The sequence below is a fragment of the Phyllobates terribilis genome, unplaced genomic scaffold (assembly GCF_046119375.1).
Source record: "Phyllobates terribilis strain yellow unplaced genomic scaffold, ASM4611937v1 Scaffold_12__6_contigs__length_324123572, whole genome shotgun sequence".
In the NCBI taxonomy this organism is placed as follows: domain Eukaryota; kingdom Metazoa; phylum Chordata; class Amphibia; order Anura; family Dendrobatidae; genus Phyllobates; species Phyllobates terribilis.
In genome coordinates, this window is record NW_027362772.1 from 125,905,628 (window position 1) to 125,977,716 (window position 72,089).

Here is a 72,089-nt window from a genome sequence, read left to right on the forward strand (position 1 = left end):
TCTGCATCTAGCTCTGAAAAAATATTTGGCCTTCTAGCAGTGTGTGGGACTTGTTCTATTAGTCCATCTATACTGACCTCCATCAGGTTGCAAATTGAATATAATTTTTTTCTGCATCTACCTCTGAAAAAATATTTGGGCTTCGAGCTGTGTGTTTGACTTATTCTATTAGTCCATCTATACTGACCTCCATCAGGTTGCAAATTGAATATAATTTTTTTCTGCATCTAGCTCTGAAAAAAATATTTGGCCTTCTGGCAGTGTGTGGGACTTGTTCTATTAGTCCATCTATACTGACCTCCATCAGGTTGCAAATTGAATATAATATTTTTCTGCATCTAGCTCTTAAAAAATATTTGGGCTTCTAGCAGTGTGTGGGACTTGTTCTATTAGTCCATCTATACTGACCTGCATCAGGATGCAAATTGAATATAATTTTTTTCTGCATCTAGCTCTGAAAAAATATTTGGCCTTCTAGCTGTGTGTGGGACTTGTACTATTAGTCCATCTATACTGACCTCCATCACGTTGCAAATTGAATATAATTTTTTTCTGCATCTAGCTCTGAAAAAATATTTGGCCTTCTAGCAGTGTGTGGGACTTGTTCTATTAGACTATCTACACTGACCTCCATCAGGTTGCAAATTGAATATAATTTTTTTCTGCATCTATCTGTGAAAAAATATGTGGCCTTCTAGCAGTGTGTGGGACTTGTTCTATTAGTCCATCTATACTGACCTCCATCACGTTGCAAATTGAATATAATATTTTTCTGCATCTAGCTCTGAAAAAATATTTGGCCTTCTAGCAGTGTGTGGGACTTGTTCTATTAGTCCATCTATACTGACCTCCATCATGTTGCAAATTGAATATAATTTTTTTCTGCATCTAGCTCTGAAAAAATATTTGGGCTTCTAGCTGTGTGTGGGACTTGTTCTAATAGTCCATCTATACTGACCTCCATCAGGTTGCAAATTGAATATAATATTTTTCTGCATCTGGCTCTGAAAAAATATTTGGCCTTCTAGCAGTGTGTGGGACTTGTTCTATTAGTCCATCTATACTGACCTCCATCAGGTTGCAAACTGAATATAATATTTTTCTGCATCTAGCTCTGAAAAAATATTTGTCCTTCTAGCTGTGTGTGGGACTTGTTCTATTAGTCAATCTATACTGACCTCCATCAGGTTGCAAATTGAATATAATTTTTTTCTGCATCTAGCTCTGAAAAATTATTTGGCCTACTAGCAGTGTGTGGCACTTGTTCTATTAGTCCATCTATACTGACCTCCATCAGGTTGCAAATTGAATATAATATTTTTCTGCATCTAGCTCTGAAAAAATATTTGGGCTACTAGCTGTGTGTGGGACTTGTTCTATTAGTCCATCTATACTGACCTCCATCAGGTTGCAAATTGAATATAATTTTTTTCTGCATCTACCTCTGAAAAAATATTTGGGCTACTAGCTGTGTGTGGGACTTGTTCTATTAGTCCATCTATACTGACCTCCATCAGGTTGCAAATTGAATATAATATTTTTCTGCATCTAGCTCTGAAGAAATATTTGGCCTTCTAGCAGTGTGTGGGACTTGTTCTATTAGTCCATCTATACTGACCTCCATCAGGTTGCAAATTGAATATAATATTTTTCTACATCTAGCTCTGAAAAAATATTTGGGCTTCTAGCAGTGTGTGGGACTTGTTCTATTAGTCCATCTATACTGACCTCCATCAGGTTGCAAATTGAATATAATTTTTTTCTGCATCTAGCTCTGAAAAAATATTTGGCCTGCTAGCAGTGTGTGGGACTTGCTCTATTAGTCCATCTATACTGATCTCCATCACGTTGCAAATTGAATATAATATTTTTCTGCATCTAGCTCTGAAAAAATATTTGGCCTTCTAGCAGTGTTTGGGACTTGTTCTATTAGTCCATCGATACTGAAGTCCATCACTTTGCAAATTGAATATAATTTTTTTCTGCCTCTAGCTCTGAAAAAATATTTGGGCTTCTAGCTGTGTGTGGGACTTGTTCTATTAGTCCATCTATACTGACCTCCATCAGGTTGCAAACTGAATATAATTTTTTTCTGCATCTACCTCTAAAAAAATATTTGGGCTTCAAGCTGTGTGTGGGACTTGTTCTATTAGTCCATCTATACTGACCTCCATCAGGTTGCAAATTGAATAAAATATTTTTCTGCATCTAGCTCTGAAAAAATATTTGGCCTTCTAGCAGTGTGTGGGACTTGTTCTATTAGTCCATCTATACTGACCTCCATCAGGTTGCAAATTGAATATAATATTTTTCTGCATCTAGCTCTGAAAAAATATTTGGCCTTCTAGCAGTGTGTGGGACTTGTTCTATTAGTCCATCTATACTGACCTCCATCAGGTTGCAAATTGAATATAATTTTTTTCTGCATCTACCTCTGAAAAAATATTTGGGCTTCGAGCTGTGTGTCTGACTTATTTTATTAGTCCATCTATACTGACCTCCATCAGGTTACAAATTGAATATAATATTTTTCTGCATCTAGCTCTGAAAAAAATATTTGGCCTTCTGGTAGTGTTTGGGACTTGTTCTATTAGTCCATCGATACTGACCTCCATCACTTTGCAAATTGAATATAATTTTTTTCTGCCTCTAGCTCTGAAAAAATATTTGGGCTTCTAGCTGTGTGTGGGACTTGTTCTATTAGTCCATCTATACTGACCTCCATCAGGTTGCAAACTGAATATAATTTTTTTCTGCATCTACCTCTGAAAAAATATTTGGGCTTCTAGCTGTGTGTGGGACTTGTTCTATTATTTCATCTATACTGACCTCCATCAGGTTGCAAATTGAATATAATATTTTTCTGCATCTAGCTCTGAAAAAATATTTGGCCTTCTAGCAGTGTGTGGGACTTGTTCTATTAGTCCATCTATACTGACCTCCATCATGTTGCAAATTGAATATAATTTTTTTCTGCATCTAGCTCTGAAAAAATATTTGGGCTTCTAGCTGTGTGGGACTTGTTCTATTAGTCCATCTATACTGACCTCCATTAGGTTGCAAACAGAATATAATTTTTTTCTGCATCTACCTCTGAAAAAATATTTGGGCTTCTAGCTGTGTGTGGGACTTGTTCTATTAGTCCATCTATTCTGAACTCCATCAGGTTGCAAATTGAATATAATATTTTTCTGCATCTAGCTCTGAAAAAATATTTGGCCTTCTAGCAGTGTGTGGGACTTGTTCTATTAGTCCATCTATACTGACCTCCATCACGTTGCAAATTGAATATAATTTTTTTCTGCATCTAGCTCTGCAAAAATATTTGGGCTTCTAGCTGTGTGTGGGACTTGTTCTATTAGTCCATCTATTCTGACCTCCATCAGGTTGCAAATTGAATATAATTTTTTTCTGCATCTAGCTCTGAAAAAATATTTGGCCTTCTAGCAGTGTGTGGGACTTGTTCTATTAGTCCATCTATACTGACCTCCATCAGGTTGCAAATTGAATATAATATTTTTCTGCATCTAGCTCTGAAAAAATATTTGGGCTTCTAGCAGTGTGTGAGACTTGTTCTATTAGTCCATCTATACTGACCTGCATCAGGATGCAAATTGAATATAATTTTTTTCTGCATCTAGCTCTGAAAAAATATTTGGCCTTCTAGCTGTGTGTGGGACTTGTACTATTAGTCCATCTATACTGACCTCCATCACGTTGCAAATTGAATATAATTTTTTTCTGCATCTAGCTCTGAAAAAATATTTGGCCTTCTAGCAGTGTGTGGGACTTGTTCTATTAGTCCATCTATACTGACCTCCATCAGGTTGCAAATTGAATATAATTTTTTTCTGCATCTAGCTCTGAAAAAATATTTGGCCTTCTAGCAGTGTGTGGGACTTGTTCTATTAGTCCATCTATACTGACCTCCATCATGTCGCAAATTGAATATAATATTTTTTTGCATCTAGCTCTGAAAAAATATTTGGCCTTCTAGCAGTGTGTGGGACTTGTTCTATTAGTCCATCTATACTGACCTCCATCAGGTTGCAAATTGAATATAATTTTTTTCTGCATCTAGCTCTGAAAAAATATTTGGGCTTCTAGCTCTATGGGACTTGTTCTATTAATACATCTATACTGACCTCCATCAGGTTGCAAACTGAATATAATTTTTTTCTGCATCTACCTCTGAAAAAATATTTGGGCTTCTAGCTGTGTGTGGGACTTGTTCTATTAGTCCATCTATACTGACCTCCATCATGTTGCAAATTGAATATAATATTTTTCTGCATCTAGGTCTGCAAAAATATTTGGGCTTCTAGCTGTGTGTGGGACTTGTTCTATTAGTCCATCTATACTGACCTCCATCAGGTTGCAAATTGAATATAATATTTTTCTGCATCTAGCTCTGAAAAAATATTTGGCCTTCTAGCAGTGTGTGGGACTTGTTCTATTATTCCATCTATACTGACCTCCATCAGGTTGCAAATTGAATATAATTTTTTTCTGCATCTACCTCTGAAACAATATTTGGGCTTCGAGCTGTGTGTGGGACTTGCTCTATTAGTCCATCTATACTGACTTCCATCAGGTTGCAAATTGAATATAATATTTTTCTGCATCTAGCTCTGAAAAAATATTTGGGCTTCTAGCAGTGTGTGGGACTTGTTCTATTAGTCCATCTATACTGACCTGCATCAGGATGCAAATTGAATATAATATTTTTCTGCATCTAGCTCTGAAAAAATATTTGGCCTTCTAGCTGTGTGTGGGACTTGTACTATTATTCCATCTATACTGACCTCCATCACGTTGCAAATTGAATATAATTTTTTTCTGCATCTAGCTGTGAAAAAATATTTGGGCTTCTAGCAGTGTGTGGGACTTGTTCTATTAGTCCATCTATACTGACCTCCATCAGGTTGCAAATTGAATATAATATTTTTCTGCATCTAGCTCTGAAAAAATATTTGGGCTTCTAGCAGTTTGTGGGACTTGTTCTGTTAGTCCATCTATACTGACCTCCATCAGGTTGCAAATTGAATATAATTTTTTTCTGCATCTAGCTCTGAAAAAATATTTGGCCTTCTAGCAGTGTGTGGGACTTGTACTATTAGTCAATCTATACTGACCTCCATCACGTTGCAAACTGAATATAATTTTTTTCTGCATCTAGCTCTGAAAAAATATTTGGCCTTCTAGCAGTGTGTGAGACTTGTTCTATTAGTCCATCTACACTGACCTCCATCAGGTTGCAAATTGAATATAATTTTTTTCTGCATCTATCTGTGAAAAATATTTGGCCTTCTAGCAGTGTGTGGGACTTGTTCTATTAGTCCATCTATACTGACCTCCATCACGTTGCAAATTGAATATAATATTTTTCTGCATCTAGCTCTGAAAAAATATTTGGCCTTCTATCAGTGTGTGGGACTTGTTCTATTAGTCCATCTATACTGAGCTCCATCATGTTGCAAATTGAATATAATTTTTTTCTGCATCTGGCTCTGAAAAAATATTTGGCCTTCTAGCAGTGTGTGGGACTTGTTCTATTAGTCCATCTATACTGACCTCCATCACGTTGCAAATTGAATATAATATTTTTCTGCATCTAGCTCTGAAAAAATATTTGGCCTTCTATCAGTGTGTGGGACTTGTTCTATTAGTCCATCTATACTGACCTCCATCAGACTGCAAATTGAATATAATTTTTTTCTGCATCTAGCTGTGAAAAAATATTTGGGCCTCTAGCAGTGTGTGGGACTTGTTCTATTAGTCCATCTGTACTGACCTCCATCAGGTTGCAAATTGAATATAATATTTTTCTGCATCTAGCTCTGAAAAAATATTTGGGCTTCTAGCAGTGTGTGGGACTTGTTCTATTAGTCCATCTATACTGACCTCCATCAGTTGCAAATTGAATATAATTTTTTTCTGCATCTAGCTCTGAAAAAATATTTGGCCTTCTAGCAGTGTGTGGGACTTGTACTATTAGTCAATCTATACTGACCTCCATCAGGATGCAAATTGAATATAATATTTTTCTGCATCTAGCTCTGAAAAAAATATTTGGCCTTCTAGCAGTGTGTGGTACTTGTTCTATTAGTCCATCTATACTGACCTCCATCAGGGGGCAAATTGAATGTAATATTTTTCTGCATCTAGCTCCTAAAAAATATTTGGGCTTCTAGCAGTGTGTGTGACTTGTACTATTAGTCAATCTATACTGACCTCCATCAGGTTGCAAATTGAATATCATTTTTTTCTGCATCTAGCTCTGAAAAAATATTTGGCCTTCTAGCAGTGTGTGGGACTTGTTCTATTAGTCCATCTACACTGACCTCCATCAGGTTGCAAATTGAATATAATTTTTTTCTGCATCTATCTGTGAAAAAATATGTGGCCTTCTAGCAGTGTGTGGGACTTGTTCTTTTAGTCCATCTATACTGACCTCCATCACGTTGCAAATTGAATATAATATTTTTCTGCATCTAGCTCTGAAAAAATATTTGGCCTTCTAGCTGTGTGTGGGACTTGTTCTATTAGTCCATCTATACTGACCTCCATCAGCTTGCAAATTGAATATAATTTTTTTCTGCATCTAGCTCTGAAAAAATATTTGGCCTACTAGCAGTGTGTGGGACTTGTTCTATTAGTCCATCTATACTGACCTCCATCAGGTTGCAAATTGAATATAATATTTTTCTGCATCTAGCTCTGAAAAAATATTTGGCCTTCTAGCAGTGTGTGGGACTTGTTCTATTAATACATCTATACTGACCTCCATCAGGTTGAAAATTGAATATAATATTTTTCTGAATCTAGCTCTGAAAAAATATTTGGCCTTCTAGCAGTGTGTGGGACTTGTTCTATTAGTCCATCTATACTGACCTCCATCAGGTTGCAAATTGAATATAATTTTTTTCTGCATCTACCTCTGAAAAAATATTTGGGCTACTAGCTGTGTGTGGGACTTGTTCTTTTAGTCCATCTATACTGACCTCCATCAGGTTGCAAATTGAATATAATATTTTTCTGCCTCTAGCTCTGAAGAAATATTTGGCCTTCTAGCAGTGTGTGGGACTTGTTCTATTAGTCCATCTATACTGACCTCCATCAGGTTGCAAATTGAATATAATATTTTTCTGCATCTAGCTCTTAAAAAATATTTGGGCTTCTAGCAGTGTGTGGGACTTGTACTATTAGTCAATCTATACTGACCTCCATCCGGTTGCAAATTGAATATAATTTTTTTCTGCCTCTAGCTCTGAAAAAATATTTGGCCTTCTAGCAGTGTGTGGGACTTGTTCTATTAGTCCATCTACACTGACCTCCATCAGGTTGCAAATTGAATATAATTTTTTTCTGCATCAATCTGTGAAAAAATATGTGGCCTTCTAGCAGTGTGTGGGACTTGTTCTATTAGTCCATCTATACTAAACTCCATCACGTTGCAAATTGAGTATAATATTTTTCTGCATCTAGCTCTGAAAAAATATTTGGCCTTCTATCAGTGTGTGGGACTTGTTCTATTAGTCCATCTATACTGACCTCCATCATGTTGCAAATTGAATATAATTTTTTTCTGCATCTAGCTCTGAAAAAATATTTGGGCTTCTAGCTGTGTGTGGGACTTGTTCTATTAGTCCATCTATACTGACCTCCATCAGGTTTCAAATTGAATATAATATTTTTCTGCATCTGGTTCCGAAAAAATATTTGGCCTTCTAGCAGTGTGTGGGACTTGTTCTATTAGTCCATCTATACTGACCTCCATCAGGTTGCAAACTGAATATAATATTTTTCTGCATCTAGCTCTGAAAAAATCTTTGGCCTTCTAGCTGTGTGTGGGACTTGTTCTATTAGTCCATCTATACTGAACTCCATCAGCTTGCAAATTGAATATAATTTTTTTCTGCATCTAGCTCTGAAAAAATATTTGGCCTACTAGCAGTGTGTGGGACTTGTTCTATTAGTCCATCTATACTGTCCTCCATCAGGTTGCAAATTGAATATAATATTTTTCTGCATCTAGCTCTGAAAAAATATTTGGCCTTCTAGCAGTGTGTGGGACTTGTTCTATTAATCCATCTATACTGACCTCCATCAGGTTGCAAATTGAATATAATATTTTTCTGCATCTAGCTCTGAAAAAATATTTGGCCTTCTAGCAGTGTGTGGGACTTGTTCTATTAGTCCATCTATACTGACCTCCATCAGGTTGCAAATTGAATATAATTTTTTTCTGCATCTACCTCTGAAAAAATATTTGGGCTACTAGCTGTGTGTGGGACTTGTTCTTTTAGTCCATCTATACTGACCTCCATCAGGTTGCAAATTGAATATAATATTTTTCTGCATCTAGCTCTGAAGAAATATTTGGCCTTCTACCAGTGTGTGGGACTTGTTCTATTAGTCCATCTATACTGACCTCCATCAGGTTGCAAATTGAATATAATATTTTTCTGCATCTAGCTATGAAAAAATATTTGGGCTTCTAGCAGTGTGTGGGACTTGTTCTATTAGTCCATCTATACTGACCTCCATCAGGTTGCAAATTGAATATAATTTTTTTCTGCATCTAGCTCTGAAAAAATATTTGGGCTTCTAGCTCTGTGGGACTTGTTCTATTAGTCCATCTATACTGACCTCCATCAGGTTGCAAACTGAATATAATTTTTTTCTGCATCTACCTCTGAAAAAATATTTGGGCTTCTAGCAGTGTGTGGGACTTGTTCTATTAGTCCATCTATACAGACCTCCATCAGGTTGCAAATTGAATATAATTTTTTTCTGCATCTACCTCTGAAACAATATTTGGGCTTCGAGCTGTGTGTGGGACTTGCTCTATTAGTCCATCTATACTGAATTCCATCAGGTTGCAAATTGAATATAATATTTTTCTGCATCTAGCTCTGAAAAAATATTTGGGCTTCTAGCAGTGTGTGGGACTTGTTCTATTAGTCCATCTATACTGACCTGCATCATGATGCAAATTGAATATAATATTTTTCTGCATCTAGCTCTGAAAAAATATTTGGCCTTCTAGCTGTGTGTGGGACTTGTACTATTATTCCATCTATACTGACCTCCATCACGTTGCAAATTGAATATAATTTTTTTCTGCATCTAGCTCTGAAAAAATATTTGGCCTTCTAGCAGTGTGTGGGACTTGTTCTATTAGTCCATCTATACTGACCTCCATCAGATTGCAAATTGAATATAATTTTTTTCTGCATCTAGCTGTGAAAAAATATTTGGGCTTCTAGCAGTGTGTGGGACTTGTTCTATTAGTCCATCTATACTGACCTCCATCAGGTTGCAAATTGAATATAATATTTTTCTGCATCTAGCTCTGAAAAAATATTTGGGCTTCTAGCAGTGTGTGGGACTTGTTCTATTAGTCCATCTATACTGACCTCCATCAGGTTGCAAATTGAATATAATTTTTTTCTACATCTAGCTCTGAAAAAATATTTGGCCTTCTAGCAGTGTGTGGGACTTGTACTATTAGTCAATCTATACTGACCTCCATCACGTTGCAAACTGAATATAATTTTTTTCTGCATCTAGCTCTGAAAAAATATTTGGCCTTCCAGCAGTGTGTGAGACTTGTTCTATTAGTCCATCTACACTGACCTCCATCAGGTTGCAAATTGAATATAATTTTTTTCTGCATCTATCTGTGAAAAAATATTTGGCCTTCTAGCAGTGTGTGGGACTTGTTCTATTAGTCCATCTATACTGACCTCCATCACATTGCAAATTGAATATAATATTTTTCTGCATCTAGCTCTGAAAAAATATTTGGCCTTCTAGCAGTGTGTGGGACTTGTTCTATTAGTCCATCTACACTGACCTCCATCAGGTTGCAAATTGAATATAATTTTTTTCTGCATCTATCTGTGAAAAAATATGTGGCCTTCTAGCAGTGTGTGGGACTTGTTCTATTAGTCCATCTATACTGACCTCCATCAGGTTGCAAATTGAATATAATTTTTTTCTGCATCTACCTCTGAAAAAATATTTGGGCTACTAGCTGTGTGTGGGACTGGTTCTTTTAGTCCATCTATACTGACCTCCATCAGGTTGCAAATTGAATATAATATTTTTCTGCATCTAGCTCTAAAAAAATATTTGGCCTTCTAGCTGTGTGTGGGACTTGTTCTATTAGTCCATCTATACTGACCTCCATCAGCTTGCAAATTGAATATAATTTTTTTCTGCATCTAGCTCTGAAAAAATATTTGGCCTACTAGCAGTGTGTGGGACTTGTTCTATTAGTCCATCTATACTGACCTCCATCAGGTTGCAAATTGAATATAATATTTTTCTGCATCTAGCTCTGAAAAAATATTTGGCCTTCTAGCAGTGTGTGGGACTTGTTCTATTAATCCATCTATACTGACCTCCATCAGGTTGCAAATTGAATATAATATTTTTCTGAATCTAGCTCTGAAAAAATATTTGGCCTTCTAGCAGTGTGTGGGACTTGTTCTATTAGTCCATCTATACTGACCTCCATCAGGTTGCAAATTGAATATAATTTTTTTCTGCATCTACCTCTGAAAAAATATTTGGGCTACTAGCTGTGTGTGGGACTTGTTCTTTTAGTCCATCTATACTGACCTCCATCAGGTTGCAAATTGAATATAATATTTTTCTGCCTCTAGCTCTGAAGAAATATTTGGCCTTCTAGCAGTGTGTGGGACTTGTTCTATTAGTCCATCTATACTGACCTCCATCAGGTTGCAAATTGAATATAATATTTTTCTGCATCTAGCTCTTAAAAAATATTTGGGCTTCTAGCAGTGTGTGGGACTTGAACTATTAGTCAATCTATACTGACCTCCATCCGGTTGCAAATTGAATATAATTTTTTTCTGCATCTAGCTCTGAAAAAATATTTGGCCTTCTAGCAGTGTGTGGGACTTGTTCTATTAGTCCATCTACACTGACCTCCATCAGGTTGCAAATTGAATATAATTTTTTTCTGCATCTATCTGTGAAAAAATATGTGGCCTTCTAGCAGTGTGTGGGACTTGTTCTATTAGTCCATCTATACTAACCTCCATCACGTTGCAAATTGAGTATAATATTTTTCTGCATCTAGCTCTGAAAAAATATTTGGCCTTCTATCAGTGTGTGGGACTTGTTCTATTAGTCCATCTATACTGACCTCCATCATGTTGCAAATTGAATATAATTTTTTTCTGCATCTAGCTCTGAAAAAATATTTGGGCTTCTAGCTGTGTGTGGGACTTGTTCTATTAGTCCATCTATACTGACCTCCATCAGGTTTCAAATTGAATATAATATTTTTCTGCATCTGGTTCCGAAAAAATATTTGGCCTTCTAGCAGTGTGTGGGACTTGTTCTATTAGTCCATCTATACTGAGCTCCATCAGGTTGCAAACTGAATATAATATTTTTCTGCATCTAGCTCTGAAAAAATCTTTGGCCTTCTAGCTGTGTGTGGGACTTGTTCTATTAGTCCATCTATACTGAACTCCATCAGCTTGCAAATTGAATATAATTTTTTTCTGCATCTAGCTCTGAAAAAATATTTGGCCTACTAGCAGTGTGTGGGACTTGTTCTATTAGTCCATCTATACTGTCCTCCATCAGGTTGCAAATTGAATATAATATTTTTCTGCATCTAGCTCTGAAAAAATATTTGGCCTTCTAGCAGTGTGTGGGACTTGTTCTATTAATCCATCTATACTGACCTCCATCAGGTTGCAAATTGAATATAATATTTTTCTGCATCTAGCTCTGAAAAAATATTTGGCCTTCTAGCAGTGTGTGGGACTTGTTCTATTAGTCCATCTATACTGACCTCCATCAGGTTGCAAATTGAATATAATTTTTTTCTGCATCTACCTCTGAAAAAATATTTGGGCTACTAGCTGTGTGTGGGACTTGTTCTTTTAGTCCATCTATACTGACCTCCATCAGGTTGCAAATTGAATATAATATTTTTCTGCATCTAGCTCTGAAGAAATATTTGGCCTTCTACCAGTGTGTGGGACTTGTTCTATTAGTCCATCTATACTGACCTCCATCAGGTTGCAAATTGAATATAATATTTTTCTGCATCTAGCTATGAAAAAATATTTGGGCTTCTAGCAGTGTGTGGGACTTGTTCTATTAGTCCATCTATACTGACCTCCATCAGGTTGCAAATTGAATATAATTTTTTTCTGCATCTAGCTCTGAAAAAATATTTGGGCTTCTAGCTCTGTGGGACTTGTTCTATTAGTCCATCTATACTGACCTCCATCAGGTTGCAAACTGAATATAATTTTTTTCTGCATCTACCTCTGAAAAAATATTTGGGCTTCTAGCAGTGTGTGGGACTTGTTCTATTAGTCCATCTATACAGACCTCCATCAGGTTGCAAATTGAATATAATTTTTTTCTGCATCTACCTCTGAAACAATATTTGGGCTTCGAGCTGTGTGTGGGACTTGCTCTATTAGTCCATCTATACTGAATTCCATCAGGTTGCAAATTGAATATAATATTTTTCTGCATCTAGCTCTGAAAAAATATTTGGGCTTCTAGCAGTGTGTGGGACTTGTTCTATTAGTCCATCTATACTGACCTGCATCATGATGCAAATTGAATATAATATTTTTCTGCATCTAGCTCTGAAAAAATATTTGGCCTTCTAGCTGTGTGTGGGACTTGTACTATTATTCCATCTATACTGACCTCCATCACGTTGCAAATTGAATATAATTTTTTTCTGCATCTAGCTCTGAAAAAATATTTGGCCTTCTAGCAGTGTGTGGGACTTGTTCTATTAGTCCATCTATACTGACCTCCATCAGATTGCAAATTGAATATAATTTTTTTCTGCATCTAGCTGTGAAAAAATATTTGGGCTTCTAGCAGTGTGTGGGACTTGTTCTATTAGTCCATCTATACTGACCTCCATCAGGTTGCAAATTGAATATAATATTTTTCTGCATCTAGCTCTGAAAAAATATTTGGGCTTCTAGCAGTGTGTGGGACTTGTTCTATTAGTCCATCTATACTGACCTCCATCAGGTTGCAAATTGAATATAATTTTTTTCTACATCTAGCTCTGAAAAAATATTTGGCCTTCTAGCAGTGTGTGGGACTTGTACTATTAGTCAATCTATACTGACCTCCATCACGTTGCAAACTGAATATAATTTTTTTCTGCATCTAGCTCTGAAAAAATATTTGGCCTTCTAGCAGTGTGTGAGACTTGTTCTATTAGTCCATCTACACTGACCTCCATCAGGTTGCAAATTGAATATAATTTTTTTCTGCATCTATCTGTGAAAAAATATTTGGCCTTCTAGCAGTGTGTGGGACTTGTTCTATTAGTCCATCTATACTGACCTCCATCACATTGCAAATTGAATATAATATTTTTCTGCATCTAGCTCTGAAAAAATATTTGGCCTTCTAGCAGTGTGTGGGACTTGTTCTATTAGTCCATCTACACTGACCTCCATCAGGTTGCAAATTGAATATAATTTTTTTCTGCATCTATCTGTGAAAAAATATGTGGCCTTCTAGCAGTGTGTGGGACTTGTTCTATTAGTCCATCTATACTGACCTCCATCAGGTTGCAAATTGAATATAATTTTTTTCTGCATCTACCTCTGAAAAAATATTTGGGCTACTAGCTGTGTGTGGGACTTGTTCTTTTAGTCCATCTATACTGACCTCCATCAGGTTGCAAATTGAATATAATATTTTTCTACATCTAGCTCTAAAAAAATATTTGGCCTTCTAGCTGTGTGTGGGACTTGTTCTATTAGTCCATCTATACTGACCTCCATCAGCTTGCAAATTGAATATAATTTTTTTCTGCATCTAGCTCTGAAAAAATATTTGGCCTACTAGCAGTGTGTGGGACTTGTTCTATTAGTCCATCTATACTGACCTCCATCAGGTTGCAAATTGAATATAATATTTTTCTGCATCTAGCTCTGAAAAAATATTTGGCCTTCTAGCAGTGTGTGGGACTTGTTCTATTAATCCATCTATACTGACCTCCATCAGGTTGCAAATTGAATATAATATTTTTCTGAATCTAGCTCTGAAAAAATATTTGGCCTTCTAGCAGTGTGTGGGACTTGTTCTATTAGTCCATCTATACTGACCTCCATCAGGTTGCAAATTGAATATAATTTTTTTCTGCATCTACCTCTGAAAAAATATTTGGGCTACTAGCTGTGTGTGGGACTTGTTCTTTTAGTCCATCTATACTGACCTCCATCAGGTTGCAAATTGAATATAATATTTTTCTGCCTCTAGCTCTGAAGAAATATTTGGCCTTCTAGCAGTGTGTGGGACTTGTTCTATTAGTCCATCTATACTGACCTCCATCAGGTTGCAAATTGAATATAATATTTTTCTGCATCTAGCTCTTAAAAAATATTTGGGCTTCTAGCAGTGTGTGGGACTTGTACTATTAGTCAATCTATACTGACCTCCATCCGGTTGCAAATTGAATATAATTTTTTTCTGCATCTAGCTCTGAAAAAATATTTGGCCTTCTAGCAGTGTGTGGGACTTGTTCTATTAGTCCATCTACACTGACCTCCATCAGGTTGCAAATTGAATATAATTTTTTTCTGCATCTATCTGTGAAAAAATATGTGGCCTTCTAGCAGTGTGTGGGACTTGTTCTATTAGTCCATCTATACTAACCTCCATCACGTTGCAAATTGAGTATAATATTTTTCTGCATCTAGCTCTGAAAAAATATTTGGCCTTCTATCAGTGTGTGGGACTTGTTCTATTAGTCCATCTATACTGACCTCCATCATGTTGCAAATTGAATATAATTTTTTTCTGCATCTAGCTCTGAAAAAATATTTGGGCTTCTAGCTGTGTGTGGGACTTGTTCTATTAGTCCATCTATACTGACCTCCATCAGGTTTCAAATTGAATATAATATTTTTCTGCATCTGGTTCCGAAAAAATATTTGGCCTTCTAGCAGTGTGTGGGACTTGTTCTATTAGTCCATCTATACTGAGCTCCATCAGGTTGCAAACTGAATATAATATTTTTCTGCATCTAGCTCTGAAAAAATCTTTGGCCTTCTAGCTGTGTGTGGGACTTGTTCTATTAGTCCATCTATACTGAACTCCATCAGCTTGCAAATTGAATATAATTTTTTTCTGCATCTAGCTCTGAAAAAATATTTGGCCTACTAGCAGTGTGTGGGACTTGTTCTATTAGTCCATCTATACTGTCCTCCATCAGGTTGCAAATTGAATATAATATTTTTCTGCATCTAGCTCTGAAAAAATATTTGGCCTTCTAGCAGTGTGTGGGACTTGTTCTATTAATCCATCTATACTGACCTCCATCAGGTTGCAAATTGAATATAATATTTTTCTGCATCTAGCTCTGAAAAAATATTTGGCCTTCTAGCAGTGTGTGGGACTTGTTCTATTAGTCCATCTATACTGACCTCCATCAGGTTGCAAATTGAATATAATTTTTTTCTGCATCTACCTCTGAAAAAATATTTGGGCTACTAGCTGTGTGTGGGACTTGTTCTTTTAGTCCATCTATACTGACCTCCATCAGGTTGCAAATTGAATATAATATTTTTCTGCATCTAGCTCTGAAGAAATATTTGGCCTTCTACCAGTGTGTGGGACTTGTTCTATTAGTCCATCTATACTGACCTCCATCAGGTTGCAAATTGAATATAATATTTTTCTGCATCTAGCTATGAAAAAATATTTGGGCTTCTAGCAGTGTGTGGGACTTGTTCTATTAGTCCATCTATACTGACCTCCATCAGGTTGCAAATTGAATATAATTTTTTTCTGCATCTAGCTCTGAAAAAATATTTGGGCTTCTAGCTCTGTGGGACTTGTTCTATTAGTCCATCTATACTGACCTCCATCAGGTTGCAAACTGAATATAATTTTTTTCTGCATCTACCTCTGAAAAAATATTTGGGCTTCTAGCAGTGTGTGGGACTTGTTCTATTAGTCCATCTATACAGACCTCCATCAGGTTGCAAATTGAATATAATTTTTTTCTGCATCTACCTCTGAAACAATATTTGGGCTTCGAGCTGTGTGTGGGACTTGCTCTATTAGTCCATCTATACTGACTTCCATCAGGTTGCAAATTGAATATAATATTTTTCTGCATCTAGCTCTGAAAAAATATTTGGGCTTCTAGCAGTGTGTGGGACTTGTTCTATTAGTCCATCTATACTGACCTGCATCATGATGCAAATTGAATATAATATTTTTCTGCATCTAGCTCTGAAAAAATATTTGGCCTTCTAGCTGTGTGTGGGACTTGTACTATTATTCCATCTATACTGACCTCCATCACGTTGCAAATTGAATATAATTTTTTTCTGCATCTAGCTCTGAAAAAATATTTGGCCTTCTAGCAGTGTGTGGGACTTGTTCTATTAGTCCATCTATACTGACCTCCATCAGATTGCAAATTGAATATAATTTTTTTCTGCATCTAGCTGTGAAAAAATATTTGGGCTTCTAGCAGTGTGTGGGACTTGTTCTATTAGTCCATCTATACTGACCTCCATCAGGTTGCAAATTGAATATAATATTTTTCTGCATCTAGCTCTGAAAAAATATTTGGGCTTCTAGCAGTGTGTGGGACTTGTTCTATTAGTCCATCTATACTGACCTCCATCAGGTTGCAAATTGAATATAATTTTTTTCTACATCTAGCTCTGAAAAAATATTTGGCCTTCTAGCAGTGTGTGGGACTTGTACTATTAGTCATTCTATACTGACCTCCATCACGTTGCAAACTGAATATAATTTTTTTCTGCATCTAGCTCTGAAAAAATATTTGGCCTTCTAGCAGTGTGTGAGACTTGTTCTATTAGTCCATCTACACTGACCTCCATCAGGTTGCAAATTGAATATAATTTTTTTCTGCATCTATCTGTGAAAAAATATTTGGCCTTCTAGCAGTGTGTGGGACTTGTTCTATTAGTCCATCTATACTGACCTCCATCACATTGCAAATTGAATATAATATTTTTCTGCATCTAGCTCTGAAAAAATATTTGGCCTTCTAGCAGTGTGTGGGACTTGTTCTATTAGTCCATCTACACTGACCTCCATCAGGTTGCAAATTGAATATAATTTTTTTCTGCATCTATCTGTGAAAAAATATGTGGCCTTCTAGCAGTGTGTGGGACTTGTTCTATTAGTCCATCTATACTGACCTCCATCAGGTTGCAAATTGAATATAATTTTTTTCTGCATCTACCTCTGAAAAAATATTTGGGCTACTAGCTGTGTGTGGGACTTGTTCTTTTAGTCCATCTATACTGACCTCCATCAGGTTGCAAATTGAATATAATATTTTTCTGCATCTAGCTCTGAAGAAATATTTGGCCTTCTACCAGTGTGTGGGACTTGTTCTATTAGTCCATCTATACTGACCTCCATCAGGTTGCAAATTGAATATAATATTTTTCTGCATCTAGCTATGAAAAAATATTTGGGCTTCTAGCAGTGTGTGGGACTTGTTCTATTAGTCCATCTATACTGACCTCCATCAGGTTGCAAATTGAATATAATTTTTTTCTGCATCTAGCTCTGAAAAAATATTTGGGCTTCTAGCTCTGTGGGACTGGTTCTATTAGTCCATCTATACTGACCTCCATCAGGTTGCAAACTGAATATAATTTTTTTCTGCATCTACCTCTGAAAAAATATTTGGGCTTCTAGCAGTGTGTGGGACTTGTTCTATTAGTCCATCTATACAGACCTCCATCAGGTTGCAAATTGAATATAATTTTTTTCTGCATCTACCTCTGAAACAATATTTGGGCTTCGAGCTGTGTGTGGGACTTGCTCTATTAGTCCATCTATACTGACTTCCATCAGGTTGCAAATTGAATATAATATTTTTCTGCATCTAGCTCTGAAAAAATATTTGGGCTTCTAGCAGTGTGTGGGACTTGTTCTATTAGTCCATCTATACTGACCTGCATCATGATGCAAATTGAATATAATATTTTTCTGCATCTAGCTCTGAAAAAATATTTGGCCTTCTAGCTGTGTGTGGGACTTGTACTATTATTCCATCTATACTGACCTCCATCACGTTGCAAATTGAATATAATTTTTTTCTGCATCTAGCTCTGAAAAAATATTTGGCCTTCTAGCAGTGTGTGGGACTTGTTCTATTAGTCCATCTATACTGACCTCCATCAGATTGCAAATTGAATATAATTTTTTTCTGCATCTAGCTGTGAAAAAATATTTGGGCTTCTAGCAGTGTGTGGGACTTGTTCTATTAGTCCATCTATACTGACCTCCATCAGGTTGCAAATTGAATATAATATTTTTCTGCATCTAGCTCTGAAAAAATATTTGGGCTTCTAGCAGTGTGTGGGACTTGTTCTATTAGTCCATCTATACTGACCTCCATCAGGTTGCAAATTGAATATAATTTTTTTCTACATCTAGCTCTGAAAAAATATTTGGCCTTCTAGCAGTGTGTGGGACTTGTACTATTAATCAATCTATACTGACCTCCATCACGTTGCAAACTGAATATAATTTTTTTCTGCATCTAGCTCTGAAAAAATATTTGGCCTTCTAGCAGTGTGTGAGACTTGTTCTATTAGTCCATCTACACTGACCTCCATCAGGTTGCAAATTGAATATAATTTTTTTCTGCATCTATCTGTGAAAAAATATTTGGCCTTCTAGCAGTGTGTGGGACTTGTTCTATTAGTCCATCTATACTGACCTCCATCACATTGCAAATTGAATATAATATTTTTCTGCATCTAGCTCTGAAAAAATATTTGGCCTTCTAGCAGTGTGTGGGACTTGTTCTATTAGTCCATCTACACTGACCTCCATCAGGTTGCAAATTGAATATAATTTTTTTCTGCATCTATCTGTGAAAAAATATGTGGCCTTCTAGCAGTGTGTGGGACTTGTTCTATTAGTCCATCTATACTGACCTCCATCACGTTGCAAATTGAATATAATATTTTTCTGCATCTAGCTCTGAAAAAATATTTGGCCTTCTATCAGTGTGTGGGACTTGTTCTATTAGTCCATCTATACTGACCTCCATCATGTTGCAAATTGAATATAATTTTTTTCTGCATCTAGCTGTGAAAAAATATTTGGGCTTCTAGCTGTGTGTGAAACTTGTTCTATTAGTCCATCTATACTGACCTCCATCAGGTTGCAAATTGAATATAATATTTTTCTGCATCTGGCTCCGAAAAAATATTTGGCCTTCTAGCAGTGTGTGGGACTTGTTCTATTAGTCCATCTATACTGACCCCAATCAGGTTGCAAACTGAATATAATATTTTTCTGCATCTAGCTCTGAAAAAATATTTGGCCTTCTAGCTGTGTGTGGGACTTGTTCTATTAGTCCATCTATACTGACCTCCATCAGCTTGCAAATTGAATATAATTTTTTTCTGCATCTAGCTCTGAAAAAATATTTGGCCTACTAGCAGTGTGTGGGACTTGTTCTATTAGTCCATCTACACTGACCTCCATCAGGTTGAAAATTGAATATAATATTTTTCTGCATCTAGCTCTGAAAAAATATTTGGCCTTCTAGCAGTGTGTGGGACTTGTTCTATTAATCCATCTATACTGACCTCCATCAGGTTCCAAATTGAATATAATATTTTTCTGCATCTAGCTCTGAAAAAATATTTGGCCTTCTAGCAGTGTGTGGGACTTGTTCTATTAGTCCATCTATACTGACCTCCATCAGGTTGCAAATTGAATATAATTTTTTTCTGCATCTACCTCTGAAAAAATATTTGGGCTACTAGCTGTGTGTGGGACTTGTTCTTTTAGTCCATCTATACTGACCTCCATCAGGTTGCAAATTGAATATAATATTTTTCTGCCTCTAGCTCTGAAGAAATATTTGGCCTTCTAGCAGTGTGTGGGACTTGTTCTATTAGTCCATCTATACTGACCTCCATCAGGTTGCAAATTGAATATAATATTTTTCTGCATCTAGCTCTTATAAAATATTTGGGCTTCTAGCAGTGTGTGGGACTTGTACTATTAGTCAATCTATACTGACCTCCATCCGGTTGCAAATTGAATATAATTTTTTTCTGCATCTAGCTCTGAAAAAATATTTGGCCTTCTAGCAGTGTGTGGGACTTGTTCTATTAGTCCATCTACACTGACCTCCATCAGGTTGCAAATTGAATATAATTTTTTTCTGCATCTATCTGTGAAAAAATATGTGGCCTTCTAGCAGTGTGTGGGACTTGTTCTATTAGTCCATCTATACTAACCTCCATCACGTTGCAAATTGAGTATAATATTTTTCTGCATCTAGCTCTGAAAAAATATTTGGCCTTCTATCAGTGTGTGGGACTTGTTCTATTAGTCCATCTATACTGACCTCCATCATGTTGCAAATTGAATATAATTTTTTTCTGCATCTAGCTCTGAAAAAATATTTGGGCTTCTAGCTGTGTGTGGGACTTGTTCTATTAGTCCATCTATACTGACCTCCATCAGGTTGCAAATTGAATATAATATTTTTCTGCATCTGGTTCCGAAAAAATATTTGGCCTTCTAGCAGTGTGTGGGACTTGTTCTATTAGTCCATCTATACTGACCTCCATCAGGTTGCAAACTGAATATAATATTTTTCTGCATCTAGCTCTGAAAAAATCTTTGGCCTTCTAGCTGTGTGTGGGACTTGTTCTATTAGTCCATCTATACTGAACTCCATCAGCTTGCAAATTGAATATAATTTTTTTCTGCATCTAGCTCTGAAAAAATATTTGGCCTACTAGCAGTGTGTGGGACTTGTTCTATTAGTCCATCTATACTGTCCTCCATCAGGTTGCAAATTGAATATAATATTTTTCTGCATCTGGTTCCGAAAAAATATTTGGCCTTCTAGCAGTGTGTGGGACTTGTTCTATTAATCCATCTATACTGACCTCCATCAGTTGCTAATTGAATATAATATTTTTCTGCATCTAGCTCTGAAAAAATATTTGGCCTTCTAGCAGTGTGTGGGACTTGTTCTATTAGTCCATCTATACTGACCTCCATCAGTTTGCAAATTGAATATAATTTTTTTCTGCATCTAGCTATGAAAAAATATTTGGGCTTCTAGCAGTGTGTGGGACTTGTTCTATTAGTCCATCTATACTGACCTCCATCAGGTTGCAAATTGAATATAATTTTTTTCTGCATCTAGCTCTGAAAAAATATTTGGGCTTCTAGCTCTGTGGGACTTGTTCTATTAGTCCATCTATGCTGACCTCCATCAGGTTGCAAACTGAATATAATTTTTTTCTGCATCTACCTCTGAAAAAATATTTGGGCTTCTAGCAGTGTGTGGGACTTGTTCTATTAGTCCATCTATACAGACCTCCATCAGGTTGCAAATTGAATATAATTTTTTTCTGCATCTACCTCTGAAACAATATTTGGGCTTCGAGCTGTGTGTGGGACTTGCTCTATTAGTCCATCTATACTGACTTCCATCAGGTTGCAAATTGAATATAATATTTTTCTGCATGTAGCTCTGAAAAAATATTTGGGCTTCTAGCAGTGTGTGGGACTTGTTCTATTAGTCCATCTATACTGACCTGCATCATGATGCAAATTGAATATAATATTTTTCTGCATCTAGCTCTGAAAAAATATTTGGCCTTCTAGCTGTGTGTGGGACTTGTACTATTATTCCATCTATACTGACCTCCATCACGTTGCAAATTGAATATAATTTTTTTTGCATCTAGCTCTGAAAAAATATTTGGCCTTCTAGCAGTGTGTGGGACTTGTTCTATTAGTCCATCTATACTGACCTCCATCAGATTGCAAATTGAATATAATTTTTTTCTGCATCTATCTGTGAAAAAATATTTGGCCTTCTAGCAGTGTGTGGGACTTGTTCTATTAGTCCATCTATACTGACCTCCATCACGTTGCAAATTGAATATAATATTTTTCTGCATCTAGCTCTGAAAAAATATTTGGCCTTCTATCAGTGTGTGGGACTTGTTCTATTAGTCCATCTATACTGAGCTCCATCATGTTGCAAATTGAATATAATTTTTTTCTGCATCTGGCTCTGAAAAAATATTTGGCCTTCTAGCAGTTTGTGGGACTTGTTCTATTAGTCCATCTATACTGACCTCCATCACGTTGCAAATTGAATATAATATTTTTCTGCATCTAGCTCTGAAAAAATATTTGGCCTTCTATCAGTGTGTGGGACTTGTTCTATTAGTCCATCTATACTGACCTCCATCAGATTGCAAATTGAATATAATTTTTTTCTGCATCTAGCTGTGAAAAAATATTTGGGCCTCTAGCAGTGTGTGGGACTTGTTCTATTAGTCCATCTATACTGACCTCCATCAGGTTGCAAATTGAATATAATACTTTTCTGTATCTAGCTCTGAAAAAATATTTGGGCTTCTAGCAGTGTGTGGGACTTGTTCTATTAGTCCATCTATACTGACCTCCATCAGGTTGCAAATTGAATATAATTTTTTTCTGCATCTAGCTCTGAAAAAATATTTGGCCTTCTAGCAGTGTGTGGGACTTGTACTATTAGTCAATCTATACTGACCTCCATCAGGTTGCAAATTGAATATAATATTTTTCTGCATCTAGCTCTGAAAAAAATATTTGGCCTTCTAGCAGTGTGTGGTACTTGTTCTATTAGTCCATCTATACTGACCTCCATCAGGTTGCAAATTGAATATAATTTTTTTCTGCATCTAGCTCTGAAAAAATATTTGGCCTACTAGCAGTGTGTGGGACTTGTTCTATTAGTCCATCTATACTGACCTCCATCAGGTTGCAAATTGAATATAATTTTTTTCTGCATCTAGCTCTGAAAAAATATTTGGCCTACTAGCAGTGTGTGGGACTTGTTCTATTAGTCCATCTATACTGACCTCCATCAGGTTGCAAATTGAATATAATATTTTTCTGCATCTAGCTCTGAAAAAATATTTGGCCTTCTAGCAGTGTGTGGGACTTGTTCTATTAATCCATCTATACTGACCTCCATCAGGTTGCAAATTGAATATAATATTTTTCTGCATCTAGCTCTGAAAAAATATTTGGCCTTCTAGCAGTGTGTGGGACTTGTTCTATTAGTCCATCTATACTGACCTCCATCAGGTTGCAAATTGAATATAATTTTTTTCTGCATCTACCTCTGAAAAAATATTTGGGCTACTAGCTGAGTGTGGGACTTGTTCTTTTAGTCCATCTATACTGACCTCCATCAGGTTGCAAATTGAATTTAATATTTTTCTGCCTCTAGCTCTGAAGAAATATTTGGCCTTCTAGCAGTGTGTGGGACTTGTTCTATTAGTCCATCTATACTGACCTCCATCAGGTTGCAAATTGAATATAATATTTTTCTGCATCTAGCTCTTAAAAAATATTTGGGCTTCTAGCAGTGTGTGGGACTTGTACTATTAGTCAATCTATACTGACCTCCATCCGGTTGCAAATTGAATATAATTTTTTTCTGCATCTAGCTCTGAAAAAATATTTGGCCTTCTAGCAGTGTGTGGGACTTGTTCTATTAGTCCATCTACACTGACCTCCATCAGGTTGCAAATTGAATATAATTTTTTTCTGCATCTATCTGTGAAAAAATATGTGGCCTTCTAGCAGTGTGTGGGACTTGTTCTATTAGTCCATCTATACTAACCTCCATCACGTTGCAAATTGAGTATAATATTTTTCTGCATCTAGCTCTGAAAAAATATTTGGCCTTCTATCAGTGTGTGGGACTTGTTCTATTAGTCCATCTATACTGACCTCCATCATGTTGCAAATTGAATATAATTTTTTTCTGCATCTAGCTCTGAAAAAATATTTGGGCTTCTAGCTGTGTGTGGGACTTGTTCTATTAGTCCATCTATACTGACCTCCATCAGGTTGCAAATTGAATATAATATTTTTCTGCATCTGGTTCCGAAAAAATATTTGGCCTTCTAGCAGTGTGTGGGACTTGTTCTATTAGTCCATCTATACTGACCTCCATCAGGTTGCAAACTGAATATAATATTTTTCTGCATCTAGCTCTGAAAAAATCTTTGGCCTTCTAGCTGTGTGTGGGACTTGTTCTATTAGTCCATCTATACTGAACTCCATCAGCTTGCAAATTGAATATAATTTTTTTCTGCATCTAGCTCTGAAAAAATATTTGGCCTACTAGCAGTGTGTGGGACTTGTTCTATTAGTCCATCTATACTGTCCTCCATCAGGTTGCAAATTGAATATAATATTTTTCTGCATCTAGCTCTGAAAAAATATTTGGCCTTCTAGCAGTGTGTGGGACTTGTTCTATTAATCCATCTATACTGACCTCCATCAGGTTGCAAATTGAATATAATATTTTTCTGCATCTAGCTCTGAAAAAATATTTGGCCTTCTAGCAGTGTGTGGGACTTGTTCTATTAGTCCATCTATACTGACCTCCATCAGGTTGCAAATTGAATATAATTTTTTTCTGCATCTAGCTCTGAAAAAATATTTGGGCTTCTAGCTCTGTGGGACTTGTTCTATTAGTCCATCTATACTGACCTCCATCAGGTTGCAAACTGAATATAATTTTTTTCTGCATCTACCTCTGAAAAAATATTTGGGCTTCTAGCAGTGTGTGGGACTTGTTCTATTAGTCCATCTATACAGACCTCCATCAGGTTGCAAATTGAATATAATTTTTTTCTGCATCTACCTCTGAAACAATATTTGGGCTTCGAGCTGTGTGTGGGACTTGCTCTATTAGTCCATCTATACTGACTTCCATCAGGTTGCAAATTGAATATAATATTTTTCTGCATCTAGCTCTGAAAAAATATTTGGGCTTCTAGCAGTGTGTGGGACTTGTTCTATTAGTCCATCTATACTGACCTGCATCATGATGCAAATTGAATATAATATCTTTCTGCATCTAGCTCTGAAAAAATATTTGGCCTTCTAGCTGTGTGTGGGACTTGTACTATTATTCCATCTATACTGACCTCCATCACGTTGCAAATTGAATATAATTTTTTTCTGCATCTAGCTCTGAAAAAATATTTGGCCTTCTAGCAGTGTGTGGGACTTGTTCTATTAGTCCATCTATACTGACCTCCATCAGATTGCAAATTGAATATAATTTTTTTCTGCATCTAGCTGTGAAAAAATATTTGGGCTTCTAGCAGTGTGTGGGACTTGTTCTATTAGTCCATCTATACTGACCTCCATCAGGTTGCAAATTGATTATAATATTTTTCTGCATCTAGCTCTGAAAAAATATTTGGGCTTCTAGCAGTGTGTGGGACTTGTTCTATTAGTCCATCTATACTGACCTCCATCAGGTTGCAAATTGAATATAATTTTTTTCTACATCTAGCTCTGAAAAAATATTTGGCCTTCTAGCAGTGTGTGGGACTTGTTCTATTAGTCCATCTATACTGACCTCCATCAGGTTGCAAATTGAATATAATTTTTTTCTGCATCTATCTGTGAAAAAATATTTGGCCTTCTAGCAGTGTGTGGGACTTGTTCTATTAGTCCATCTATACTGACCTCCATCACGTTGCAAATTGAATATAATATTTTTCTGCATCTAGCTCTGAAAAAATATTTGGCCTTCTAGCAGTGTGTGGGACTTGTTCTATTAGTCCATCTATACTGACCTCCATCAGGTTGCAAATTGAATATAATTTTTTTCTGCATCTAGCTCTGAAAAAATATTTGGGCTTCTAGCTCTGTGGGACTTGTTCTATTAGTCCATCTATACTGACCTCCATCAGGTTGCAAACTGAATATAATTTTTTTCTGCATCTACCTCTGAAAAAATATTTGGGCTTCTAGCAGTGTGTGGGACTTGTTCTATTAGTCCATCTATACAGACCTCCATCAGGTTGCAAATTGAATATAATTTTTTTTCTGCATCTACCTCTGAAACAATATTTGGGCTTCGAGCTGTGTGTGGGACTTGCTCTATTAGTCCATCTATACTGACCTCCATCAGGTTGCAAACTGAATATAATTTTTTTCTGCATCTAGCTCTGAAAAAATATTTGGCCTTCTAGCAGTGTGTGGGACTTGTTCTATTAGTCCATCTATACTGACCTCCATCAGATTGCAAATTGAATATAATTTTTTTCTGCATCTAGCTGTGAAAAAATATTTGGGCTTCTAGCAGTGTGTGGGACTTGTTCTATTAGTCCATCTATACTGACCTCCATCAGGTTGCAAATTGAATATAATATTTTTCTGCATCTAGCTCTGAAAAAATATTTGGGCTTCTAGCAGTGTGTGGGACTTGTTCTATTAGTCCATCTATACTGACCTCCATCAGGTTGCAAATTGAATATAATTTTTTTCTGCATCTAGCTCTGAAAAAATATTTGGCCTTCTAGCAGTGTGTGGGACTTGTTCTATTAGTCCATCTATACTGACCTCCATCAGATTGCAAATTGAATATAATTTTTTTCTGCATCTAGCTGTGAAAAAATATTTGGGCTTCTAGCAATGTGTGGGACTTGTTCTATTAGTCCATCTATACTGACCTCCATCAGGTTGCAAATTGAATATAATTTTTTTCTACATCTAGCTCTGAAAAAATATTTGGCCTTCTAGCAGTGTGTGGGACTTCTACTATTAGTCAATCTATACTGACCTCCATCACGTTGCAAACTGAATATAATTTTTTTCTGCATCTAGCTCTGAAAAAATATTTGGCCTTCTAGCAGTGTGTGAGACTTGTTCTATTAGTCCATCTACACTGACCTCCATCAGGTTGCAAATTGAATATAATTTTTTTCTGCATCTATCTGTGAAAAAATATTTGGCCTTCTAGCAGTGTGTGGGACTTGTTCTATTAGTCCATCTATACTGACCTCCATCACGTTGCAAATTGAATATAATATTTTTCTGCATCTAGCTCTGAAAAAATATTTGGCCTTCTATCAGTGTGTGGGACTTGTTCTATTAGTCCATCTATACTGAGCTCCATCATGTTGCAAATTGAATATAATTTTTTTCTGCATCTGGCTCTGAAAAAATATTTGGCCTTCTAGCAGTTTGTGGGACTTGTTCTATTAGTCCATCTATACTGACCTCCATCACGTTGCAAATTGAATATAATATTTTTCTGCATCTAGCTCTGAAAAAATATTTGGCCTTCTATCAGTGTGTGGGACTTGTTCTATTAGTCCATCTATACTGACCTCCATCAGATTGCAAATTGAATATAATTTTTTTCTGCATCTAGCTGTGAAAAAATATTTGGGCCTCTAGCAGTGTGTGGGACTTGTTCTATTAGTCCATCTATACTGACCTCCATCAGGTTGCAAATTGAATATAATACTTTTCTGCATCTAGCTCTGAAAAAATATTTGGGCTTCTAGCAGTGTGTGGGACTTGTTCTATTAGTCCATCTATACTGACCTCCATCAGGTTGCAAATTGAATATAATTTTTTTCTGCATCTAGCTCTGAAAAAATATTTGGCCTTCTAGCAGTGTGTGGGACTTGTACTATTCGTCAATCTATACTGACCTCCATCAGGTTGCAAATTGAATATAATATTTTTCTGCATCTAGCTCTGAAAAAAATATTTGGCCTTCTAGCAGTGTGTGGTACTTGTTCTATTAGTCCATCTATACTGACCTCCATCAGGTTGCAAATTGAATATAATATTTTTCTGCATCTAGCTCTTAAAAAATATTTGGGCTTCTAGCAATGTGTGGGACTTGTACTATTAGTCAATCTATACTGACCTCCATCAGGTTGCAAATTGAATATAATTTTTTTCTGCATCTAGCTCTGAAAAAATATTTGGCCTTCTAGCAGTGTGTGGGACTTGTTCTATTAGTCCATCTATACTGACCTCCATCATGTTGCAAATTGAATATAATTTTTTTCTGCATCTAGCTCTGAAAAAATATTTGGCCTTTTAGCTGTGTGTGGGACTTGTTCTATTAGTCCATCTATACTGACCTCCATCAGGTTGCAAATTGAATATAATATTTTTATGAATCTGGCTCCGAAAAAATATTTGGCCTTCTAGCAGTGTGTGGGACTTGTTCTATTAGTCCATCTATACTGACCTCCATCAGGTTGCAAACTGAATATAATATTTTTCTGCATCTAGCTCTGAAAAAATATTTGGCGTTCTAGCTGTGTGTGGGACTTGTTCTATTAGTCCATCTATACTGACCTCCATCAGCTTGCAAATTGAATATAATTTTTTTCTGCATCTAGCTCTGAAAAAATATTTGGCCTACTAGCAGTGTGTGGGACTTGTTCTATTAGTCCATCTATACTGACATCCATCAGGTTGCAAATTGAATATAATATTTTTCTGCATCTAGCTCTGAAAAAATATTTGGCCTTCTAGCAGTGTGTGGGACTTGTTCTATTAATCCATCTATACTGACCTCCATCAGGTTGCAAATTGAATATAATATTTTTCTGCATCTAGCTCTGAAAAAATATTTGGCCTTCTAGCAGTGTATGGGACTTGTTCTATTAGTCCATCTATACTGACCTCCATCAGGTTGCAAATTGAATATAATTTTTTTCTGCATCTAGCTCTGAAAAAATATTTGGGCTTCTAGCTCTGTGGGACTTGTTCTATGAGTCCATCTATACTGACCTCCATCAGGTTGCAAACTGAATATAATTTTTTTCTGCATCTACCTCTGAAAAAATATTTGGGCTTCTAGCAGTGTGTGGGACTTGTTCTATTAGTCCATCTATACAGACCTCCATCAGGTTGCAAATTGAATATAATTTTTTTCTGCATCTACCTCTGAAACAATATTTGGGCTTCGAGCTGTGTGTGGGACTTGCTCTATTAGTCCATCTATACTGACTTCCATCAGGTTGCAAATTGAATATAATATTTTTCTGCATCTAGCTCTGAAAAAATATTTGGGCTTCTAGCAGTGTGTGGGACTTGTTCTATTAGTCCATCTATACTGACCTGCATCATGATGCAAATTGAATATAATATTTTTCTGCATCTAGCTCTGAAAAAATATTTGGCCTTCTAGCTGTGTGTGGGACTTGTACTATTATTCCATCTATACTGACCTCCATCACGTTGCAAATTGAATATAATTTTTTTCTGCATCTAGCTCTGAAAAAATATTTGGCCTTCTAGCAGTGTGTGGGACTTGTTCTATTAGTCCATCTATACTGACCTCCATCAGATTGCAAATTGAATATAATTTTTTTCTGCATCTAGCTGTGAAAAAATATTTGGGCTTCTAGCAGTGTGTGGGACTTGTTCTATTAGTCCATCTATACTGACCTCCATCAGGTTGCAAATTGAATATAATATTTTTCTGCATCTAGCTCTGAAAAAATATTTGGGCTTCTAGCAGTGTGTGGGACTTGTTCTATTAGTCCATCTATACTGACCTCCATCAGGTTGCAAATTGAATATAATTTTTTTCTACATCTAGCTCTGAAAAAATATTTGGCCTTCTAGCAGTGTGTGGGACTTGTACTATTAGTCAATCTATACTGACCTCCATCACGTTGCAAACTGAATATAATTTTTTTCTGCATCTAGCTCTGAAAAAATATTTGGCCTTCTAGCAGTGTGTGAGACTTGCTCTATTAGTCCATCTACACTGACCTCCATCAGGTTGCAAATTGAATATAATTTTTTTCTGCATCTATCTGTGAAAAAATATTTGGCCTTCTAGCAGTGTGTGGGACTTGTTCTATTAGTCCATCTATACTGACCTCCATCACGTTGCAAATTGAATATAATATTTTTCTGCATCTAGCTCTGAAAAAATATTTGGCCTTCTAGCAGTGTGTGGGACTTGTTCTATTAGTCCATCTATACTGACCTCCATCAGGTTGCAAATTGAATATAATTTTTTTCTGCATCTAGCTCTGAAAAAATATTTGGGCTTCTAGCTCTGTGGGACTTGTTCTATTAGTCCATCTATACTGACCTCCATCAGGTTGCAAACTGAATATAATTTTTTTCTGCATCTACCTCTGAAAAAATATTTGGGCTTCTAGCAGTGTGTGGGACTTGTTCTATTAGTCCATCTATACAGACCTCCATCAGGTTGCAAATTGAATATAATTTTTTTCTGCATCTACCTCTGAAACAATATTTGGGCTTCGAGCTGTGTGTGGGACTTGCTCTATTAGTCCATCTATACTGACCTCCATCAGGTTGCAAACTGAATATAATTTTTTTCTGCATCTAGCTCTGAAAAAATATTTGGCCTTCTAGCAGTGTGTGGGACTTGTTCTATTAGTCCATCTATACTGACCTCCATCAGATTGCAAATTGAATATAATTTTTTTCTGCATCTAGCTGTGAAAAAATATTTGGGCTTCTAGCAGTGTGTGGGACTTGTTCTATTAGTCCATCTATACTGACCTCCATCAGGTTGCAAATTGAATATAATATTTTTCTGCATCTAGCTCTGAAAAAATATTTGGGCTTCTAGCAGTGTGTGGGACTTGTTCTATTAGTCCATCTATACTGACCTCCATCAGGTTGCAAATTGAATATAATTTTTTTCTGCATCTAGCTCTGAAAAAATATTTGGCCTTCTAGCAGTGTGTGGGACTTGTTCTATTAGTCCATCTATACTGACCTCCATCAGATTGCAAATTGAATATAATTTTTTTCTGCATCTAGCTGTGAAAAAATATTTGGGCTTCTAGCAGTGTGTGGGACTTGTTCTATTAGTCCATCTATACTGACCTCCATCAGGTTGCAAATTGAATATAATTTTTTTCTACATCTAGCTCTGAAAAAATATTTGGCCTTCTAGCAGTGTGTGGGACTTGTACTATTAGTCAATCTATACTGACCTCCATCACGTTGCAAACTGAATATAATTTTTTTCTGCATCTAGCTCTGAAAAAATATTTGGCCTTCTAGCAGTGTGTGAGACTTGTTCTATTAGTCCATCTACACTGACCTCCATCAGGTTGCAAATTGAATATAATTTTTTTCTGCATCTATCTGTGAAAAAATATTTGGCCTTCTAGCAGTGTGTGGGACTTGTTCTATTAGTCCATCTATACTGACCTCCATCACGTTGCAAATTGAATATAATATTTTTCTGCATCTAGCTCTGAAAAAATATTTGGCCTTCTATCAGTGTGTGGGACTTGTTCTATTAGTCCATCTATACTGAGCTCCATCATGTTGCAAATTGAATATAATTTTTTTCTGCATCTGGCTCTGAAAAAATATTTGGCCTTCTAGCAGTTTGTGGGACTTGTTCTATTAGTCCATCTATACTGACCTCCATCACGTTGCAAATTGAATATAATATTTTTCTGCATCTAGCTCTGAAAAAATATTTGGCCTTCTATCAGTGTGTGGGACTTGTTCTATTAGTCCATCTATACTGACCTCCATCAGATTGCAAATTGAATATAATTTTTTTCTGCATCTAGCTGTGAAAAAATATTTGGGCCTCTAGCAGTGTGTGGGATTTGTTCTATTAGTCCATCTATACTGACCTCCATCAGGTTGCAAATTGAATATAATACTTTTCTGCATCTAGCTCTGAAAAAATATTTGGGCTTCTAGCAGTGTGTGGGACTTGTTCTATTAGTCCATCTATACTGACCTCCATCAGGTTGCAAATTGAATATAATTTTTTTCTGCATCTAGCTCTGAAAAAATATTTGGCCTTCTAGCAGTGTGTGGGACTTGTACTATTCGTCAATCTATACTGACCTCCATCAGGTTGCAAATTGAATATAATATTTTTCTGCATCTAGCTCTGAAAAAAATATTTGGCCTTCTAGCAGTGTGTGGTACTTGTTCTATTAGTCCATCTATACTGACCTCCATCAGGTTGCAAATTGAATATAATATTTTTCTGCATCTAGCTCTTAAAAAATATTTGGGCTTCTAGCAATGTGTGGGACTTGTACTATTAGTCAATCTATACTGACCTCCATCAGGTTGCAAATTGAATATAATTTTTTTCTGCATCTAGCTCTGAAAAAATATTTGGGCTTCTAGCAGTGTGTGGGACTTGTTCTATTAGTCCATCTACACTGACCTCCATCAGGTTGCAAATTGAATATAATTTTTTTCTGCATCTATCTGTGAAAAAATATGTGGCCTTCTAGCAGTGTGTGGGACTTGTTCTATTAGTCCATCTATACTGACCTCCATCACGTTGCAAATTGAATATAATATTTTTCTGCATCTAGCTCTGAAAAAATATTTGGCCTTCTAGCAGTGTGTGGGACTTGTTCTATTAGTCCATCTATACTGACCTCCATCATGTTGCAAATTGAATATAATTTTTTTCTGCATCTAGCTCTGAAAAAATATTTGGCCTTTTAGCTGTGTGTGGGACTTGTTCTATTAGTCCATCTATACTGACCTCCATCAGGTTGCAAATTGAATATAATATTTTTATGAATCTGGCTCCGAAAAAATATTTGGCCTTCTAGCAGTGTGTGGGACTTGTTCTATTAGTCCATCTATACTGACCTCCATCAGGTTGCAAACTGAATATAATATTTTTCTGCATCTAGCTCTGAAAAAATATTTGGCGTTCTAGCTGTGTGTGGGACTTGTTCTATTAGTCCATCTATACTGACCTCCATCAGCTTGCAAATTGAATATAATTTTTTTCTGCATCTAGCTCTGAAAAAATATTTGGCCTACTAGCAGTGTGTGGGACTTGTTCTATTAGTCCATCTATACTGACATCCATCAGGTTGCAAATTGAATATAATATTTTTCTGCATCTAGCTCTGAAAAAATATTTGGCCTTCTAGCAGTGTGTGGGACTTGTTCTATTAATCCATCTATACTGACCTCCATCAGGTTGCAAATTGAATATAATATTTTTCTGCATCTAGCTCTGAAAAAATATTTGGCCTTCTAGCAGTGTATGGGACTTGTTCTATTAGTCCATCTATACTGACCTCCATCAGGTTGCAAATTGAATATATTTTTTTTCTGCATCTAGCTCTGAAAAAATATTTGGGCTTCTAGCTCTGTGGGACTTGTTCTATTAGTCCATCTATACTGACCTCCATCAGGTTGCAAACTGAATATAATTTTTTTCTGCATCTACCTCTGAAAAAATATTTGGGCTTCTAGCAGTGTGTGGGACTTGTTCTATTAGTCCATCTATACAGACCTCCATCAGGTTGCAAATTGAATATAATTTTTTTCTGCATCTACCTCTGAAACAATATTTGGGCTTCGAGCTGTGTGTGGGACTTGCTCTATTAGTCCATCTATACTGACCTCCATCAGGTTGCAAACTGAATATAATTTTTTTCTGCATCTAGCTCTGAAAAAATATTTGGCCTTCTAGCAGTGTGTGGGACTTGTTCTATTAGACCATCTATACTGACCTCCATCAGATTGCAAATTGAATATAATTTTTTTCTGCATCTAGCTGTGAAAAAATATTTGGGCTTCTAGCAGTGTGTGGGACTTGTTCTATTAGTCCATCTATACTGACCTCCATCAGGTTGCAAATTGAATATAATATTTTTCTGCATCTAGCTCTGAAAAAATATTTGGGCTTCTAGCAGTGTGTGGGACTTGTTCTATTAGTCCATCTATACTGACCTCCATCAGGTTGCAAATTGAATATAATTTTTTTCTGCATCTAGCTCTGAAAAAATATTTGGCCTTCTAGCAGTGTGTGGGACTTGTTCTATTAGTCCATCTATACTGACCTCCATCAGATTGCAAATTGAATATAATTTTTTTCTGCATCTAGCTGTGAAAAAATATTTGGGCTTCTAGCAGTGTGTGGGACTTGTTCTATTAGTCCATCTATACTGACCTCCATCAGGTTGCAAATTGAATATAATTTTTTTCTACATCTAGCTCTGAAAAAATATTTGGCCTTCTAGCAGTGTGTGGGACTTGTACTATTAGTCAATCTATACTGACCTCCATCACGTTGCAAACTGAATATAATTTTTTTCTGCATCTAGCTCTGAAAAAATATTTGGCCTTCTAGCAGTGTGTGAGACTTGTTCTATTAGTCCATCTACACTGACCTCCATCAGGTTGCAAATTGAATATAATTTTTTTCTGCATCTATCTGTGAAAAAATATTTGGCCTTCTAGCAGTGTGTGGGACTTGTTCTATTAGTCCATCTATACTGACCTCCATCACGTTGCAAATTGAATATAATATTTTTCTGCATCTAGCTCTGAAAAAATATTTGGCCTTCTATCAGTGTGTGGGACTTGTTCTATTAGTCCATCTATACTGAGCTCCATCATGTTGCAAATTGAATATAATTTTTTTCTGCATCTGGCTCTGAAAAAATATTTGGCCTTCTAGCAGTTTGTGGGACTTGTTCTATTAGTCCATCTATACTGACCTCCATCACGTTGCAAATTGAATATAATATTTTTCTGCATCTAGCTCTGAAAAAATATTTGGCCTTCTATCAGTGTGTGGGACTTGTTCTATTAGTCCATCTATACTGACCTCCATCAGATTGCAAATTGAATATAATTTTTTTCTGCATCTAGCTGTGAAAAAATATTTGGGCCTCTAGCAGTGTGTGGGATTTGTTCTATTAGTCCATCTATACTGACCTCCATCAGGTTGCAAATTGAATATAATACTTTTCTGCATCTAGCTCTGAAAAAATATTTGGGCTTCTAGCAGTGTGTGGGACTTGTTCTATTAGTCCATCTATACTGACCTCCATCAGGTTGCAAATTGAATATAATTTTTTTCTGCATCTAGCTCTGAAAAAATATTTGGCCTTCTAGCAGTGTGTGGGACTTGTACTATTCGTCAATCTATACTGACCTCCATCAGGTTGCAAATTGAATATAATATTTTTCTGCATCTAGCTCTGAAAAAAATATTTGGCCTTCTAGCAGTGTGTGGTACTTGTTCTATTAGTCCATCTATACTGACCTCCATCAGGTTGCAAATTGAATATAATATTTTTCTGCATCTAGCTCTTAAAAAATATTTGGGCTTCTAGCAATGTGTGGGACTTGTACTATTAGTCAATCTATACTGACCTCCATCAGGTTGCAAATTGAATATAATTTTTTTCTGCATCTAGCTCTGAAAAAATATTTGGGCTTCTAGCAGTGTGTGGGACTTGTTCTATTAGTCCATCTACACTGACCTCCATCAGGTTGCAAATTGAATATAATTTTTTTCTGCATCTATCTGTGAAAAAATATGTGGCCTTCTAGCAGTGTGTGGGACTTGTTCTATTAGTCCATCTATACTGACCTCCATCACGTTGCAAATTGAATATAATATTTTTCTGCATCTAGCTCTGAAAAAATATTTGGCCTTCTAGCAGTGTGTGGGACTTGTTCTATTAGTCCATCTATACTGACCTCCATCATGTTGCAAATTGAATATAATTTTTTTCTGCATCTAGCTCTGAAAAAATATTTGGCCTTTTAGCTGTGTGTGGGACTTGTTCTATTAGTCCATCTATACTGACCTCCATCAGGTTGCAAATTGAATATAATATTTTTATGAATCTGGCTCCGAAAAAATATTTGGCCTTCTAGCAGTGTGTGGGACTTGTTCTATTAGTCCATCTATACTGACCTCCATCAGGTTGCAAACTGAATATAATATTTTTCTGCATCTAGCTCTGAAAAAATATTTGGCGTTCTAGCTGTGTGTGGGACTTGTTCTATTAGTCCATCTATACTGACCTCCATCAGCTTGCAAATTGAATATAATTTTTTTCTGCATCTAGCTCTGAAAAAATATTTGGCCTACTAGCAGTGTGTGGGACTTGTTCTATTAGTCCATCTATACTGACATCCATCAGGTTGCAAATTGAATATAATATTTTTCTGCATCTAGCTCTGAAAAAATATTTGGCCTTCTAGCAGTGTGTGGGACTTGTTCTATTAATCCATCTATACTGACCTCCATCAGGTTGCAAATTGAATATAATATTTTTCTGCATCTAGCTCTGAAAAAATATTTGGCCTTCTAGCAGTGTATGGGACTTGTTCTATTAGTCCATCTATACTGACCTCCATCAGGTTGCAAATTGAATATAATTTTTTTCTGCATCTAGCTCTGAAAAAATATTTGGCCTACTAGCAGTGTGTGGGACTTGTTCTATTAGTCCATCTATACTGACCTCCATCAGGTTGCAAATTGAATATAATATTTTTCTGCATCTAGCTCTGAAAAAATATTTGGCCTTCTAGCAGTGTGTGGGACTTGTTCTATTAATCCATCTATACTGACCTCCATCAGGTTGCAAATTGAATATAATATTTTTCTGCATCTAGCTCTGAAAAAATATTTGGCCTTCTAGCAGTGTGTGGGACTTGTTCTATTAGTCCATCTATACTGACCTCCATCAGGTTGCAAATTGAATATAATTTTTTTCTGCATCTACCTCTGAAAAAATATTTGGGCTACTAGCTGTGTGTGGGACTTGTTCTTTTAGTCCATCTATACTGACCTCCATCAGGTTGCAAATTGAATTTAATATTTTTCTGCCTCTAGCTCTGAAGAAATATTTGGCCTTCTAGCAGTGTGTGGGACTTGTTCTATTAGTCCATCTATACTGACCTCCATCAGGTTGCAAATTGAATATAATATTTTTCTGCATCTAGCTCTTAAAAAATATTTGGGCTTCTAGCAGTGTGTGGGACTTGTACTATTAGTCAATCTATACTGACCTCCATCCGGTTGCAAATTGAATATAATTTTTTTCTGCATCTAGCTCTGAAAAAATATTTGGCCTTCTAGCAGTGTGTGGGACTTGTTCTATTAGTCCATCTACACTGACCTCCATCAGGTTGCAAATTGAATATAATTTTTTTCTGCATCTATCTGTGAAAAAATATGTGGCCTTCTAGCAGTGTGTGGGACTTGTTCTATTAGTCCATCTATACTAACCTCCATCACGTTGCAAATTGAGTATAATATTTTTCTGCATCTAGCTCTGAAAAAATATTTGGCCTTCTATCAGTGTGTGGGACTTGTTCTATTAGTCCATCTATACTGACCTCCATCAGGTTGCAAACTGAATATAATATTTTTCTGCATCTAGCTCTGAAAAAATCTTTGGCCTTCTAGCAGTGTGTGGGACTTGTTCTATTAGTCCATCTATACTGAACTCCATCAGCTTGCAAATTGAATATAATTTTTTTCTGCATCTAGCTCTGAAAAAATATTTGGCCTACTAGCAGTGTGTGGGACTTGTTCTATTAGTCCATCTATACTGTCCTCCATCAGGTTGCAAATTGAATATAATATTTTTCTGCATCTAGCTCTGAAAAAATATTTGGCCTTCTAGCAGTGTGTGGGACTTGTTCTATTAATCCATCTATACTGACCTCCATCAGGTTGCAAATTGAATATAATATTTTTCTGCATCTAGCTCTGAAAAAATATTTGGCCTTCTAGCAGTGTGTGGGACTTGTTCTATTAGTCCATCTATACTGACCTCCATCAGGTTGCAAATTGAATATAATTTTTTTCTGCATCTAGCTCTGAAAAAATATTTGGGCTTCTAGCTCTGTGGGACTTGTTCTATTAGTCCATCTATACTGACCTCCATCAGGTTGCAAACTGAATATAATTTTTTTCTGCATCTACCTCTGAAAAAATATTTGGGCTTCTAGCAGTGTGTGGGACTTGTTCTATTAGTCCATCTATATAGACCTCCATCAGGTTGCAAATTGAATATAATTTTTTTCTGCATCTACCTCTGAAACAATATTTGGGCTTCGAGCTGTGTGTGGGACTTGCTCTCTTAGTCCATCTATACTGACTTCCATCAGGTTGCAAATTGAATATAATATTTTTCTGCATCTAGCTCTGAAAAAATATTTGGGCTTCTAGCAGTGTGTGGGACTTGTTCTATTAGTCCATCTATACTGACCTGCATCATGATGCAAATTGAATATAATATTTTTCTGCATCTAGCTCTGAAAAAATATTTGGCCTTCTAGCTGTGTGTGGGACTTGTACTAATATTCCATCTATACTGACCTCCATCACATTGCAAATTGAATATAATTTTTTTCTGCATCTAGCTCTGAAAAAATATTTGGCCTTCTAGCAGTGTGTGGGACTTGTTCTATTAGTCCATCTATACTGACCTCCATCAGATTGCAAATTGAATATAATTTTTTTCTGCATCTAGCTGTGAAAAAATATTTGGGCATCTAGCAGTGTGTGGGACTTGTTCTATTAGTCCATCTATACTGACCTCCATCAGGTTGCAAATTGAATATAATATTTTTCTGCATCTAGCTCTGAAAAAATATTTGGGCTTCTAGCAGTGTGTGGGACTTGTTCTATTAGTCCATCTATACTGACCTCCATCAGGTTGCAAATTGAATATAATTTTTTTCTACATCTAGCTCTGAAAAAATATTTGGCCTTCTAGCAGTGTGTGGGACTTGTACTATTAGTCAATCTATACTGACCTCCATCACGTTGCAAACTGAATATAATTTTTTTCTGCATCTAGCTCTGAAAAAATATTTGGCCTTCTAGCAGTGTGTGAGACTTGTTCTATTAGTCCATCTATACTGACCTCCATCAGGTTGCAAATTGAATATAATTTTTTTCTGCATCTAGCTCTGAAAAAATATTTGGGCTTCTAGCTCTGTGGGACTTGTTCTATTAGTCCATCTATACTGACCTCCATCAGGTTGCAAACTGAATATAATTTTTTTCTGCATCTACCTCTGAAAAAATATTTGGGCTTCTAGCTGTGTGTGGGACTTGTTCTATTAGTCCATCTATACAGACCTCCATCAGGTTGCAAATTGAATATAATTTTTTTCTGCATCTACCTCTGAAACAATATTTGGGCTTCGAGCTGTGTGTGGGACTTGGTCTATTAGTCCATCTATACTGACCTCCATCACGTTGCAAACTGAATATAATTTTTTTCTGCATCTAGCTCTGAAAAAATATTTGGCCTTCTAGCAGTGTGTGAGACTTGTTCTATTAGTCCATCTATACTGACCTCCATCAGGTTGCAAATTGAATATAATTTTTTTCTGCATCTAGCTCTGAAAAAATATTTGGGCTTCTAGCTCTGTGGGACTTGTTCTATTAGTCCATCTATACTGACCTCCATCAGGTTGCAAACTGAATATAATTTTTTTCTTCATCTACCTCTGAAAAAATATTTGGGCTTCTAGCAGTGTGTGGGACTTGTTCTATTAGTCCATCTATACAGACCTCCATCAGGTTGCAAATTGAATATAATTTTTTTCTGCATCTACCTCTGAAACAATATTTGGGCTTCGAGCTGTGTGTGGGACTTGCTCTATTAGTCCATCTATACTGACCTCCATCAGGTTGCAAACTGAATATAATTTTTTTCTGCATCTAGCTCTGAAAAAATATTTGGCCTTCTAGCAGTGTGTGGGACTTGTTCTATTAGTCCATCTATACTGACCTCCATCAGATTGCAAATTGAATATAATTTTTTTCTGCATCTAGCTGTGAAAAAATATTTGGGCTTCTAGCAGTGTGTGGGACTTGTTCTATTAGTCCATCTATACTGACCTCCATCAGGTTGCAAATTGAATATAATATTTTTCTGCATCTAGCTCTGAAAAAATATTTGGGCTTCTAGCAGTGTGTGGGACTTGTTCTATTAGTCCATCTATACTGACCTCCATCAGGTTGCAAATTGAATATAATTTTTTTCTACATCTAGCTCTGAAAAAATATTTGGCCTTCTAGCAGTGTGTGGGACTTGTACTATTAGTCAATCTATACTGACCTCCATCACGTTGCAAACTGAATATAATTTTTTTCTGCATCTAGCTCTGAAAAAATATTTGGCCTTCTAGCAGTGTGTGAGACTTGTTCTATTAGTCCATCTACACTGGCCTCCATCAGGTTGCAAATTGAATATAATTTTTTTCTGCATCTATCTGTGAAAAAATATTTGGCCTTCTAGCAGTGTGTGGGACTTGTTCTATTAGTCCATCTATACTGACCTCCATCACGTTGCAAATTGAATATAATATTTTTCTGCATCTAGCTCTGAAAAAATATTTGGCCTTCTAGCAGTGTGTGGGACTTGTTCTATTAGTCCATCTATACTGACCTCCATCAGGTTGCAAATTGAATATAATTTTTTTCTGCATCTAGCTCTGAAAAAATATTTGGGCTTCCAGCTCTGTGGGACTTGTTCTATTAGTCCATCTATACTGACCTCCATCAGGTTGCAAACTGAATATAATTTTTTTCTGCATCTACCTCTGAAAAAATATTTGGGCTTCTAGCAGTGTGTGGGACTTGTTCTATTAGTCCATCTATACAGACCTCCATCAGGTTGCAAATTGAATATAATTTTTTTCTGCATCTACCTCTGAAACAATATTTGGGCTTCGAGCTGTGTGTGGGACTTGCTCTATTAGTCCATCTATACTGACCTCCATCAGGTTGCAAACTGAATATAATTTTTTTCTGCATCTAGCTCTGAAAAAATATTTGGCCTTCTAGCAGTGTGTGGGACTTGTTCTATTAGTCCATCTATACTGACCTCCATCAGATTGCAAATTGAATATAATTTTTTTCTGCATCTAGCTGTGAAAAAATATTTGGCCTTCTAGCAGTGTGTGGGACTTGTTCTATTAGTCCATCTATACTGACCTCCATCAGGTTGCAAATTGAATATAATATTTTTCTGCATCTAGCTCTGAAAAAATATTTGGGCTTCTAGCAGTGTGTGGGACTTGTTCTATTAGTCCATCTATACTGACCTCCATCAGGTTGCAAATTGAATATAATTTTTTTCTGCATCTAGCTCTGAAAAAATATTTGGCCTTCTAGCAGTGTGTGGGACTTGTTCTATTAGTCCATCTATACTGACCTCCATCAGATTGCAAATTGAATATAATTTTTTTCTGCATCTAGCTGTGAAAAAATATTTGGGCTTCTAGCAGTGTGTGGGACTTGTTCTATTAGTCCATCTATACTGACCTCCATCAGGTTGCAAATTGAATATAATTTTTTTCTACATCTAGCTCTGAAAAAATATTTGGCCTTCTAGCAGTGTGTCGGACTTGTACTATTAGTCAATCTATACTGACGTCCATCACGTTGCAAACTGAATATAATTTTTTTCTGCATCTAGCTGTGAAAAAATATTTGGGCTTCTAGCAGTGTGTGGGACTTGTTCTATTAGTCCATCTATACTGACCTCCATCAGGTTGCAAATTGAATATAATATTTTTCTGCATCTAGCTCTGAAAAAATATTTGGGCTTCTAGCAGTGTGTGGGACTTGTTCTATTAGTCCATCTATACTGACCTCCATCAGGTTGCAAATTGAATATAATTTTTTTCTACATCTAGCTCTGAAAAAATATTTGGCCTTCTAGCAGTGTGTGGGACTTTTACTATTAGTCAATCTACACTGACCTCCATCACGTTGCAAACTGATTATAATTTTTTTCTGCATCTAGCTCTGAAAAAATATTTGGCCTTCTAGCAGTGTGTGAGACTTGTTCTATTAGTCCATCTACACTGACCTCCATCAGGTTGCAAATTGAATATAATTTTTTTCTGCATCTCTCTGTGAAAAAATATTTGGCCTTCTAGCAGTGTGTGGGACTTGTTCTATTAGTCCATCTATACTGACCTCCATCACGTTGCAAATTGAATATAATATTTTTCTGCATCTAGCTCTGAAAAAATATTTGGCCTTCTAGCAGTGTGTGGGACTTGTTCTATTAGTCCATCTACACTGACCTCCATCAGGTTGCAAATTGAATATAATTTTTTTCTGCATCTATCTGTGAAAAAATATGTGGCCTTCTAGCAGTGTGTGGGACTTGTTCTATTAGTCCATCTATACTGACCTCCATCACGTTGCAAATTGAATATAATATTTTTCTGCATCTAGCTCTGAAAAAATATTTGGCCTTCTATCAGTGTGTGGGACTTGTTCTATTAGTCCATCTATACTGACCTCCATCATGTTGCAAATTGAATATAATTTTTTTCTGCATCTAGCTGTGAAAAAATATTTGGGCTTCTAGCTGTGTGTAAAACTTGTTCTATTAGTCCATCTATACTGACCTCCATCAGGTTGCAAATTGAATATAATATTTTTCTGCATCTGGCTCCGAAAAAATATTTGGCCTTCTAGCAGTGTGTGGGACTTGTTCTATTAGTCCATCTATACTGACCCCAATCAGGTTGCAAACTGAATATAATATTTTTCTGCATCTACCTCTGAAAAAATATTTGGCCTTCTAGCTGTGTGTGGGACTTGTTCTATTAGTCCATCTATACTGACCTCCATCAGCTTGCAAATTGAATATAATTTTTTTCTGCATCTAGCTCTGAAAAAATATTTGGCCTTCTAGCAGTGTGTGGGACTTGTTCTATTAGTCCATCTATACTGACCTCCATCAGGTTGCAAATTGAATATAATATTTTTCTGCATCTAGCTCTGAAAAAATATTTGGCCTTCTAGCAGTGTGTGGGACTTGTTCTATTAATCCATCTATACTGACCTCCATCAGGTTGCAAATTGAATATAATATTTTTCTGCATCTAGCTCTGAAAAAATATTTGGCCTTCTAGCAGTGTGTGGGACTTGTTCTATTAGTCCATCTATACTGACCTCCATCAGGTTGCAAATTGAATATAATTTTTTTCTGCATCTACCTCTGAAAAAATATTTGGGCTACTAGCTGTGTGTGGGACTTGTTCTTTTAGTCCATCTATACTGACCTCCATCAGGTTGCAAATTGAATATAATATTTTTCTGCCTCTAGCTCTGAAGAAATATTTGGCCTTCTAGCAGTGTGTGGGACTTGTTCTATTAGTCCATCTATACTGACCTCCATCAGGTTGCAAATTGAATATAATATTTTTCTGCATCTAGCTCTTAAAAAATATTTGGGCTTCTAGCAGTGTGTGGGACTTGTACTATTAGTCAATCTATACTGACCTCCATCCGGTTGCAAATTGAATATAATTTTTTTCTGCATCTAGCTCTGAAAAAATATTTGGCCTTCTAGCAGTGTGTGGGACTTGTTCTATTAGTCCATTTACACTGACCTCCATCAGGTTGCAAATTGAATATAATTTTTTTCTGCATCTATCTGTGAAAAAATATGTGGCCTTCTAGCAGTGTGTGGGACTTTTTCTATTAGTCCATCTATACTAACCTCCATCACGTTGCAAATTGAGTATAATATTTTTCTGCATCTAGCTCTGAAAAAATATTTGGCCTTCTATCAGTGTGTGGGACTTGTTCTATTAGTCCATCTATACTGACCTCCATCATGTTGCAAATTGAATATAATTTTTTTCTGCATCTAGCTCTGAAAAAATATTTGGGCTTCTAGCTGTGTGTGGGACTTGTTCTATTAGTCCATCTATACTGACCTCCATCAGGTTGCAAATTGAATATAATATTTTTCTGCATCTGGTTCCGAAAAAATATTTGGCCTTCTAGCAGTGTGTGGGACTTGTTCTATTAGTCCATCTATACTGACCTCCATCAGGTTGCAAACTGAATATAATATTTTTCTGCATCTAGCTCTGAAAAAATCTTTGACCTTCTAGCTGTGTGTGGGACTTGTTCTATTAGTCCATCTATACTGAACTCCATCAGCTTGCAAATTGAATATAATTTTTTTCTGCATCTAGCTCTGAAAAAATATTTGGCCTACTAGCAGTGTGTGGGACTTGTTCTATTAGTCCATCTATACTGTCCTCCATCAGGTTGCAAATTGAATATAATATTTTTCTGCATCTAGCTCTGAAAAAATATGTGGCCTTCTAGCAGTGTGTGGGACTTGTTCTATTAATCCATCTATACTGACCTCCATCAGGTTGCAAATTGAATATAATATTTTTCTGCATCTAGCTCTGAAAAAATATTTGGCCTTCTAGCAGTGTGTGGGACTTGTTCTATTAGTCCATCTATACTGACCTCCATCAGGTTGCAAATTGAATATAATTTTTTTCTGCATCTACCTCTGAAAAAATATTTGGGCTACTAGCTCTGTGGGACTTGTTCTATTAGTCCATCTATACTGACCTCCATCAGGTTGCAAACTGAATATAATTTTTTTCTGCATCTACCTCTGAAAAAATATTTGGGCTTCTAGCAGTGTGTGGGACTTGTTCTATTAGTCCATCTATACAGACCTCCATCAGGTTGCAAATTGAATATAATTTTTTTCTGCATCTACCTCTGAAACAATATTTGGGCTTCGAGCTGTGTGTGGGACTTGCTCTATTAGTCCATCTATACTGACTTCCATCAGGTTGCAAATTGAATATAATATTTTTCTGCATCTAGCTCTGAAAAAATATTTGGGCTTCTAGCAGTGTGTGGGACTTGTTCTATTAGTCCATCTATACTGACCTGCATCATGATGCAAATTGAATATAATATTTTTCTGCATCTAGCTCTGAAAAAATATTTGGCCTTCTAGCTGTGTGTGGGACTTGTACTATTATTCCATCTATACTGACCTCCATCACGTTGCAAATTGAATATAATTTTTTTCTGCATCTAGCTCTGAAAAAATATTTGGCCTTCTAGCAGTGTGTGGGACTTGTTCTATTAGTCCATCTATACTGACCTCCATCAGATTGCAAATTGAATATAATTTTTTTCTGCATCTAGCTGTGAAAAAATATTTGGGCTTCTAGCAGTGTGTGGGACTTGTTCTATTAGTCCATCTACACTGACCTCCATCAGGTTGCAAATTGAATATAATTTTTTTCTGCATCTATCTGTGAAAAAATATTTGGCCTTCTAGCAGTGTGTGGGACTTGTTCTATTAGTCCATCTATACTGACCTCCATCACGTTGCAAATTGAATATAATATTTTTCTGCATCTAGCTCTGAAAAAATATTTGGCCTTCTAGCAGTGTGTGGGACTTGTTCTATTAGTCCATCTACACTGACCTCCATCAGGTTGCAAATTGAATATAATTTTTTTCTGCATCTATCTGTGAAAAAATATGTGGCCTTCTAGCAGTGTGTGGGACTTGTTCTATTAGTCCATCTATACTGACCTCCATCACGTTGCAAATTGAATATAATATTTTTCTGCATCTAGCTCTGAAAAAATATTTGGCCTTCTATCAGTGTGTGGGACTTGTTCTATTAGTCCATCTATACTGACCTCCATCATGTTGCAAATTGAATATAATTTTTTTCTGCATCTAGCTGTGAAAAAATATTTGGGCTTCTAGCTGTGTGTGAAACTTGTTCTATTAGTCCATCTATACTGACCTCCATCAGGTTGCAAATTGAATATAATATTTTTCTGCATCTGGCTCCGAAAAAATATTTGGCCTTCTAGCAGTGTGTGGGACTTGTTCTATTAGTCCATCTATACTGACCCCAATCAGGTTGCAAACTGAATATAATATTTTTCTGCATCTAGCTCTGAAAAAATATTTGGCCTTCTAGCTGTGTGTGGGACTTGTTCTATTAGTCCATCTATACTGACCTCCATCAGCTTGCAAATTGAATATAATTTTTTTCTGCATCTAGCTCTGAAAAAATATTTGGCCTACTAGCAGTGTGTGGGACTTGTTCTATTAGTCCATCTATACTGACCTCCATCAGGTTGCAAATTGAATATAATATTTTTCTGCATCTAGCTCTGAAAAAATATTTGGCCTTCTAGCAGTGTGTGGGACTTGTTCTATTAATCCATCTATACTGACCTCCATCAGGTTGCAAATTGAATATAATATTTTTCTGCATCTAGCTCTGAAAAAATATTTGGCCTTCTAGCAGTGTGTGGGACTTGTTCTATTAGTCCATCTATACTGACCTCCATCAGGTTGCAAATTGAATATAATTTTTTTCTGCATCTACCTCTGAAAAAATATTTGGGCTACTAGCTGTGTGTGGGACTTGTTCTTTTAGTCCATCTATACTGACCTCCATCAGGTTGCAAATTGAATATAATATTTTTCTGCCTCTAGCTCTGAAGAAATATTTGGCCTTCTAGCAGTGTGTGGGACTTGTTCTATTAGTCCATCTATACTGACCTCCATCAGGTTGCAAATTGAATATAATATTTTTCTGCATCTAGCTCTTAAAAAATATTTGGGCTTCTAGCAGTGTGTGGGACTTGTACTATTAGTCAATCTATACTGACCTCCATCCGGTTGCAAATTGAATATAATTTTTTTCTGCATCTAGCTCTGAAAAAATATTTGGCCTTCTAGCAGTGTGTGGGACTTGTTCTATTAGTCCATCTACACTGACCTCCATCAGGTTGCAAATTGAATATAATTTTTTTCTGCATCTATCTGTGAAAAAATATGTGGCCTTCTAGCAGTGTGTGGGACTTTTTCTATTAGTCCATCTATACTAACCTCCATCACGTTGCAAATTGAGTATAATATTTTTCTGCATCTAGCTCTGAAAAAATATTTGGCCTTCTATCAGTGTGTGGGACTTGTTCTATTAGTCCATCTATACTGACCTCCATCATGTTGCAAATTGAATATAATTTTTTTCTGCATCTAGCTCTGAAAAAATATTTGGGCTTCTAGCTGTGTGTGGGACTTGTTCTATTAGTCCATCTATACTGACCTCCATCAGGTTGCAAATTGAATATAATATTTTTCTGCATCTGGTTCCGAAAAAATATTTGGCCTTCTAGCAGTGTGTGGGACTTGTTCTATTAGTCCATCTATACTGACCTCCATCAGGTTGCAAACTGAATATAATATTTTTCTGCATCTAGCTCTGAAAAAATCTTTGACCTTCTAGCTGTGTGTGGGACTTGTTCTATTAGTCCATCTATACTGAACTCCATCAGCTTGCAAATTGAATATAATTTTTTTCTGCATCTAGCTCTGAAAAAATATTTGGCCTACTAGCAGTGTGTGGGACTTGTTCTATTAGTCCATCTATACTGTCCTCCATCAGGTTGCAAATTGAATATAATATTTTTCTGCATCTAGCTCTGAAAAAATATTTGGCCTTCTAGCAGTGTGTGGGACTTGTTCTATTAATCCATCTATACTGACCTCCATCAGGTTGCAAATTGAATATAATATTTTTCTGCATCTAGCTCTGAAAAAATATTTGGCCTTCTAGCAGTGTGTGGGACTTGTTCTATTAGTCCATCTATACTGACCTCCATCAGGTTGCAAACTGAATATAATTTTTTTCTGCATCTAGCTCTGAAAAAATATTTGGGCTACTAGCTCTGTGGGACTTGTTCTATTAGTCCATCTATACTGACCTCCATCAGGTTGCAAACTGAATATAATTTTTTTCTGCATCTACCTCTGAAAAAATATTTGGGCTTCTAGCAGTGTGTGGGACTTGTTCTATTAGTCCATCTATACAGACCTCCATCAGGTTGCAAATTGAATATAATTTTTTTCTGCATCTACCTCTGAAACAATATTTGGGCTTCGAGCTGTGTGTGGGACTTGCTCTATTAGTCCATCTATACTGACTTCCATCAGGTTGCAAATTGAATATAATATTTTTCTGCATCTAGCTCTGAAAAAATATTTGGGCTTCTAGCAGTGTGTGGGACTTGTTCTATTAGTCCATCTATACTGACCTGCATCATGATGCAAATTGAATATAATATTTTTCTGCATCTAGCGCTGAAAAAATATTTGGCCTTCTAGCTGTGTGTGGGACTTGTACTATTATTCCATCTATACTGACCTCCATCACGTTGCAAATTGAATATAATTTTTTTCTGCATCTAGCTCTGAAAAAATATTTGGCCTTCTAGCAGTGTGTGGGACTTGTTCTATTAGTCCATCTATACTGACCTCCATCAGATTGCAAATTGAATATAATTTTTTTCTGCATCTAGCTGTGAAAAAATATTTGGGCTTCTAGCAGTGTGTGGGACTTGTTCTATTAGTCCATCTATACTGACCTCCATCAGGTTACAAATTGAATATAATATTTTTCTGCATCTAGCTCTGAAAAAATATTTGGGCTTCTAGCAGTGTGTGGGACTTGTTCTATTAGTCCATCTATACTGACCTCCATCAGGTTGCAAATTGAATATAATTTTTTTCTACATCTAGCTCTGAAAAAATATTTGGCCTTCTAGCAGTGTGTGGGACTTGTACTATTAGTCAATCTATACTAACCTCCATAACGTTGCAAACTGAATATAATTTTTTTCTGCATCTAGCTCTGAAAAAATATTTGGCCTTCTAGCAGTGTGTGAGACTTGTTCTATTAGTCCATCTACACTGACCTCCATCAGGTTGCAAATTGAATATAATTTTTTTCTGCATCTATCTGTGAAAAAATATTTGGCCTTCTAGCAGTGTGTGGGACTTGTTCTATTAGTCCATCTATACTGACCTCCATCACGTTGCAAATTGAATATAATATTTTTCTGCATCTAGCTCTGAAAAAATATTTGGCCTTCTATCAGTGTGTGGGACTTGTTCTATTAGTCCATCTATACTGAGCTCCATCATGTTGCAAATTGAATATAATTTTTTTCTGCATCTGGCTCTGAAAAAATATTTGGCCTTCTAGCATTTTGTGGGACTTGTTCTATTAGTCCATCTATACTGACCTCCATCACGTTGCAAATTGAATATAATATTTTTCTTCATCTAGCTCTGAAAAAATATTTGGCCTTCTATCAGTGTGTGGGACTTGTTCTATTAGTCCATCTATACTGACCTCCATCAGATTGCAAATTGAATATAATTTTTTTCTGCATCTACCTCTGAAAAAATATTTGGGCTACTAGCTGTGTGTGGGACTTGTTCTTTTAGTCCATCTATACTGACCTCCATCAGGTTGCAAATTGAATATAATATTTTTCTGCATCTAGCTCTGAAAAAATATTTGGCCTTCTAGCAGTGTGTGGGACTTGTTCTATTAGTCCATCTACACTGACCTCCATCAGGTTGCAAATTGAATATAATTTTTTTCTGCATCTATCTGTGAAAAAATATGTGGCCTTCTAGCAGTGTGTGGGACTTGTTCTATTAGTCCATCTATACTGACCTCCATCACGTTGCAAATTGAATATAATATTTTTCTGCATCTAGCTCTGAAAAAATATTTGGCCTTCTATCAGTGTGTGGGACTTGTTCTATTAGTCCATCTATACTGACCTCCATCATGTTGCAAATTGAATATAATTTTTTTCTGCATCTAGCTGTGAAAAAATATTTGGGCTTCTAGCTGTGTGTGAAACTTGTTCTATTAGTCCATCTATACTGACCTCCATCAGGTTGCAAATTGAATATAATATTTTTCTGCATCTGGCTCCGAAAAAATATTTGGCCTTCTAGCAGTGTGTGGGACTTGTTCTATTAGTCCATCTATACTGACCCCAATCAGGTTGCAAACTGAATATAATATTTTTCTGCATCTAGCTCTGAAAAAATATTTGGCCTTCTAGCTGTGTGTGGGACTTGTTCTATTAGTCCATCTATACTGACCTCCATCAGCTTGCAAATTGAATATAATTTTTTTCTGCATCTAGCTCTGAAAAAATATTTGGCCTACTAGCAGTGTGTGGGACTTGTTCTATTAGTCCATCTATACTGACCTCCATCAGGTTGCAAATTGAATATAATATTTTTCTGCATCTAGCTCTGAAAAAATATTTGGCCTTCTAGCAGTGTGTGGGACTTGTTCTATTAATCCATCTATACTGACCTCCATCAGGTTGCAAATTGAATATAATATTTTTCTGCATCTAGCTCTGAAAAAATATTTGGCCTTCTAGCAGTGTGTGGGACTTGTTCTATTAGTCCATCTATACTGACCTCCATCAGGTTGCAAATTGAATATAATTTTTTTCTGCATCTACCTCTGAAAAAATATTTGGGCTACTAGCTGTGTGTGGGACTTGTTCTTTTAGTCCATCTATACTGACCTCCATCAGGTTGCAAATTGAATATAATATTTTTCTGCCTCTAGCTCTGAAGAAATATTTGGCCTTCTAGCAGTGTGTGGGACTTGTTCTATTAGTCCATCTATACTGACCTCCATCAGGTTGCAAATTGAATATAATATTTTTCTGCATCTAGCTCTTAAAAAATATTTGGGCTTCTAGCAGTGTGTGGGACTTGTACTATTAGTCAATCTATACTGACCTCCATCCGGTTGCAAATTGAATATAATTTTTTTCTGCATCTAGCTCTGAAAAAATATTTGGCCTTCTAGCAGTGTGTGGGACTTGTTCTATTAGTCCATCTACACTGACCTCCATCAGGTTGCAAATTGAATATAATTTTTTTCTGCATCTATCTGTGAAAAAATATGTGGCCTTCTAGCAGTGTGTGGGACTTTTTCTATTAGTCCATCTATACTAACCTCCATCACGTTGCAAATTGAGTATAATATTTTTCTGCATCTAGCTCTGAAAAAATATTTGGCCTTCTATCAGTGTGTGGGACTTGTTCTATTAGTCCATCTATACTGACCTCCATCATGTTGCAAATTGAATATAATTTTTTTCTGCATCTAGCTCTGAAAAAATATTTGGGCTTCTAGCTGTGTGTGGGACTTGTTCTATTAGTCCATCTATACTGACCTCCATCAGGTTGCAAATTGAATATAATATTTTTCTGCATCTGGTTCCGAAAAAATATTTGGCCTTCTAGCAGTGTGTGGGACTTGTTCTATTAGTCCATCTATACTGACCTCCATCAGGTTGCAAACTGAATATAATATTTTTCTGCATCTAGCTCTGAAAAAATCTTTGACCTTCTAGCTGTGTGTGGGACTTGTTCTATTAGTCCATCTATACTGAACTCCATCAGCTTGCAAATTGAATATAATTTTTTTCTGCATCTAGCTCTGAAAAAATATTTGGCCTACTAGCAGTGTGTGGGACTTGTTCTATTAGTCCATCTATACTGTCCTCCATCAGGTTGCAAATTGAATATAATATTTTTCTGCATCTAGCTCTGAAAAAATATTTGGCCTTCTAGCAGTGTGTGGGACTTGTTCTATTAATCCATCTATACTGACCTCCATCAGGTTGCAAATTGAATATAATATTTTTCTGCATCTAGCTGTGAAAAAATATTTGGCCTTCTAGCAGTGTGTGGGACTTGTTCTATTAGTCCATCTATACTGACCTCCATCAGGTTGCAAACTGAATATAATTTTTTTCTGCATCTACCTCTGAAAAAATATTTGGGCTACTAGCTCTGTGGGACTTGTTCTATTAGTCCATCTATACTGACCTCCATCAGGTTGCAAACTGAATATAATTTTTTTCTGCATCTACCTCTGAAAAAATATTTGGGCTTCTAGCAGTGTGTGGGACTTGTTCTATTAGTCCATCTATACAGACCTCCATCAGGTTGCAAATTGAATATAATTTTTTTCTGCATCTACCTCTGAAACAATATTTGGGCTTCGAGCTGTGTGTGGGACTTGCTCTATTAGTCCATCTATACTGACTTCCATCAGGTTGCAAATTGAATATAATATTTTTCTGCATCTAGCTCTGAAAAAATATTTGGGCTTCTAGCAGTGTGTGGGACTTGTTCTATTAGTCCATCTATACTGACCTGCATCATGATGCAAATTGAATATAATATTTTTCTGCATCTAGCGCTGAAAAAATATTTGGCCTTCTAGCTGTGTGTGGGACTTGTACTATTATTCCATCTATACTGACCTCCATCACGTTGCAAATTGAATATAATTTTTTTCTGCATCTAGCTCTGAAAAAATATTTGGCCTTCTAGCAGTGTGTGGGACTTGTTCTATTAGTCCATCTATACTGACCTCCATCAGATTGCAAATTGAATATAATTTTTTTCTGCATCTAGCTGTGAAAAAATATTTGGGCTTCTAGCAGTGTGTGGGACTTGTTCTATTAGTCCATCTATACTGACCTCCATCAGGTTACAAATTGAATATAATATTTTTCTGCATCTAGCTCTGAAAAAATATTTGGGCTTCTAGCAGTGTGTGGGACTTGTTCTATTAGTCCATCTATACTGACCTCCATCAGGTTGCAAATTGAATATAATTTTTTTCTACATCTAGCTCTGAAAAAATATTTGGCCTTCTAGCAGTGTGTGGGACTTGTACTATTAGTCAATCTATACTAACCTCCATAACGTTGCAAACTGAATATAATTTTTTTCTGCATCTAGCTCTGAAAAAATATTTGGCCTTCTAGCAGTGTGTGAGACTTGTTCTATTAGTCCATCTACACTGACCTCCATCAGGTTGCAAATTGAATATAATTTTTTTCTGCATCTATCTGTGAAAAAATATTTGGCCTTCTAGCAGTGTGTGGGACTTGTTCTATTAGTCCATCTATACTGACCTCCATCACGTTGCAAATTGAATATAATATTTTTCTGCATCTAGCTCTGAAAAAATATTTGGCCTTCTATCAGTGTGTGGGACTTGTTCTATTAGTCCATCTATACTGAGCTCCATCATGTTGCAAATTGAATATAATTTTTTTCTGCATCTGGCTCTGAAAAAATATTTGGCCTTCTAGCATTTTGTGGGACTTGTTCTATTAGTCCATCTATACTGACCTCCATCACGTTGCAAATTGAATATAATATTTTTCTTCATCTAGCTCTGAAAAAATATTTGGCCTTCTATCAGTGTGTGGGACTTGTTCTATTAGTCCATCTATACTGACCTCCATCAGATTGCAAATTGAATATAATTTTTTTCTGCATCTACCTCTGAAAAAATATTTGGGCTACTAGCTGTGTGTGGGACTTGTTCTTTTAGTCCATCTATACTGACCTCCATCAGGTTGCAAATTGAATATAATATTTTTCTGCATCTAGCTCTGAAAAAATATTTGGCCTTCTAGCAGTGTGTGGGACTTGTTCTATTAGTCCATCTACACTGACCTCCATCAGGTTGCAAATTGAATATAATTTTTTTCTGCATCTATCTGTGAAAAAATATGTGGCCTTCTAGCAGTGTGTGGGACTTGTTCTATTAGTCCATCTATACTGACCTCCATCACGTTGCAAATTGAATATAATATTTTTCTGCATCTAGCTCTGAAAAAATATTTGGCCTTCTATCAGTGTGTGGGACTTGTTCTATTAGTCCATCTATACTGACCTCCATCATGTTGCAAATTGAATATAATTTTTTTCTGCATCTAGCTCTGAAAAAATATTTGGGCTTCTAGCTCTGTGGGACTTGTTCTATTAGTCCATCTATACTGACCTCCATCAGGTTGCAAACTGAATATAATTTTTTTCTGCATCTACCTCTGAAAAAATATTTGGGCTTCTAGCAGTGTGTGGGACTTGTTCTATTAGTCCATCTATACAGACCTCCATCAGGTTGCAAATTGAATATAATTTTTTTCTGCATCTACCTCTGAAACAATATTTGGGCTTCGAGCTGTGTGTGGGACTTGCTCTATTAGTCCATCTATACTGACTTCCATCAGGTTGCAAACTGAATATAATTTTTTTCTGCATCTAGCTCTGAAAAAATATTTGGGCTACTAGCTCTGTGGGACTTGTTCTATTAGTCCATCTATACTGACCTCCATCAGGTTGCAAACTGAATATAATTTTTTTCTGCATCTAGCTCTGAAAAAATCTTTGACCTTCTAGCTGTGTGTGGGACTTGTTCTATTAGTCCATCTATACTGAACTCCATCAGCTTGCAAATTGAATATAATTTTTTTCTGCATCTAGCTCTGAAAAAATATTTGGCCTACTAGCAGTGTGTGGGACTTGTTCTATTAGTCCATCTATACTGTCCTCCATCAGGTTGCAAATTGAATATAATATTTTTCTGCATCTAGCTCTGAAAAAATATTTGGCCTTCTAGCAGTGTGTGGGACTTGTTCTATTAATCCATCTATACTGACCTCCATCAGGTTGCAAATTGAATATAATATTTTTCTGCATCTAGCTCTGAAAAAATATTTGGCCTTCTAGCAGTGTGTGGGACTTGTTCTATTAGTCCATCTATACTGACCTCCATCAGGTTGCAAACTGAATATAATTTTTTTCTGCATCTAGCTCTGAAAAAATATTTGGGCTACTAGCTCTGTGGGACTTGTTCTATTAGTCCATCTATACTGACCTCCATCAGGTTGCAAACTGAATATAATTTTTTTCTGCATCTACCTCTGAAAAAATATTTGGGCTTCTAGCAGTGTGTGGGACTTGTTCTATTAGTCCATCTATACAGACCTCCATCAGGTTGCAAATTGAATATAATTTTTTTCTGCATCTACCTCTGAAACAATATTTGGGCTTCGAGCTGTGTGTGGGACTTGCTCTATTAGTCCATCTATACTGACTTCCATCAGGTTGCAAATTGAATATAATATTTTTCTGCATCTAGCTCTGAAAAAATATTTGGGCTTCTAGCAGTGTGTGGGACTTGTTCTATTAGTCCATCTATACTGACCTGCATCATGATGCAAATTGAATATAATATTTTTCTGCATCTAGCGCTGAAAAAATATTTGGCCTTCTAGCTGTGTGTGGGACTTGTACTATTATTCCATCTATACTGACCTCCATCACGTTGCAAATTGAATATAATTTTTTTCTGCATCTAGCTCTGAAAAAATATTTGGCCTTCTAGCAGTGTGTGGGACTTGTTCTATTAGTCCATCTATACTGACCTCCATCAGATTGCAAATTGAATATAATTTTTTTCTGCATCTAGCTGTGAAAAAATATTTGGGCTTCTAGCAGTGTGTGGGACTTGTTCTATTAGTCCATCTATACTGACCTCCATCAGGTTACAAATTGAATATAATATTTTTCTGCATCTAGCTCTGAAAAAATATTTGGGCTTCTAGCAGTGTGTGGGACTTGTTCTATTAGTCCATCTATACTGACCTCCATCAGGTTGCAAATTGAATATAATTTTTTTCTACATCTAGCTCTGAAAAAATATTTGGCCTTCTAGCAGTGTGTGGGACTTGTACTATTAGTCAATCTATACTAACCTCCATAACGTTGCAAACTGAATATAATTTTTTTCTGCATCTAGCTCTGAAAAAATATTTGGCCTTCTAGCAGTGTGTGAGACTTGTTCTATTAGTCCATCTACACTGACCTCCATCAGGTTGCAAATTGAATATAATTTTTTTCTGCATCTATCTGTGAAAAAATATTTGGCCTTCTAGCAGTGTGTGGGACTTGTTCTATTAGTCCATCTATACTGACCTCCATCACGTTGCAAATTGAATATAATATTTTTCTGCATCTAGCTCTGAAAAAATATTTGGCCTTCTATCAGTGTGTGGGACTTGTTCTATTAGTCCATCTATACTGAGCTCCATCATGTTGCAAATTGAATATAATTTTTTTCTGCATCTGGCTCTGAAAAAATATTTGGCCTTCTAGCATTTTGTGGGACTTGTTCTATTAGTCCATCTATACTGACCTCCATCACGTTGCAAATTGAATATAATATTTTTCTTCATCTAGCTCTGAAAAAATATTTGGCCTTCTATCAGTGTGTGGGACTTGTTCTATTAGTCCATCTATACTGACCTCCATCAGATTGCAAATTGAATATAATTTTTTTCTGCATCTACCTCTGAAAAAATATTTGGGCTACTAGCTGTGTGTGGGACTTGTTCTTTTAGTCCATCTATACTGACCTCCATCAGGTTGCAAATTGAATATAATATTTTTCTGCATCTAGCTCTGAAAAAATATTTGGCCTTCTAGCAGTGTGTGGGACTTGTTCTATTAGTCCATCTACACTGACCTCCATCAGGTTGCAAATTGAATATAATTTTTTTCTGCATCTATCTGTGAAAAAATATGTGGCCTTCTAGCAGTGTGTGGGACTTGTTCTATTAGTCCATCTATACTGACCTCCATCACGTTGCAAATTGAATATAATATTTTTCTGCATCTAGCTCTGAAAAAATATTTGGCCTTCTATCAGTGTGTGGGACTTGTTCTATTAGTCCATCTATACTGACCTCCATCATGTTGCAAATTGAATATAATTTTTTTCTGCATCTAGCTGTGAAAAAATATTTGGGCTTCTAGCTGTGTGTGAAACTTGTTCTATTAGTCCATCTATACTGACCTCCATCAGGTTGCAAATTGAATATAATATTTTTCTGCATCTGGCTCCGAAAAAATATTTGGCCTTCTAGCAGTGTGTGGGACTTGTTCTATTAGTCCATCTATACTGACCCCAATCAGGTTGCAAACTGAATATAATATTTTTCTGCATCTAGCTCTGAAAAAATATTTGGCCTTCTAGCTGTGTGTGGGACTTGTTCTATTAGTCCATCTATACTGACCTCCATCAGCTTGCAAATTGAATATAATTTTTTTCTGCATCTAGCTCTGAAAAAATATTTGGCCTACTAGCAGTGTGTGGGACTTGTTCTATTAGTCCATCTATACTGACCTCCATCAGGTTGCAAATTGAATATAATATTTTTCTGCATCTAGCTCTGAAAAAATATTTGGCCTTCTAGCAGTGTGTGGGACTTGTTCTATTAATCCATCTATACTGACCTCCATCAGGTTGCAAATTGAATATAATATTTTTCTGCATCTAGCTCTGAAAAAATATTTGGCCTTCTAGCAGTGTGTGGGACTTGTTCTATTAGTCCATCTATACTGACCTCCATCAGGTTGCAAATTGAATATAATTTTTTTCTGCATCTACCTCTGAAAAAATATTTGGGCTACTAGCTGTGTGTGGGACTTGTTCTTTTAGTCCATCTATACTGACCTCCATCAGGTTGCAAATTGAATATAATATTTTTCTGCCTCTAGCTCTGAAGAAATATTTGGCCTTCTAGCAGTGTGTGGGACTTGTTCTATTAGTCCATCTATACTGACCTCCATCAGGTTGCAAATTGAATATAATATTTTTCTGCATCTAGCTCTTAAAAAATATTTGGGCTTCTAGCAGTGTGTGGGACTTGTACTATTAGTCAATCTATACTGACCTCCATCCGGTTGCAAATTGAATATAATTTTTTTCTGCATCTAGCTCTGAAAAAATATTTGGCCTTCTAGCAGTGTGTGGGACTTGTTCTATTAGTCCATCTACACTGACCTCCATCAGGTTGCAAATTGAATATAATTTTTTTCTGCATCTATCTGTGAAAAAATATGTGGCCTTCTAGCAGTGTGTGGGACTTTTTCTATTAGTCCATCTATACTAACCTCCATCACGTTGCAAATTGAGTATAATATTTTTCTGCATCTAGCTCTGAAAAAATATTTGGCCTTCTATCAGTGTGTGGGACTTGTTCTATTAGTCCATCTATACTGACCTCCATCATGTTGCAAATTGAATATAATTTTTTTCTGCATCTAGCTCTGAAAAAATATTTGGGCTTCTAGCTGTGTGTGGGACTTGTTCTATTAGTCCATCTATACTGACCTCCATCAGGTTGCAAATTGAATATAATATTTTTCTGCATCTGGTTCCGAAAAAATATTTGGCCTTCTAGCAGTGTGTGGGACTTGTTCTATTAGTCCATCTATACTGACCTCCATCAGGTTGCAAACTGAATATAATATTTTTCTGCATCTAGCTCTGAAAAAATCTTTGACCTTCTAGCTGTGTGTGGGACTTGTTCTATTAGTCCATCTATACTGAACTCCATCAGCTTGCAAATTGAATATAATTTTTTTCTGCATCTAGCTCTGAAAAAATATTTGGCCTACTAGCAGTGTGTGGGACTTGTTCTATTAGTCCATCTATACTGTCCTCCATCAGGTTGCAAATTGAATATAATATTTTTCTGCATCTAGCTCTGAAAAAATATTTGGCCTTCTAGCAGTGTGTGGGACTTGTTCTATTAATCCATCTATACTGACCTCCATCAGGTTGCAAATTGAATATAATATTTTTCTGCATCTAGCTCTGAAAAAATATTTGGCCTTCTAGCAGTGTGTGGGACTTGTTCTATTAGTCCATCTATACTGACCTCCATCAGGTTGCAAACTGAATATAATTTTTTTCTGCATCTACCTCTGAAAAAATATTTGGGCTACTAGCTCTGTGGGACTTGTTCTATTAGTCCATCTATACTGACCTCCATCAGGTTGCAAACTGAATATAATTTTTTTCTGCATCTACCTCTGAAAAAATATTTGGGCTTCTAGCAGTGTGTGGGACTTGTTCTATTAGTCCATCTATACAGACCTCCATCAGGTTGCAAATTGAATATAATTTTTTTCTGCATCTACCTCTGAAACAATATTTGGGCTTCGAGCTGTGTGTGGGACTTGCTCTATTAGTCCATCTATACTGACTTCCATCAGGTTGCAAATTGAATATAATATTTTTCTGCATCTAGCTCTGAAAAAATATTTGGGCTTCTAGCAGTGTGTGGGACTTGTTCTATTAGTCCATCTATACTGACCTGCATCATGATGCAAATTGAATATAATATTTTTCTGCATCTAGCGCTGAAAAAATATTTGGCCTTCTAGCTGTGTGTGGGACTTGTACTATTATTCCATCTATACTGACCTCCATCACGTTGCAAATTGAATATAATTTTTTTCTGCATCTAGCTCTGAAAAAATATTTGGCCTTCTAGCAGTGTGTGGGACTTGTTCTATTAGTCCATCTATACTGACCTCCATCAGATTGCAAATTGAATATAATTTTTTTCTGCATCTAGCTGTGAAAAAATATTTGGGCTTCTAGCAGTGTGTGGGACTTGTTCTATTAGTCCATCTATACTGACCTCCATCAGGTTACAAATTGAATATAATATTTTTCTGCATCTAGCTCTGAAAAAATATTTGGGCTTCTAGCAGTGTGTGGGACTTGTTCTATTAGTCCATCTATACTGACCTCCATCAGGTTGCAAATTGAATATAATTTTTTTCTACATCTAGCTCTGAAAAAATATTTGGCCTTCTAGCAGTGTGTGGGACTTGTACTATTAGTCAATCTATACTAACCTCCATAACGTTGCAAACTGAATATAATTTTTTTCTGCATCTAGCTCTGAAAAAATATTTGGCCTTCTAGCAGTGTGTGAGACTTGTTCTATTAGTCCATCTACACTGACCTCCATCAGGTTGCAAATTGAATATAATTTTTTTCTGCATCTATCTGTGAAAAAATATTTGGCCTTCTAGCAGTGTGTGGGACTTGTTCTATTAGTCCATCTATACTGACCTCCATCACGTTGCAAATTGAATATAATATTTTTCTGCATCTAGCTCTGAAAAAATATTTGGCCTTCTATCAGTGTGTGGGACTTGTTCTATTAGTCCATCTATACTGAGCTCCATCATGTTGCAAATTGAATATAATTTTTTTCTGCATCTGGCTCTGAAAAAATATTTGGCCTTCTAGCATTTTGTGGGACTTGTTCTATTAGTCCATCTATACTGACCTCCATCACGTTGCAAATTGAATATAATATTTTTCTTCATCTAGCTCTGAAAAAATATTTGGCCTTCTATCAGTGTGTGGGACTTGTTCTATTAGTCCATCTATACTGACCTCCATCAGATTGCAAATTGAATATAATTTTTTTCTGCATCTACCTCTGAAAAAATATTTGGGCTACTAGCTGTGTGTGGGACTTGTTCTTTTAGTCCATCTATACTGACCTCCATCAGGTTGCAAATTGAATATAATATTTTTCTGCATCTAGCTCTGAAAAAATATTTGGCCTTCTAGCAGTGTGTGGGACTTGTTCTATTAGTCCATCTACACTGACCTCCATCAGGTTGCAAATTGAATATAATTTTTTTCTGCATCTATCTGTGAAAAAATATGTGGCCTTCTAGCAGTGTGTGGGACTTGTTCTATTAGTCCATCTATACTGACCTCCATCACGTTGCAAATTGAATATAATATTTTTCTGCATCTAGCTCTGAAAAAATATTTGGCCTTCTATCAGTGTGTGGGACTTGTTCTATTAGTCCATCTATACTGACCTCCATCATGTTGCAAATTGAATATAATTTTTTTCTGCATCTAGCTCTGAAAAAATATTTGGGCTTCTAGCTCTGTGGGACTTGTTCTATTAGTCCATCTATACTGACCTCCATCAGGTTGCAAACTGAATATAATTTTTTTCTGCATCTACCTCTGAAAAAATATTTGGGCTTCTAGCAGTGTGTGGGACTTGTTCTATTAGTCCATCTATACAGACCTCCATCAGGTTGCAAATTGAATATAATTTTTTTCTGCATCTACCTCTGAAACAATATTTGGGCTTCGAGCTGTGTGTGGGACTTGCTCTATTAGTCCATCTATACTGACTTCCATCAGGTTGCAAATTGAATATAATATTTTTCTGCATCTAGCTCTGAAAAAATATTTGGGCTTCTAGCAGTGTGTGGGACTTGTTCTATTAGTCCATCTATACTGACCTGCATCATGATGCAAATTGAATATAATATTTTTCTGCATCTAGCTCTGAAAAAATATTTGGCCTTCTAGCTGTGTGTGGGACTTGTACTATTATTCCATCTATACTGACCTCCATCACGTTGCAAATTGAATATAATTTTTTTCTGCATCTAGCTCTGAAAAAATATTTGGCCTTCTAGCAGTGTGTGGGACTTGTTCTATTAGTCCATCTATACTGACCTCCATCAGATTGCAAATTGAATATAATTTTTTTCTGCATCTAGCTGTGAAAAAATATTTGGGCTTCTAGCAGTGTGTGGGACTTGTTCTATTAGTCCATCTATACTGACCTCCATCAGGTTGCAAATTGAATATAATATTTTTCTGCATCTAGCTCTGAAAAAATATTTGGGCTTCTAGCAGTGTGTGGGACTTGTTCTATTAGTCCATCTATACTGACCTCCATCAGGTTGCAAATTGAATATAATTTTTTTCTACATCTAGCTCTGAAAAAATATTTGGCCTTCTAGCAGTGTGTGGGACTTGTACTATTAGTCAATCTATACTGACCTCCATCACGTTGCAAACTGAATATAATTTTTTTCTGCATCTAGCTCTGAAAAAATATTTGGCCTTCTAGCAGTGTGTGAGACTTGTTCTATTAGTCCATCTACACTGACCTCCATCAGGTTGCAAATTGAATATAATTTTTTTCTGCATCTATCTGTGAAAAAATATTTGGCCTTCTAGCAGTGTGTGGGACTTGTTCTATTAGTCCATCTATACTGACCTCCATCACGTTGCAAATTGAATATAATATTTTTCTGCATCTAGCTCTGAAAAAATATTTGGCCTTCTATCAGTGTGTGGGACTTGTTCTATTAGTCCATCTATACTGAGCTCCATCATGTTGCAAATTGAATATAATTTTTTTCTGCATCTGGCTCTGAAAAAATATTTGGCCTTCTAGCAGTTTGTGGGACTTGTTCTATTAGTCCATCTATACTGACCTCCATCACGTTGCAAATTGAATATAATATTTTTCTGCATCTAGCTCTGAAAAAATATTTGGCCTTCTATCAGTGTGTGGGACTTGTTCTATTAGTCCATCTATACTGACCTCCATCAGATTGCAAATTGAATATAATTTTTTTCTGCATCTACCTCTGAAAAAATATTTGGGCTACTAGCTGTGTGTGGGACTTGTTCTTTTAGTCCATCTATACTGACCTCCATCAGGTTGCAAATTGAATATAATATTTTTCTGCATCTAGCTCTGAAGAAATATTTGGCCTTCTAGCAGTGTGTGGGACTTGTTCTATTAGTCCATCTATACTGACCTCCATCAGGTTGCAAATTGAATATAATATTTTTCTGCATCTAGCTGTTAAAAAATATTTGGGCTTCTAGCAGTGTGTGGGACTTGTACTATTAGTCAATCTATACTGACCTCCATCAGGTTGCAAATTGAATATAATTTTTTTCTGCATCTAGCTCTGAAAAAATATTTGGCCTTCTAGCAGTGTGTGGGACTTGTTCTATTAGTCCATCTACACTGACCTCCATCAGGTTGCAAATTGAATATAATTTTTTTCTGCATCTATCTGTGAAAAAATATGTGGCCTTCTAGCAGTGTGTGGGACTTGTTCTATTAGTCCATCTATACTGACCTCCATCACGTTGCAAATTGAATATAATATTTTTCTGCATCTAGCTCTGAAAAAATATTTGGCCTTCTATCAGTGTGTGGGACTTGTTCTATTAGTCCATCTATACTGACCTCCATCATGTTGCAAATTGAATATAATTTTTTTCTGCATCTAGCTCTGAAAAAATATTTGGGCTTCTAGCTGTGTGTGGGACTTGTTCTATTAGTCCATCTATACTGACCTCCATCATGTTGCAAATTGAATATAATTTTTTTCTGCATCTAGCTCTGAAAAAATATTTGGGCTTCTAGCTCTGTGGGACTTGTTCTATTAGTCCATCTATACTGACCTCCATCAGGTTGCAAACTGAATATAATTTTTTTCTGCATCTAAATCTGAAAAAATATTTGGGCTTCTAGCAGTGTGTGGGACTTGTTCTATTAGTCCATCTATACAGACCTCCATCAGGTTGCAAATTGAATATAATTTTTTTCTGCATCTACCTCTGAAACAATATTTGGGCTTCGAGCTGTGTGTGGGACTTGCTCTATTAGTCCATCTATACTGACTTCCATCAGGTTGCAAATTGAATATAATATTTTTCTGCATCTAGCTCTGAAAAAATATTTGGGCTTCTAGCAGTGTGTGGGACTTGTTCTATTAGTCCATCTATACTGACCTCCATCACGTTGCAAATTGAATATAATATTTTTCTGCATCTAGCTCTGAAAAAATATTTGGCCTTCTATCAGTGTGTGGGACTTGTTCTATTAGTCCATCTATACTGACCTCCATCAGATTGCAAATTGAATATAATTTTTTTCTGCATCTAGCTGTGAAAAAATATTTGGGCCTCTAGCAGTGTGTGGGACTTGTTCTATTAGTCCATCTATACTGACATCCATCAGGTTGCAAATTGAATATAATACTTTTCTGCATCTAGCTCTGAAAAAATATTTGGGCTTCTAGCAGTGTGTGGGACTTGTTCTATTAGTCCATCTATACTGACCTCCATCAGGTTGCAAATTGAATATAATTTTTTTCTGCATCTAGATCTGAAAAAATATTTGGCCTTTTAGCAGTGTGTGGGACTTGTACTATTAGTCAATCTATACTGACCTCCATCACGTTGCAAACTGAATATAATTTTTTTCTGCATCTAGCTCTGAAAAAATATTTGGCCTTCTAGCAGTGTGTGAGACTTGTTCTATTAGTCCATCTACACTGACCTCCATCAGGTTGCAAATTGAATATAATTTTTTTCTGCATCTATCTGTGAAAAAATATTTGGCCTTCTAGCAGTGTGTGGGACTTGTTCTATTAGTCCATCTATACTGACCTCCATCACGTTGCAAATTGAATATAATATTTTTCTGCATCTAGCTCTGAAAAAATATTTGGCCTTCTATCAGTGTGTGGGACTTGTTCTATTAGTCCATCTATACTGAGCTCCATCATGTTGCAAATTGAATATAATTTTTTTCTGCATCTGGCTCTGAAAAAATATTTGGCCTTCTAGCAGTTTGTGGGACTTGTTCTATTAGTCCATCTATACTGACCTCCATCACGTTGCAAATTGAATATAATATTTTTCTGCATCTAGCTCTGAAAAAATATTTGGCCTTCTATCAGTGTGTGGGACTTGTTCTATTAGTCCATCTATACTGACCTCCATCAGATTGCAAATTGAATATAATTTTTTTCTGCATCTACCTCTGAAAAAATATTTGGGCTACTAGCTGTGTGTGGGACTTGTTCTTTTAGTCCATCTATACTGACCTCCATCAGGTTGCAAATTGAATATAATATTTTTCTGCATCTAGCTCTGAAGAAATATTTGGCCTTCTAGCAGTGTGTGGGACTTGTTCTATTAGTCCATCTATACTGACCTCCATCAGGTTGCAAATTGAATATAATATTTTTCTGCATCTAGCTGTTAAAAAATATTTGGGCTTCTAGCAGTGTGTGGGACTTGTACTATTAGTCAATCTATACTGACCTCCATCAGGTTGCAAATTGAATATAATTTTTTTCTGCATCTAGCTCTGAAAAAATATTTGGCCTTCTAGCAGTGTGTGGGACTTGTTCTATTAGTCCATCTACACTGACCTCCATCAGGTTGCAAATTGAATATAATTTTTTTCTGCATCTATCTGTGAAAAAATATGTGGCCTTCTAGCAGTGTGTGGGACTTGTTCTATTAGTCCATCTATACTGACCTCCATCACGTTGCAAATTGAATATAATATTTTTCTGCATCTAGCTCTGAAAAAATATTTGGCCTTCTATCAGTGTGTGGGACTTGTTCTATTAGTCCATCTATACTGACCTCCATCATGTTGCAAATTGAATATAATTTTTTTCTGCATCTAGCTCTGAAAAAATATTTGGGCTTCTAGCTGTGTGTGGGACTTGTTCTATTAGTCCATCTATACTGACCTCCATCATGTTGCAAATTGAATATAATTTTTTTCTGCATCTAGCTCTGAAAAAATATTTGGGCTTCTAGCTCTGTGGGACTTGTTCTATTAGTCCATCTATACTGACCTCCATCAGGTTGCAAACTGAATATAATTTTTTTCTGCATCTACCTCTGAAAAAATATTTGGGCTTCTAGCAGTGTGTGGGACTTGTTCTATTAGTCCATCTATACAGACCTCCATCAGGTTGCAAATTGAATATAATTTTTTTCTGCATCTACCTCTGAAACAATATTTGGGCTTCGAGCTGTGTGTGGGACTTGCTCTATTAGTCCATCTATACTGACTTCCATCAGGTTGCAAATTGAATATAATATTTTTCTGCATCTAGCTCTGAAAAAATATTTGGGCTTCTAGCAGTGTGTGGGACTTGTTCTATTAGTCCATCTATACTGACCTCCATCACGTTGCAAATTGAATATAATATTTTTCTGCATCTAGCTCTGAAAAAATATTTGGCCTTCTATCAGTGTGTGGGACTTGTTCTATTAGTCCATCTATACTGACCTCCATCAGATTGCAAATTGAATATAATTTTTTTCTGCATCTAGCTGTGAAAAAATATTTGGGCCTCTAGCAGTGTGTGGGACTTGTTCTATTAGTCCATCTATACTGACATCCATCAGGTTGCAAATTGAATATAATACTTTTCTGCATCTAGCTCTGAAAAAATATTTGGGCTTCTAGCAGTGTGTGGGACTTGTTCTATTAGTCCATCTATACTGACCTCCATCAGGTTGCAAATTGAATATAATTTTTTTCTGCATCTAGATCTGAAAAAATATTTGGCCTTTTAGCAGTGTGTGGGACTTGTACTATTAGTCAATCTATACTGACCTCCATCAGGTTGCAAATTGAATATAATATTTTTCTGCATCTAGCTCTGAAAAAAATATTTGGCCTTCTAGCAGTGTGTGGTACTTGTTCTATTAGTCCATCTATACTGACCTCCATCAGGTTGCAAATTGAATATAATATTTTTCTGCATCTAGCTCTTAAAAAATATTTGGGCTTCTAGCAATGTGTGGGACTTGTACTATTAGTCAATCTATACTGACCTCCATCAGGTTGCAAATTGAATATAATTTTTTTCTGCATCTAGCTCTGAAAAAATATTTGGCCTTCTAGCAGTGTGTGGGACTTGTTCTATTAGTCCATCTACACTGACCTCCATCAGGTTGCAAATTGAATATAATTTTTTTCTGCATCTATCTGTGAAAAAATATGTGGCCTTCTAGCAGTGTGTGGGACTTGTTCTATTAGTCCATCTATACTGACCTCCATCACGTTGCAAATTGAATATAATATTTTTCTGCATCTAGCTCTGAAAAAATATTTGGCCTTCTATCAGTGTGTGGGACTTGTTCTATTAGTCCATCTATACTGACCTCCATCATGTTGCAAATTGAATATAATTTTTTTCTGCATCTAGCTCTGAAAAAATATTTGGGCTTCTAGCTGTGTGTGGGACTTGTTCTATTAGTCCATCTATACTGACCTCCATCAGGTTGCAAATTGAATATAATTTTTTTCTGCATCTAGCTCTGAAAAAATATTTGGGCTTCTAGCTCTGTGGGACTTGTTCTATTAGTCCATCTATACTGACCTCCATCAGGTTGCAAACTGAATATAATTTTTTTCTGCATCTACCTCTGAAAAAATATTTGGGCTTCTAGCAGTGTGTGGGACTTGTTCTATTAGTCCATCTATACAGACCTCCATCAGGTTGCAAATTGAATATAATTTTTTTCTGCATCTACCTCTGAAACAATATTTGGGCTTCGAGCTGTGTGTGGGACTTGCTCTATTAGTCCATCTATACTGACTTCCATCAGGTTGCAAATTGAATATAATATTTTTCTGCATCTAGCTCTGAAAAAATATTTGGGCTTCTAGCAGTGTGTGGGACTTGTTCTATTAGTCCATCTATACTGACCTGCATCATGATGCAAATTGAATATAATATTTTTCTGCATCTAGCTCTGAAAAAATATTTGGCCTTCTAGCTGTGTGTGGGACTTGTACTATTATTCCATCTATACTGACCTCCATCACGTTGCAAATTGAATATAATTTTTTTCTGCATCTAGCTCTGAAAAAATATTTGGCCTTCTAGCAGTGTGTGGGACTTGTTCTATTAGTCCATCTATACTGACCTCCATCAGATTGCAAATTGAATATAATTTTTTTCTGCATCTAGCTGTGAAAAAATATTTGGGCTTCTAGCAGTGTGTGGGACTTGTTCTATTAGTCCATCTATACTGACCTCCATCAGGTTACAAATTGAATATAATATTTTTCTGCATCTAGCTCTGAAAAAATATTTGGGCTTCTAGCAGTGTGTGGGACTTGTTCTATTAGTCCATCTATACTGACGTCCATCAGGTTGCAAATTGAATATAATTTTTTTCTACATCTAGCTCTGAAAAAATATTTGGCCTTCTAGCAGTGTGTGGGACTTGTACTATTAGTCAATCTATACTGACCTCCATCACGTTGCAAACTGAATATAATTTTTTTCTGCATCTAGCTCTGAAAAAATATTTGGCCTTCTAGCAGTGTGTGAGACTTGTTCTATTAGTCCATCTACACTGACCTCCATCAGGTTGCAAATTGAATATAATTTTTTTCTGCATCTATCTGTGAAAAAATATTTGGCCTTCTAGCAGTGTGTGGGACTTGTTCTATTAGTCCATCTATACTGACCTCCATCACGTTGCAAATTGAATATAATATTTTTCTGCATCTAGCTCTGAAAAAATATTTGGCCTTCTATCAGTGTGTGGGACTTGTTCTATTAGTCCATCTATACTGAGCTCCATCATGTTGCAAATTGAATATAATTTTTTTCTGCATCTGGCTCTGAAAAAATATTTGGCCTTCTAGCATTTTGTGGGACTTGTTCTATTAGTCCATCTATACTGACCTCCATCACGTTGCAAATTGAATAAAATATTTTTCTGCATCTAGCTCTGAAAAAATATTTGGCCTTCTATCAGTGTGTGGGACTTGTTCTATTAGTCCATCTATACTGACCTCCATCAGATTGCAAATTGAATATAATTTTTTTCTGCATCTACCTCTGAAAAAATATTTGGGCTACTAGCTGTGTGTGGGACTTGTTCTTTTAGTCCATCTATACTGACCTCCATCAGGTTGCAAATTGAATATAATATTTTTCTGCATCTAGCTCTGAAGAAATATTTGGCCTTCTAGCAGTGTGTGGGACTTGTTCTATTAGTCCATCTATACTGACCTCCATCAGGTTGCAAATTGAATATAATATTTTTCTGCATCTAGCTGTTAAAAAATATTTGGGCTTCTAGCAGTGTGTGGGACTTGTACTATTAGTCAATCTATACTGACCTCCATCAGGTTGCAAATTGAATATAATTTTTTTCTGCATCTAGCTCTGAAAAAATATTTGGCCTTCTAGCAGTGTGTGGGACTTGTTCTATTAGTCCATCTACACTGACCTCCATCAGGTTGCAAATTGAATATAATTTTTTTCTGCATCTATCTGTGAAAAAATATGTGGCCTTCTAGCAGTGTGTGGGACTTGTTCTATTAGTCCATCTATACTGACCTCCATCACGTTGCAAATTGAATATAATATTTTTCTGCATCTAGCTCTGAAAAAATATTTGGCCTTCTATCAGTGTGTGGGACTTGTTCTATTAGTCCATCTATACTGACCTCCATCATGTTGCAAATTGAATATAATTTTTTTCTGCATCTAGCTCTGAAAAAATATTTGGGCTTCTAGCTCTGTGGGACTTGTTCTATTAGTCCATTTATACTGACCTCCATCAGGTTGCAAACTGAATATAATTTTTTTCTGCATCTACCTCTGAAAAAATATTTGGGCTTCTAGCAGTGTGTGGGACTTGTTCTATTAGTCCATCTATACAGACCTCCATCAGGTTGCAAATTGAATATAATTTTTTTCTGCATCTACCTCTGAAACAATATTTGGGCTGCGAGCTGTGTGTGGGACTTGCTCTATTAGTCCATCTATACTGACTTCCATCAGGTTGCAAATTGAATATAATATTTTTCTGCATCTAGCTCTGAAAAAATATTTGGGCTTCTAGCAGTGTGTGGGACTTGTTCTATTAGTCCATCTATACTGACCTGCATCATGATGCAAATTGAATATAATATTTTTCTGCATCTAGCTCTGAAAAAATATTTGGCCTTCTAGCTGTGTGTGGGACTTGTACTATTATTCCATCTATACTGACCTCCATCACGTTGCAAATTGAATATAATTTTTTTCTGCATCTAGCTCTGAAAAAATATTTGGCCTTCTAGCAGTGTGTGGGACTTGTTCTATTAGTCCATCTATACTGACCTCCATCAGATTGCAAATTGAATATAATTTTTTTCTGCATCTAGCTGTGAAAAAATATTTGGGCTTCTAGCAGTGTGTGGGACTTGTTCTATTAGTCCATCTATACTGACCTCCATCAGGTTGCAAATTGAATATAATATTTTTCTGCATCTAGCTCTGAAAAAATATTTGGGCTTCTAGCAGTGTGTGGGACTTGTTCTATTAGTCCATCTATACTGACCTCCATCAGGTTGCAAATTGAATATAATTTTTTTCTACATCTAGCTCTGAAAAAATATTTGGCCTTCTAGCAGTGTGTGGGACTTGTACTATTAGTCAATCTATACTGACCTCCATCACGTTGCAAACTGAATATAATTTTTTCCTGCATCTAGCTCTGAAAAAATATTTGGCCTTCTAGCAGTGTGTGAGACTTGTTCTATTAGTCCATCTACACTCACCTCCATCAGGTTGCAAATTGAATATAATTTTTTTCTGCATCTATCTGTGAAAAAATATTTGGCCTTCTAGCAGTGTGTGGGACTTGTTCTATTAGTCCATCTATACTGACCTCCATCACGTTGCAAATTGAATATAATATTTTTCTGCATCTAGCTCTGAAAAAATATTTGGCCTTCTATCAGTGTGTGGGACTTGTTCTATTAGTCCATCTATACTGAGCTCCATCATGTTGCAAATTGAATATAATTTTTTTCTGCATCTGGCTCTGAAAAAATATTTGGCCTTCTAGCAGTTTGTGGGACTTGTTCTATTAGTCCATCTATACTGACCTCCATCACGTTGCAAATTGAATATAATATTTTTCTGCATCTAGCTCTGAAAAAATATTTGGCCTTCTATCAGTGTGTGGGACTTGTTCTATTAGTCCATCTATACTGACCTCCATCAGATTGCAAATTGAATATAATTTTTTTCTGCATCTACCTCTGAAAAAATATTTGGGCTACTAGCTGTGTGTGGGACTTGTTCTTTTAGTCCATCTATACTGACCTCCATCAGGTTGCAAATTGAATATAATATTTTTCTGCATCTAGCTCTGAAGAAATATTTGGCCTTCTAGCAGTGTGTGGGACTTGTTCTATTAGTCCATCTATACTGACCTCCATCAGGTTGCAAATTGAATATAATATTTTTCTGCATCTAGCTGTTAAAAAATATTTGGGCTTCTAGCAGTGTGTGGGACTTGTACTATTAGTCAATCTATACTGACCTCCATCAGGTTGCAAATTGAATATAATTTTTTTCTGCATCTAGCTCTGAAAAAATATTTGGCCTTCTAGCAGTGTGTGGGACTTGTTCTATTAGTCCATCTACACTGACCTCCATCAGGTTGCAAATTGAATATAATTTTTTTCTGCATCTATCTGTGAAAAAATATGTGGCCTTCTAGCAGTGTGTGGGACTTGTTCTATTAGTCCATCTATACTGACCTCCATCACGTTGCAAATTGAATATAATATTTTTCTGCATCTAGCTCTGAAAAAATATTTGGCCTTCTATCAGTGTGTGGGACTTGTTCTATTAGTCCATCTATACTGACCTCCATCATGTTGCAAATTGAATATAATTTTTTTCTGCATCTAGCTCTGAAAAAATATTTGGGCTTCTAGCTGTGTGTGGGACTTGTTCTATTAGTCCATCTATACTGACCTCCATCATGTTGCAAATTGAATATAATTTTTTTCTGCATCTAGCTCTGAAAAAATATTTGGGCTTCTAGCTCTGTGGGACTGGTTCTATTAGTCCATCTATACTGACCTCCATCAGGTTGCAAACTGAATATAATTTTTTTCTGCATCTACCTCTGAAAAAATATTTGGGCTTCTAGCAGTGTGTGGGACTTGTTCTATTAGTCCATCTATACAGACCTCCATCAGGTTGCAAATTGAATATAATTTTTTTCTGCATCTACCTCTGAAACAATATTTGGGCTTCGAGCTGTGTGTGGCACTTGCTCTATTAGTCCATCTATACTGACTTCCATCAGGTTGCAAATTGAATATAATATTTTTCTGCATCTAGCTCTGAAAAAATATTTGGGCTTCTAGCAGTGTGTGGGACTTGTTCTATTAGTCCATCTATACTGACCTCCATCACGTTGCAAATTGAATATAATATTTTTCTGCATCTAGCTCTGAAAAAATATTTGGCCTTCTATCAGTGTGTGGGACTTGTTCTATTAGTCCATCTATACTGACCTCCATCAGATTGCAAATTGAATATAATTTTTTTCTGCATCTAGCTGTGAAAAAATATTTGGGCCTCTAGCAGTGTGTGGGACTTGTTCTATTAGTCCATCTATACTGACATCCATCAGGTTGCAAATTGAATATAATACTTTTCTGCATCTAGCTCTGAAAAAATATTTGGGCTTCTAGCAGTGTGTGGGACTTGTTCTATTAGTCCATCTATACTGACCTCCATCAGGTTGCAAATTGAATATAATTTTTTTCTGCATCTAGATCTGAAAAAATATTTGGCCTTTTAGCAGTGTGTGGGACTTGTACTATTAGTCAATCTATACTGACCTCCATCAGGTTGCAAATTGAATATAATATTTTTCTGCATCTAGCTCTGAAAAAAATATTTGGCCTTCTAGCAGTGTGTGGTAATTGTTCTATTAGTCCATCTATACTGACCTCCATCAGGTTGCAAATTGAATATAATATTTTTCTGCATCTAGCTCTTAAAAAATATTTGGGCTTCTAGCAATGTGTGGGACTTGTACTATTAGTCAATCTATACTGACCTCCATCAGGTTGCAAATTGAATATAATTTTTTTCTGCATCTAGCTCTGAAAAAATATTTGGCCTTCTAGCAGTGTGTGGGACTTGTTCTATTAGTCCATCTACACTGACCTCCATCAGGTTGCAAATTGAATATAATTTTTTTCTGCATCTATCTGTGAAAAAATATGTGGCCTTCTAGCAGTGTGTGGGACTTGTTCTATTAGTCCATCTATACTGACCTCCATCACGTTGCAAATTGAATATAATATTTTTCTGCATCTAGCTCTGAAAAAATATTTGGCCTTCTATCAGTGTGTGGGACTTGTTCTATTAGTCCATCTATACTGACCTCCATCATGTTGCAAATTGAATATAATTTTTTTCTGCATCTAGCTCTGAAAAAATATTTGGGCTTCTAGCTGTGTGTGGGACTTGTTCTATTAGTCCATCTATACTGACCTCCATCAGGTTGCAAATTGAATATAATATTTTTCTGCATCTGGCTCCGAAAAAATATTTGGCCTTCTAGCAGTGTGTGGGACTTGTTCTATTAGTCCATCTATACTGACCTCCATCAGGTTGC